General features: G+C 35.9%; 2 protein-coding genes across 4 annotated transcripts in view; one reads left to right on the top strand and one right to left on the bottom strand.

Annotated features, from left to right (window-relative positions):
* Nucleotides 1-22,896, bottom strand: part of rab27b (RAB27B, member RAS oncogene family) — a 77,513-nt gene extending 54,617 nt beyond the window's left edge. The window contains exon 1 of one of the 3 annotated variants that reach the window (XR_013817844.1): nucleotides 22,650-22,894. Coding sequence is in view for 1 of the 3 variants with exons in the window: in XM_079834175.1 (XP_079690301.1) it covers nucleotides 22,650-22,651 (2 nt within the window). In the remaining 2 variants the exon portion in view is untranslated. Of the gene's footprint in view, nucleotides 1-22,649 lie in introns of all 3 variants that reach the window. The other 2 variants (XM_079834175.1, XM_079834176.1) reach the window with 2 other exon arrangements.
* A 9,988-nt stretch (nucleotides 22,897-32,884) lies between these two features.
* On the top strand, nucleotides 32,885-63,764 carry wdr91 (WD repeat domain 91). The gene is given in 17 exon segments (XM_079836006.1): nucleotides 32,885-32,958; nucleotides 33,172-33,313; nucleotides 36,266-36,445; nucleotides 39,356-39,555; nucleotides 40,491-40,493; nucleotides 40,495-40,579; nucleotides 45,372-45,478; nucleotides 45,917-46,079; nucleotides 49,935-50,090; nucleotides 50,477-50,655; nucleotides 51,362-51,512; nucleotides 51,664-51,758; nucleotides 54,597-54,756; nucleotides 54,842-54,950; nucleotides 55,677-55,789; nucleotides 57,576-57,773; nucleotides 63,178-63,764. Coding segments are annotated over 16 exon segments (2,187 nt in total). The 5' UTR covers nucleotides 32,885-32,958; nucleotides 33,172-33,190; the 3' UTR covers nucleotides 63,343-63,764.
* The last annotated feature ends 8,325 nt before the right edge of the window (nucleotides 63,765-72,089 follow it).

Below are 72,089 nucleotides of genomic sequence, written 5' to 3'. Positions count from 1 at the left end.
CAAATACAGCCGACGGTTGAAAAATATCAAGATACAAAATATATATCTACAGTATCAGCCAATCATTAATGATAGAGAAATCTCTCTGATCTGAGTCTGAGTTGCTTGAAAAATGTACGTGCATGAAATATTGCTGCTCATAAATCAAACAGTCTTTCTGGGATGTAATATTTCTAAAATTAAAAAATGCATGAGCTTCTACTTTGGGAAACAGCAGTTGCTCATGTCGGACAGCGGGGCCGATCTGTCCCGTTTCCTGGGTGAAGATGAGGAGGAGGATGATGATGTAACAGGAATCACCTCAAGTCACGGCTGGTTTATTTTTATATAATAGTGCTAATATCAGTGATATTTTAGTATCCGAGATGCGAAAATAATTTGTATTAATATCTTGAATGTTTTTAATTTTATATTTTCTGTTTTCATTGTAATTGTAGGTATTTTTAGTCATTTTGTTGTGTTTTTGTCCTTTTTATTAGTTGATATATGTATATATTAGGGCTGTCAAAAGATTAATCGCATCCAAAATAAAAGTTTGTGTTTACATTATATATGTGTGTGTGTACTCTGTTAATTATTATTTATATATAAATACACACACAAGCATGTATATATTTAAGAAAAAAATATTATTTTTATATATAAAACATTTATATTTATATATATTATAGATTATATAAATGTATATACAGTATATACACATGCAAATATTTCTTAAATATATACATGATTGTGTGTATATTTATATATAAATAATAATTAACAGAGTACACACACATATATTATGTAAACACAAACTTTTATTTTGGATGCGATTAATCGCGATTAATCTTTTGATAGCCCTAATATATATAGTTTTTTTTTTATTTTAGTCTTAGTTATTATATCACGTTAAACTACATGAAAATGAGAAATGTTACTTTGGAAACATACAAAAAAAATCAGGGTTATTATCTTTAAAGGTGCTGTATGTAAGTTTTTCACTTTAGTAAAACTTAAAAATACCATAATATGTTTGCAGATATGTAGAAAACATAAGTTCACATACTCATCTCTGTGAAGAACAACGCTACAGCCAGTTATTCTGCTTTGACGTGTGGGAATGTCTGTTTGGTTTTGGTCTGTGTGATTCCACACGCCGGCCAGTTTACCCAGTAGTATTTCAACACCACAGGTTGCCAGTTGGCGAAAACACAGCGTATTGCTGCCATGGAAGCCAGTGAACAAACTGGGTCAGAGATCCCAGATTCTACCCGACCTAAAAAGCCTCAGCATCCATCAAATAATCTCTATGAATGAGAGCACATTAAAACACGGATAAATCAATTCATCAACTTAAGTCTCCTTGCCTTCCATTTTCAATTTTTCGCTCGCTCCTGTTTTGTGTCCTCAAACTGGCAACCCGTGCGAGCGTCGAGTCTGAGGAGGAGGGGCGGGGCAAACTATATTTTGAATTTGGACTGCAGTACACATTTCAACCACTAGCTGTCATTCTTACATACAGCACCTTTAACTAAAACTATTAACATTTCTGTTAACTTAAATAAAGCCGAAATAAAATCTAATTTAAATATTAATTGAAAAACTTAAACATATTTCAGTTTATTGCCAAGGCAACATTTACGTTTAGTTTAAGTTGAAGCACTAAAATTATTGATTGGAAATTAACAACAACTAACTGAAATAAAAAAATTAATTAATTAAAAAAATCATTTTCATAAAATTACAAAAGTACACTGAAATTACTAAAAAATAACTAAATAATAAAAAAATTCAAATTTCATATTAATACAAATTAATTTCTTTAATATATATTTATTTTGGCCAAAAACGATAACCGATAATTCTTTATATTTGAAAACCGATAACCGATATATTGGCCGATAAATCAAAATGTTGATATAATTTTTTAGAGCTTGATAACAAAAACAAAAGTCAAGCACACAATTATAATAATGTTCTCATTATAACAATGACATTAAAAATGAACATTTATCGTCCGATACCGATATGGTGACCGATAACTATAACATTATAAATGAACATATATCGCCGATACCGTTATGGTGGCAGATAACATAAAAAACTAATATACGGTATATCTGCCGATACCGATATGGTAAACGATAATGATAACATAAAAAATTAACATTTATCGTCCGATACCGATATGGCGGCCGATAACGATAACATTATAAATGAACATATATCTGCGATACCGATATGGTGGCCGATAACATTAAAAACTAACATTCGGTATATCTGCCTATGCCGATATGGTGGCAGATAACGATAACATTAAAAATGAACATACATCGTCCGATACCAATATGGTGACCGATAACGATAACATTAAAAATGAACATATATTGTCACAAACCGATATGGTGACCAATAACATTAAAAACTAACATATATCTACCGATATGGTGGCCGATAACAATAACAATACCGATATGGTGGCCGATAACGATAACATTAAAAATGAACATATATCTGCCAATACCGATATGGTGGCCGATAACGATAACATTAAAAATGAACATATATTGTCCGATACCGATACGGTGGCCGATAACGATAACATTAAAAATTAACATATATCTGCCGATACCGATATGGTGGCCGATAACGATAACATTAAAAATGAACATATATTGTCTGATACCGATATGGTGGCCGATAACGATAACATTAAAAATGAACATATATCTGCCGATACCGATATGGTGGCCGATAACGATGACATTAAAAATGAACATATATTGTCTGATACCGATATGGTGGCCGATAACGATAACATTAAAAATGAACATATATCTGCCGATACCGATATGGTGGCTGATAACGATAACATTAAAAATGAACATATATTGTCAGATACCGATATGGTGACCAATATATCGTGCATCCCTACATTTTATTTCCCTACATTTTATTTTATTTATTTTTACTTTATAAATAGTTTAAGTATAAGTTTACTATGATAACATGGATATTAGTGAACAAACTAACACTAGGTATTCATCCCCATCAGTTTTTCATGGGCAAGCAAGCACTCGTGTCTTCATCTGAAAAATGTTCAAATCTAGTATTCAAGGAGACGTCCGTTTGGCTGAAGAGCAAGAGGAGGAAAGCCTTCGTCTCTTGACTCCTGAAGGTCCTTGGGTTTATGGTTGTTAAATCATTGATTGTGTCCTGTCTGAATGCCTCCGTCTCATTATGCTAAATACAATGACATCACAACAATCACTATGGCAACACACATTCAGCCATACATTCACTGGGCGGACGGAGATGTGTCTCACACTCTCTGTTTCTTCTGTTGCAGCTTCACCGATCATTCTATCAAATCTCATTCACACTTTAACAAATGCATAATGACACTGTGACACGGACGCGTGGAAATAAAGTGTGGCCGCATTCAAACCGACTGTGTTTGGTCAAGAAACACGTATTGATGCATTCAAGTTTTTAATGTAAATGAGATTCGAGAGCTGTGCTGCAGGGGAGGATTTCCACTGAATAATGAGCAAAAAGCTGATCTGTTCCTCACAGCATACACAATTTTTGCACTTTTAAGATTAATTTTGTGTCCATTTGGAGCTTGTAGACTTGATCAGTGTGAACTTGTAGATGCATTTAAAAGAGTCATTATATAATGTCAGTAATTCAACCACACTTGCGATAATACTTACCAAAGCACAGCATCACGCTGAGAGAGGAAATGCTGATTAACAGTAAAACGGCTTATCTAGAAACAAACTTCCTGACAGAGACATTCATGAGAATGCGTCTCGATATATGTTCTCTAGAAAGACAAGCTGCCTCTCTATCAATTATATGATGTTAGAGAAAAGATTCTATTTGAAACTCTAGTGTTCTTGACAATATAAGGAGAAATGTCTTAAATGTCTTATTTCAGTTTTTTTCTACTGATAAAGTATGTTTATGAGCTGTTTAATTCATAACATTCAGTTAAAATTAAAAATTGATCATAAAATGATCACATGATGGAACACCTGTGGCTGACGGAACCCTTTAAGACCCCTTTAAGACCCCTTTAAGACCCCTTTAAGACCCCTTTAAGACCCCTTTAAGAGGGGTTGGGGCCCCAAGGGGCCGCAAGAGAGTGACAGGGGGTCCATGGAAAAGTCTAGAAGAAAACCCCTAACAAATAAAATAAATAAATAATAATAGATTAAAACAAATGAGTAAAGCAATAAATTAAATCTAAATAGATAAAATATTTGATTTAAAAAAAATGTGTTAGTTATTAATCTATTCAAATAAATTAAATCAGATTAAAAATGCAATCATAATAATTATTATAAATAAATACAAATTAAATAAACAAGAAATAAATCATACATATAACAACACATTACTACATTGAGTAGAACAAAATATATACAAATGTAACAAACTAATTTTAGATTTATAATATAATTTTTTTTTAATAAAAGACGGATATCGTATATTTTAGGATGGGGGTCCAAGTTATCTTATGGTATTTAGTAGTAGACTAAAACTAAAAACAATTCAAGTGACTAAAATATGACTAAAACTAAATCAAAATTTGCTGTCAAAATTAAAACTGCAAACAAACTATTGGCCGATACCAATTTTAACAAACAACTATTGGCCGATACCCAATTTTAACAAACAACTATTGGCCGATACCAATTTTAACGAACAACTTTTGGCCGATTCCAATTTTAACAAACAACTTTTGGCCGATACCCAATTTTAACAAACAACTTTTGGCCGATACCAATTTTAACGAACAACTATTGGCCGATACCAATTTTAACGAACAACTTTTGGCCGATACCAATTTTAACGAACAACTTTTGGCCGATACCAATTTTAAAGAACAACTTTTGGCCGATACCAATTTTAACGAACAACTTTTGGCCGATACCAATTTTAACAAACAACTATTGGCCGATACCCAATTTTAACAAACAACTTTTGGCCGATACCAATTTTAACAAACAACTTTTGGCCGATACCAATTTTAACGAACAACTATTGGCCGATACCAATTTTAACGAACAACTTTTGGCCGATACCCAATTTTAACGAACAACTTTTGGCCGATACCAATTTTAACGAACAACTTTTGGCCGATACCAATTTTAACGAACAACTTTTGGCCGATACCAATTTTAACGAACAACTTTTGACCGATACCAATTTTAACGAACAACTTTTGGCCGATACCAATTTTAACGAACAACTTTTGGCCGATACCAATTTTAACAAACAACTTTTGGCCGATACCAATTTTAACGAACAACTATTGGTCGATACCAATTTTAACGAACAACTTTTGGCCGATACCAATTTTAACGAACAACTATTGGCCGATACCAATTTTAACGAACAACTATTGGCCGATACCAATTTTAACTAACAACTTTTGGCCGATACCAATTTTAACAAACATTTTTTGGCCGATACCAATTTTAACGAACAACTTTTGGCCGATACCAATTTTAACGAACAACTTTTGGCCGATACCAATTTTAACAAAACTATTGGCCAATACCCAATTTTAACGAACAACTTTTGGCCGATACGATGCCGATGTTATACCATGAAGATGCAGCACTGGCCTGATCAAGACAAACAATTGTCCCGAGTGTCGTTCAGGCTGGCCCCGGCATTCCTTATTGTCGATTCCTGCTATATTTTCCACAGATTTAATTTTGTTTTAGCAAGTATTTGATTATTTTGACCAGCAAAAAACGTTGGATTATGCAACAGACATTATACAACTCGGTGCCTTCACACAGGTAATTAATAAACCGATGGCTTGTTATATCTTTATTTTTCACACTATAGCCAATCACAGTGTTTTCAGCATCTGCCATCTCACTCTATGTGGACATGAACTTCACCATTTTCACCATTTCATTCGAGAAAACTATCACTATACTATACTATACTATACTATACAACTATATTATTTATACTACTACAAATACACAGAAACTCAAAGCTCTTCACTAAAAATCATCAAAATAACAGTTGCATTTAACTTAAAGAAATTATGACAAATATATTATTACTGTTGTGCGGTAAACACAAAACTGCTTTCATGATTACATTGTTTAACTTTTATGAATTCAATTGATTAGACATTAATAGTTTAATTTATTACATTTATTAACCCATTAAAACAAAATACATCTAAATAAAATGGAACATGGCCATTGGCATTATAAACAGTATGAATTTCCATAAAGATGCATTATGAAAGGAGTTAAACAAATAAAACTGGCTCAGGCGATGTCAAAATGTGCATCTATGCATGCAAATATTACCCACAATCCTGTGGTATGGAAGAGGAGATGGATTGAGACAGTGCTCCTTTGATTTTTTTTTACACAATAAGCCTAAAAGTAAACATGTTTTGAGGTGATGATTCAGATGCAAATGCTCACATGCAAAAGAGCTCTATGGCTCTGCAAACTCCAGGATACTGCCTTATGCGTCCTAAAAGAGTATGAAGAGCTTTCTACAGGAATTAAAGACTGGATTTTCCCATCATGAATGAAGCACGCGTTCAGGGTGCAATCTTGGAGCAGAAGACTCGTTTCAAACCTACACACACAAACAATAAAAAGAAGAGCAGGGCCATTAGAGACCGCAAGTCCACACAGACTGCGGCTCCTTCACAAGCTCTCTGGCATTTCTTAACGTCTTCAGCCGCATTAATTATTTAGGCGGCCCAATTAGCCCTCGCGAGTCCACGCGCCCTTAAGGAGAAGAAAAATCCCAGACGCCACATTTCAGACACTGAAACGCCAAACCTCGGTGCGACCGGCCATCGCAAATGATTTAAAATGATTATGCTAACATAACTTAAATGATAAAAGTGGCAGGTTTGGACTTTAATAAATGCAACATCATGAATTATTAATTGGAAATAATACATAAGAGATGGCCCAGGTCCTTGGAGCATGTGTTTATGAGCGTTAGGATGTGAAAGACAACATCTCCCCGAGGCTTTCCCTCTTTTACAGTCGCTGTAGCGCATCTATTAGCGCGCTCAGGTTCTTGGCAGCACGCGAAAACAATTACAGCAAGTAAAGCCAATCACCATCAAACGTAAACCAATCAGCACTGTCACAGTCATTTTATGGCTTGCTATTTGAAATATCCTCAATGGTTTTGGGGCAACCTCCTGCTTTTGCAGTAATTGAAGGAAAGTTGAACACAAAAAACATGGTGCATTTTAAAGGGTTAGTTCACCCAAAAATGAAAATTCTGTCATTAATTACTTACCCTCATGTCGTTGGACACCCGTCAGACCTCCGTTCATCTTCAGACACAAATGAAGATATTTTAGTGTAAATCTGATGCTCTGAAAGGCCTCCATTGGCTCAATGGCACGGTTCACTCTCAAGACCCTTAAAAGACACTAAAGACGTCGTTACAAAGTCCATCTCACTGCAGTGGTTCTACAATAACTTTATGAAGCGACGAGAATAGTTTTTGTGAGCAAAAAAACCCTAAATAACGACTTATATAGTGATGACGATTCGGATCGCGTGTCAAACCACCAAACTGCTGAAATTTGGCGATTCAAACTGCTGATTCGACTCACTGATTCATAACGCTTCGAAGCTTCATGAGGCCGTGTTTTGAAATCGTCATCACTATATAAGTCGTTATTTAGGGTTTTTTTGCGCACAAAAACTATTGTCGCTGTTAATATTTTCTTATTTCTTATTTCTCCTTGATTATTCATTCAGCCCGGCTCCCAGATAACCAATATGCATTTGAAAGGTACTATCCCTTAAAATAAACAGCCTTAGCTATTTTCCTAAAAGTGAAGCACTAAATCATAAATTATTTAAAGTGGCCATTGTTAATATTTTCTTATTTCTTGGGCTTCACTTTTTAACTTTCCTTGTATAACACTGACTTTTCTGCCATGGTACGTGTGCACAATTAGACAATACATTCAGTAGTCCTTGGACACATTCGCACACACCCAGACATCCAAGACAAAACATTAAGATACACATACACACATTTTGCGCACATACATGTTTCACTTACACCGTTATATATGACCTTTCTTCCTTAATAAATTTGAGAATGTTATAGTACTGCACTGTGTCTGTGGTTCCTTGATCTTGCGCTGCAGCTGCTGCCACACATCACAGGGGTGGACATCGACTGATGATTGAGAATATTGATATACTGATAGTCTACCTAAAAGTTAGATTCTAACAGTCGCCAATTCATAAAGTTATTGTAGAACCACTGTAGTGAGATGGACTTTGTAACGACGTCTTTAGTGTCTTTTAAGGGTCTTGAGAGTGAACCGTGCCATTGAGCCAATGGAGGCCTTTCAGAGCATCAGATTTACACTAAAATATCTTCATTTGTGTCTGAAGATGAACGGAGGTCTGACGGGTGTCGAATGACATGAGGGTAAGTCATTAATGACAGAATTTACATTTTTGGGTGAACCAACCCTTTAAAGTTGAGATAATTAACACTAGAACCGCCAGAGGTCGCTGTATACCTAAAACCGCCAGCGGGTAAAATTTACCCATACAGATGATTACTGTTTTGAAACGGCTAAAAAACGTAATATATCATTGTATTATGCCACTGTCTTCACAAAGTAATGTATAGAGTCCTGAAATGATTATTTTTAGTCATCAACTATGTTTTTGTCCCGTTGTTTTGTGCTATTTTAAGCAGGTTACACTAATCACTTTTTGGTGAATAGGCTAAATCAGCCTGCAATGACAACGAGAATCTGAGGGAAATAAATACATATTTGGGTGGTGTAATATTATAATAAAATGTCATTAATTTCATATTAAGATAAACCCATGTTATTTAAATTACTAAAATACCCTAAATAGACAATAAAGAGCGATTATAGTAACCCACCGCACTGCATGTGCAACGACAAATCTAAACGCACAGTTTCACCTAATTAATTATTAATTTGTATAGCCTATATAATTTATAATTTGAATAAGAGAACAACACCAATATTGCTGTAATCATGAAAATTGTTTTATTCATTACATTATAGATCGGAAATATATTTTTTCAGGAAACGGGCAGACTTGAATAAATAGCAACACAGTAGCAAACAATTACACAATAAAAAAATAGCTAAACAAAAATGTATAATTAATCCACAGTTTGAACATTTATAAATAGGCTAAAACATCTTAATTTGACCGTGCCTTGTGTGGCTGTTTACAGTAAGCCGAAGCGTTGCTCAAACACAGCATGAAAATAAAGGATTTATATAGGGGGAAATTTGACCCGCTGGCGCTTATAGGTATAAATGCCCCGTTTTTAAATCTGGTTTTATCTAAACAATTTCTAACAACAGGGGATTGTAAATAACACAATTTTAGAAAAAGTCAGTGACTTGGAGACTTGGATATTTTATTGAAAATCTTTTATGTACATTTGAAAAACTGCCATCGAGGTGGTTCTAGTGTTAAGTGTGATTTTAGACTTGTTTCTATTTTAACTATTTGAGAGTTTTCCATGGTTGTGTTGACATTTCTGGCTTTATAACTGAGTGGATTATAATCTGAGGAAGGTTAAATTTAAAATAAAAATGATTAAATGTAAAATATTTTTCTCCTGGTCCTTATTTTAAATAGGTCATATAAATCTCAATATTATCGTATCGATCGATATGAAACATTATATCGTGATACAGTCCCCAGATAATACTAATCCCGTGCGAATAGGGCTTTAGCTTTACTATTGCAGACTGCAATAGACATGAGATATAAAAATACCATAAAGTTAACATTGTCATAACTCATTAACAGTAGATCGCAAGCAATCTATTGGCATAAATGCACGGTTTTCTTTGATTATGAACTGCTTATAAAGCAAGAGCCTGTAGAATGTGCAACAGTGCTGCGTTTTGCGCCTGCATTTATTTAATGAAATGATAAGACTTTTGATGATTAATAATCGCATTAGGCTGCACCGCAATTCCTGTTTTTCCATCCCCAAAATCACGAGACGTTTGTTATATCATTTACAATATTTAACACTTTTTATTACACTGGGACTTTAGTCCGAAGGGGTTTAAAATGGAGATCAGTCAGTGTGTCTTATTGAGAACTTATTGGGGTTCCTGGCGCGCAGGTAATGCGCCCAGCGGGCGGCTCTTCCTCAGCAGCTGGTGAGCCCTGTGACCTCTGACCCCTGCGGTGGGGCGCAGCAGGCAGACCTGAGATAATTACCCGGCGAGCAAAGAGACGTGCTGTGCTGCAGAGGAGGGAGAAGATGCACAAGTTCTTGATGATCTTTCTTCTCTCTTTCTTTAACTGCTCGTCACACACGGATAACTCTTCTACCAGGTTTAAAGATGCTCAAATTTAAAAGTTTTTTCAATTATCAGATGGGATGGGTTGATTTTCTAGGTGGATGTCACCCTCATCCATTAACCCTCTGGGGCTCTTCGGTCATTTCTGACCCGAATTTTTTTAAATAAAAAATGTTAAAAACCGTAGCTTCATCGGAATGGTCCAAAACTTGGTGACTTTATTGGTACTTGGTATATGAACACCCAAAAAAATTGGGGACAGGATTTGTAAAAAAAAGTGGTCGTAAAAAAAAAATTTGTCACACTCAGGACCGTCGGGTCAAAAATGACCCCCTTAGGAAATTTTTTTTTTTTGCATTTTTGTGTGCATACAATCTACAAATCAGCCAGGATGCAGAAAACAAGGACTCAACAGTGAAGGAGTGAATCTCTAAAACATCAAGAGTGCAAAACAGACAAAAAAACTCACACACACACACACAAAAACACAATTAGCTTTTGGAATGGCACGCGTTAATTTGTGTGCGCGCGTGTGTTTTTGTGTGTATAAGTGTGTGTGTGTGAGAGTTTTTTTGTCTGTTTTGCACTCTTGATGTTTTAGAGAATTCTGGAAAAAAATTTCCCCCCAGAAATCAAGGAAAAATATGTAATTTTCCTTAGTAAAAGCATCTTGATTTAAGAATTTGTAGATATCTGGACTGGAAAAAAGACAGAAATATCAAGTAAGAAAAGCATTTTTTGCAGTGTGGTTTTACCTGTGGTGATCTAAATAGAGCACTCGTTAATTTAAATAAGAATAGAGTTCTAACTCACTAATAATATTTACATTTCACCCATTAAAACTTTTTAGTTGGTGAAAGTTCAGATATGGTTAAATATCCCATCACAAGCTAATCTACTGTCAGGGGGGATATAGATCAGGGGGGGCCAAACTATTTTAAAAGGGGGCCAGATTCAGTGTTGTGGACACACACAGGGGCCGGTTCCTTGCAAAAAACCACACTGCAAAAAATGCTTTTCCTACTTGGTATTTCTGTCTTTTTTCCAGTCCAGATATCTAAACATTCTTAAATCAAGATGCTTTTACTAAGGAAAATGACATATTTTTCCTTGATTTCTGGGGGGAAAATTTTCCAGAATTCTCTAAAACATCAAGAGTGCAAAACAGACAAAAAAACTCACACACACACACGCGTATACACACAAAAACACACGCGCACACACAAATTAACGCGTGCCATTCCAAAAGCTAATTGTGTCTTTGTGTGTGTGTGTGTGTGTGTGTGTGTGTGTGTGTGTGTGTGTGTGTGTGTGTGTGTGTGTGTGTGTGTGTGTGTGTGTGTGTGTGTGTGTGTGTGTGTGTGTGTGTGTGTGTGTGTGTGTGTGTGTGTGTGTGTGTGTGTGTGTGTGTGTGTGTGTGTGTGTGTGTGTGTGTGTGAGTTTTTTTGTCTGTTTTGCACTCTTGATGTTTTAGAGATTCACTCCTTCACTGTTGAGTCCTTGTTTTCTGCATACTGGCTGATTTGTAGATTGTATGCACACAAAAATGCCAAAAAAAATATTTAAAAAAATTAAATATTTCCCATTCATTTCCTAAGGGGGTCATTTTTGACCCGACGGTCCTGAGTGTGACTAATTTTTTTTTTTTACGACCACTTTTTTTTACAAATCCTGTCCCCAATTTGTTTGGGTGTTCATATACCAAGTACCAATAAAGTCACCAAGTTTTGGACCATTCCGATGAAGCTACGGTTTCAACCATAACTCTGTCCAGGACTGCCAGGAACCTTGGCGTTGTGATTGATGATCATTTAAACTTCACAGATCACACTGCTAAAACTGCTGGTCCTGCAGATTAGCGTTCTCCAACACTAGGAAGATTTCCCTTCCGATCAGATCATGCTACACAACTCCTTGTCCAAGCTCTTGTTCTCTCCAGACTGGACTATTGTAATGCACTCTTGGCAGGCCTGATGCAGAAAGCAGCAGTGAGAGTGCTCTTTAATGAGCTGAAGAGAGCGCACATCACACCTCATCAACTGGCACTGGTGGATAATTGCTGCTCGCTTCAGATTCAAGGCACTGATGTTTGCCTACAGAACAACCAGTGGCTCTGCACCTACACTCACTGCTTCAGGCGTTGTGTGTGCAAGTGAACGGCCATCCCAAAGACGCACAAAATCCCTTTCACACACCTTTACCTGGACTGCTTCCTGCTGGTGGAATGACCCGCCGAACCCAACCCGAGCTGTTGTGTCTTTAGCCATCTTCAAGAAACGGCCGAGGACGCATATCTTTCATCAACACTTCACCCATTAGTCCTAACACTTACTATTCTATTCTACTTTTTTCTACGTGTACTTTGCTAGACTAACTGGCACTTACATATTGTTGCTCTTTTGTTGAAGCGATTGCTTTAATTGTTTGCCTTATTTGTAAGTCGCTTTGTATAAAAGCATCTGCTAAATGATTAAATGTAAATGTAGTTTTAATTATTGAAGGAAAATGAGAAATGCTGCCTTGGCAACAACCTGAACTTAAAGTAAGTGTTAAAGGGGTGGTAAAACACATTCTTTTGAAGGCTTGGCTGTGTTTGTGGGCTGCACTGTAACATGTGTTCATGCTTCGTTTAAAAAAAAATGCCTTATTTGTCATATATTTGACCTTTATTCTACACTGCTCTGTCCCTCCTTGTAAAACGGTCTGATGGTTTCCGGGTTGTATGAAGCCAGTCCCTCAAAAATACGCAGTGGGCTCTGATTGGTTAGCTGGCCCAGTGTGTTGTGATTCGCTAACCGCAGTGCACGTCGGAAACGTCACGCCCCTTACCGGAGGCTGTTCAGTATTAGAAACAACGGCGTCAATAAAACCATATGAGCTCGAATCAGACCCAGAACATTTGAGTGAAGATGATCGAGCAGAAGCTGTTCAGTCCTCAAGAGTAAAGACTGCGGATCTATAGTGATCGCTACTGAATGGCACTTTAACTTTTGTATTTTTAGAACGATTATAGCCAAATATCTGTCGCAAGAACTAACGTTAACCCAAAACGAACACTAAGCACTGACTTTAGTAAGTTAGCCAAATCACACACAGAACCATGTTTAGCATGCCTGTAGATAAACAATACATAAAAGCTCTAATCAAAGAATCATTTACACTAATGCCAGGTTCGCTGTTGAGATTTTAACGTTAGTGTTTGTAACGTTAGGTGTTCGTCGGATATCGTTAAGTATGAATGAGCATTTAACAGACTGGTTTGCAGAACAGCGCTGTCATCTGTTTACTTCCTTGCTACAACGTACAATTAACCTATTACAGGAAAACACATCAATGAAAAATAAATCAGACTTACAGGTTGTGGCCCGTAAACAGCTTCTGTTTGTAAATCCAGCTTTCAGGACAAGCCGTTGTGCATATCCTGTATTGAACTCGCGAAGTTTGTGGAAGTTGTCCTCCGTGAAATGTGCAGCGCGCGCGTCGTGCATCCACGCACCGGCAGTGTTTTTTTCACGCAGCTGACGTTGTGCAAATCTGGCATTGAAATCGTGAAGACGGTGGATGTTTTCCTCTGTTAGATGTGCTTAGATGTTAGATCTCCTCTGCAGGGAGCCCTGCGCGCGCCTGATTCCCCGCTGACTCAAACACATGTGCATATAACATGTTGTATGTTAAACGCTCTGCAACGCACCCCCGTCCCTATGAAGGCTGAACAGAGCAAGTGCCCCAGACCTGCAATCCGGATGAAAATAACAGCGTTTCCTCGGCATCGCGGCAACAACACTCCAGCCTAACTAACTTATACCACAACAGCGCCGCGATACAAAATGGCCTCACCCCCCCTTATTTAATATTCTCGGAGGAGGGGTTTATGTAAATATTGAGCCTGGTGATGTCAGCAAGCCCTGGAGGAATGTGTGTAGTCGCCTACTGGCCGTTTGCTGTAGTTCTTAGAAACTGATTTCTTTAAAAGCAAATATCTCCCTTTGCTTTAAACTTTGAACGTTGTAACTTTGCAGATGTTGTTTATGCTCAAGCAGCAACATTACACGCTAGCTAAAGTTAGAATAGTGAAATCGTGGTTTACCACCCCTTTAAAGCTACACGGTGATATTTTCCCCCATCTAGTGGTGAAAAGGTATATGACCATCCAGTGAATATTAGTTTCTCTTCCTCTCAATTCCGATTTCGTTTTAACTCCTACGGTGTTTTCCCACACATAGACTGATTTGTGGCACTGCGCCACAGAATCAACAGCGGCCGCCACATATTGCGTGTCGTTATTCTTTTCTCTCTTTTTAACGCTATTTAAAACACGCAGCGTATTCGTTCAGCTGCAGAAATAGGCTTACTATTTGTGCAATAATTATGGTCCATTACTGACTAGTGTTAAACCGATATATCGGCCGTTATTTGTGATTTTTACATGTATCGGCCGATTCAAGGCTGCTGCGTTCGCCGATATTTTTTTCCCTGCATTATTTCCAGACAGGCGTCCACAGGGCAGCTCTCACCGTCTTCAAACTCTCTTGCTCTCCCTCGCGCATATTAATCAAAATCAATTGAGAATTGACACGATGGTAAAAAGGTGGAAAGACTGAAGTTTCACGTGGAGCATTGGGAGATTTTTTCCTGAATTGCCGCTGGTGTTGCTCTACAAGAGATTAAGTTAAGTGCACCTACACTCTAAAAAATGCTGGGTTAAAAATAACCCAAGTTGGGTTGAATATGGACTAACCCAGCGATTGGGTTGTTTTAAGCAAATATTTAACCCAACTGCTGGGTCAAAACAACCTAATTGCTGGGTTAGTTTTTAGAGTGTAACCATTAAATGACTAGGTTGTAAATAGTTTTAAAATGAAGTATGGTACAGTCAGTGTACACTTTATTATGCTGCTTGCTTATTGATACTGAGTGCAAATAGTGTAATTATTTTATTTATGCTTAAATATTTATTTTCAGAATTTATTTTCACCACTGAACTCTTTTTTTCTTCTTGTTCTACCTCACCTGTTTTTACTATTTGTTAAATATATTTTTTTTAGTTCAATAAATGTTCCTTTTTTAAATTGTAAATTTTAAATTGTTATCATCATGATCATTGTGTCATTTTTATGATAAATTGAGGGAGCAAAAGCAGTATCGGCTCCAAATATCGGCTCAAGAAAATCGGCCGCCCGTATCGCTCATCGGCTAAGGCTGATGAAAAAAAAATCGGTATCGGCACTAAAAAATCCATATCGGTCGATCCCTATTACTGACCATTTAATGAATTAAAATATTTTTCTTCTAATATTTTTCTTATTTATATTACAATTAGTGCAGTAATTAAGGTTAAAATAGAGAATTCCAATGCAAAGAGGCAAAATAGAGTCATTATGTGGCTGGAAAAATAATACATTTAATTTATAATGCCATGGTTTACCCACTATAGGTGCTTATATGGCTCTTTAATAAATATACATGCATCTCTGGTTGCTCAAAAAAGTATTGCAGACCATAACTGCTTACTTATTTTTAGGTTTTGCATTTAAATACATATTTAGACATGATCAAACACTAGATTTCTTTATATGTGAAATTTTAAAACGTTAACTTGCATCCTAATATTTTTAATGATACTATTATAAGCACATACAAGTGAATATTAATGAATGCAAGCTAATATAATTTCACCCAAGAAAAGTTTAAAATAGTGCTAAAAAAGGCAAACTTATTTTTCCTTTATATGTACAGTAGGCTATATACATATGAATTGATACTGAATCAAGATCGAAATCGATATTTGTGCCAATCACCAACCCCAAATGAAGTCCCTACGCTCAAACGCGTCGTCATCAAACTACGCCTTTGTTTTGAATAGGCGATTTCTAGGGGACGGAAAACTTACATAGTGCACCTTTAATGCTTATTTTAAGTAACAAAAATGTGTTTTATGTTCTTAGTTTTAATTTAACACTTGAAATGGACATGACAGTAGTTCAAATACTGGATGTAAGTTTGAACAGGCAAGGTTACTATTCTCACGTTACTACTGCTTTACTGTAAATGCAATTCATGCTGGTTTTAACAAACTGAGCAATGAGTTGAAATCATATTCAACTTTACGATGAATGCAATTCATATTATTCCATCTCAAAATGTCAACAACCCAGCCAAACGTCATCCACAATAAAAAGATCAAAATAACAGAAGTCTGTCCAAATTAATTAACACATTTAATTCAGGCGCTTATGATTCCTCAATTTTACGGCAGAATGTTTTATTGACTCATTTGTGTGATAAAAGGCAGCGGCCCTCAGGATTTACAGCAGTGAGAATTACCGCGTGCCGTCCTAATTAAACAGTCGCTCCGACAGCTGATTCATATTCAGCGCCGGATGATTTCTGTCATGATATACAACGGCATGGCACATCAAAAACACATAAAAAAGAGAAATAGCTTTGAAACACTTCCTGGATTTCAAACAAACTCTGAAGATCCTGAGACGCTGAACTAAAAATAAATTGAATATGGGTAACAGCTGATGTCCTTAAACTTTGCATGAAAAGGCATTTACTTCAGTAATGGGACAGGGGATGATCACTAAGAAGAACAAAATTGGGCAGCATTTGATTTTAGCCACTGAATTGTCTAGATTAAGACGGTTTGGTTGGTAAGACGCCACTAGCAACTGCATAACATCAAGCTAAAAACAAATAGTACCCAAAGTAAACATACAGCAATGCCCTGGAAATTTGCCAAAAAAAAGTTAGTAACTCTATAACAGCACAAAAAAACAACTAATAACCACAGTAACTGTATAGCAACACCCTGACAACCACACAAACAACAGCCTAGCATCTCCATAACAGCACCATCAAAACAAACAGTTCCCATAGGAACCAAACCATAGCAACACCCTGTCAACCACAAACAACACCCTAGTATCTCCATAACAGCACCAACAAAACAAACAGTTCCCATAGTAACCAAACCATATAGCAACACCCTGACAACCACAAATAACACCCCAGCAACTGCATAAAAAGAACTCTATAAACAAACAGTACCCATAGTAACTAAATCAAATAGCAACACCCTGACAACCACAAAACAACACCCTAGCAACTGCATAACAGCACCGTCAAAACAAACAGTACCCATAGTAACCAAACCATATAGCAACACCCTGACAAGTGACAACCACAAACAACACCCTAGCAACTGCATAAAAAGATCTCTAAAAACAAACAGTACCCATAGTAACTAAATAATATAGAAACACCCTGACAACCACAAACAACACCCTAGCATCTCCATAACTGCACCATCAAAACAAACAGTACCCATAGTAACCAAATCATATAGCAACACCCTGACAACCACAAACAACACCCTAGTATCTCCATAACAGCACCATCAAAACAAACAGTACCCATAGTAACCAAACCATATAGCAACACCCTGACAACCACAAACAACACCCTAGTATCTCCATAACAGCACCATCAAAACAAACAGTACCCATAGTAACCAAACCATATAGCAATGCCCTGCCACACAACACCCTAGCAACTGCATAACAGCACCATCAAAACAAACAGTACCCATAGTAACCAAACCATATAGCAACACCCTGACAACCACAAATAACACCCTAGCATCTCCATAACAGCACCATCAAAACAAACAGTTCCCATAGTAACCAAACCATATAGCAACACCCTGACAAGTGACAACCACAAACAACACCCTAGCAACTGCATAAAAAGATCTCTAAAAACAAACAGTACCCATAGTAACTAAATAATATAGAAACACCCTGACAACCACAAACAATACCCTAGCATCTCCATAACTGCACCATCAAAACAAACAGTACCCATAGTAACCAAATCATATAGCAACACCCTGACAACCACAAACAACACCCTAGTATCTCCATAACAGCACCATCAAAACAAACAGTTCCCATAGTAACCAAACCATATAGCAACACCCTGACAAGTGACAACCACAAACAACACCCTAGCAACTGCATAAAAAGATCTCTAAAAACAAACAGTACCCATAGTAACTAAATAATATAGAAACACCCTGACAACCACAAACAATACCCTAGCATCTCCATAACTGCACCATCAAAACAAACAGTACCCATAGTAACCAAATCATATAGCAACACCCTGACAACCACAAACAACACCCTAGTATCTCCATAACAGCACCATCAAAACAAACAGTACCCATAGTAACCAAACCATATAGCAACACCCTGACAACCACAAACAACACCCTAGCATCTCCATAACAGCACCATCAACACAAACAGTACCCATAGTAACCAAACCATATAGCAATGCCCTGCCACACAACACCCTAGCAACTGCATAAAGAGAACCCTAAAAACAAACAGTACCCATAGTAACCAAACCATATAGCAACACCCTGACAAGTGACAACCACAAACAACACCCTAGCAACTGCATAAAAAGATCTCTAAAAACAAACAGTACCCATAGTAACTAAATAATATAGAAACACCCTGACAACCACAAACAACACCCTAGTATCTCCATAACAGCACCATCAAAACAAACAGTACCCATAGTAACCAAACCATATAGCAACACCCTGACAACCACAAACAACACCCTAGCATCTCCATAACAGCACCATCAACACAAACAGTACCCATAGTAACCAAACCATATAGCAATGCCCTGCCACACAACACCCTAGCAACTGCATAAAGAGAACCCTAAAAACAAACAGTACCCATAGTAACCAAACCATATAGCAACACCCTGACAACCACAAACAACACCCTAGCATCTCCATAACAGCACCATCAAAACAAACAGTACCCATAGTAACCAAACCATAGCAACACCCTGACTAGGGCTGGGCAAAAAAAAATATTTTTCGATTAATCGTTTTTTTAAATGTGGTCGATTGAAAATGATTCTCAAACACTGAAACGCATCACATGTCGTGATGAGTGTAATGAGTGTTTAAAACACCATCAGTGCTAGACGACGCTCCTAATTAGACTCCGCCTCCTCCACATTCATTTGGCTTCTTCTCTATGAGCGATCACTGACTTCATCATCTTATCGATAGCTTTGAGCATGAAGGTTTTACAGAGGTTTAATACTGAAGCGCTCTATTTCCACAGCTCTGAAGTGACTGAAATCAATGAGCGTTTGACACCCGTGTTGTGTCTATTATAGCCCTTCAGAAGATCAATAACGACAGTGCAACACGCTCAATAAGAGGTTCTGTTAGTAATATCCAAGCATCAAGCTTTTCCTTCTGTTCCGGAGCCGAGCATCACACATGGGAACTTCTCTGTAAAAATCACATTTCTCTGGTTTGGACCATTTTCACACGCCGCTCGACTCTCTGTGTGAGGAACGACACGAGGCAAACTAACCTGAAAAACATCCAAGGCTCCTGAAATATACTGGAAAATGCTCAATTAAACACTAATGGACAAAACTGCATGATTCTAAATAAATTGAGAATCAACATTTTTTTTTTTTCAAATAGAGATCATGGTTCTGAACAGACATCTAAATAATGAGGTTCTGACAAAATGTTAATTGCCGCAGTCTATTTATTAGGTTTAATTGATCTTAATTAAATGTTTTTAAAAAAAAGTGTTTGAACTGAATTCATTACTGGATGAATCAGCATTTTTGAACAAATCTTTTGAATCAGCATTTTTGAACAAATCTCTTGAGTGAATGATTCAATGACTCACTCATAAAGACTTCACTTGTTTCATTAATGGATGAATCAGTGTTTTTGAACAAATCTCTTGAGTGAATGATTCAATGACTCACTCATAAAGACTTCACTTGTTTCATTACTGGATGAATCAGTGTTTTTGAACAAATCTCTTGAGTGAATGATTCAATGACTCACTCATAAAGACTTCACTTGTTCATTACTGGATGAATCAGTGTTTTTGAACAAATCTCTTGAGTGAATGATTCAATGACTCACTCATAAGGACTTCACTTGTTTCATTACTGGATGAATCAGCGTTTTTAAACAAATCTTTTGAATCAGCATTTTTGAACAAATCTCTTGAATGAATGATTCAACGACTCACTCATAAAGACTTCACTTGTTTCATTACTGGATGAATCAGTGTTTTTGAACAAATCTCTTGAATGAATAATTCAATGACTCACTCATAAAGACTTCACTTGTTTCATTACTGGATGAATCAGTGTTTTTGAACAAATCTCTTGAATGAATAATTCAATGACTCACTCATAAGGACTTCACTTGTTTCATTACTGGATGAATCAGCGTTTTTAAACAAATCTTTTGAATCAGCATTTTTGAACGAATCTCTTGAATGAATGATTCAACGACTCACTCATAAAGACGTCACTTGTTTCATTACTGGATGAATCAGTGTTTTTGAACAAATCTCTTGAATGAATGATTCAATGACTCACTCATAAAGACGTCACTTGTTTCATTACTGGATGAATCAATGTTTTTGAACGAATCTCTTGAATGAATGATTCAATGACTCACTCATAAAGACGTCACTTGTTTCATTACTGGATGAATCAGTGTTTTTGAGTGAATCTCTTGAGTGAATGAATCAATGACTCACTCATAAAGACTTCACTTGTTTCATTAATGGATGAATCAGTGTTTTTGAACAAATCTCTTGAGTGAATGATTCAATGACTCACTCATAAAGACGTCACTTGTTTCATTAATGGATGAATCAGTGTTTTTAAACAAATCTCTTGAATGAATAATTCAATGACTCACTCATAAGGACTTCACTTGTTTCATTACTGGATGAATCAGCGTTTTTAAACAAATCTTTTGAATCAGCATTTTTGAACGAATCTCTTGAATGAATGATTCAACGACTCACTCATAAAGACGTCACTTGTTTCATTACTGGATGAATCAGTGTTTTTGAACAAATCTCTTGAATGAATGATTCAATGACTCACTCATAAAGACGTCACTTGTTTCATTACTGGATGAATCAATGTTTTTGAACGAATCTCTTGAATGAATGATTCAATGACTCACTCATAAAGACGTCACTTGTTTCATTACTGGATGAATCAGTGTTTTTTGAATGAACAATTAAATAACAAATAAATGTCACTTGCCGCCACCTACTGGTGTAATGATGTAATCGATACAACTGTTAAAAGGGAGTGTTTAAATAAAAATAAAAATTCTGTCATCAATCACTCTCATTTCAGTCCAAACCCATAAGACTTTTGTTCATCTTCCAAAAATCTGACGCTTCGAAATGTTCATAAAGAGATCGAAAGTGTAGAAGATTATCAAAAAAGAAAAATGTAGGGCAGGACTTGGTTCATCAGTTGCTGATTGGATGTTGAAATGTGGGCGTGGCATTCATAAGTGGATGCAAATTGATACAAGTTTGCAGGGGCGGAGTTTAAGCGCACTAAATAATTTGGAAAAGTCCTGAATACGCAAGTAATGACATTTTAATTTAACATTACCAGGTCAAAATGAAAATGAAACATATGCAAGCATGGGAGAATTATATATGCAGATATGTGATTTTTAATTTCATGCCAAGTTTAAATTTACAGACTTGGACCAGGTAGAAACTAGCTAGAAACCACCTGACAACTTCATAGCAACATGCAAAAAAGCATCCACCTAGCAACACCCTGGCAACCACCCACCACATCCTAGAATTGTGGCAAAAACAAACTTATATGACTCGATAGTGTGTTTACAGTCACAGATTACTGGTGATTGATCAATCCATGTGGGTTTAAAAAACCTAGTACAACATTTTAGTTGCCAGATCTACACTAGACTACCTTTTGAGCGAAACCATGGAAACAACATAAAACCTTATCAGGCTTCTAGATGCTATTACCATGGTGATATGATGGACTTTACATGGTACTTTATGTCCAAAAAACACAATTTAAGTACTTTTTTGTCAATGAAAACAAGCTTGTTAGAGACATGACTACAGCTACCATCATAGTAAATGGCCTAAAAACATGGTAATACTCTGGTAAATGCCCAAAATCTGCTATTACCATTCTAAAACCCATTATAGCACCATGGTTCAGACTTATATGATGGAAACATCACTCATGTACACAATTGTTGTGATCAAGTTGTGGTACTGCGCAGTGTGTGTGTTTCTGGTGACTCAGGCTTCCGCCACACACACACACACACACACACACACACACACACACGACACCGACCTCTCGGATCCACAGCAGCAGCAGACATGATATTGACCATGAGACGAGTTAACACTGGGGATTTACTCACATCTCAGTGGCTGATGCTGCTGAATGTAATCACAGGTGTCTCGCGCTCTTCATCCTCATCCTCATCAAACCCACCGCCGTTTATTCCGCTCTAACCGCGCCTCATTCGAAAGGGAATCTGCTCAGTTAAATGCTCAAACACTAAAGCATACCTACTCAAGTGTAACGAGTGTGCATGAGGCTCTTGCGCGCTCTCGGATGGGGTATGTAGCAGCCCGAACACAGTTTCCAGCCCCGCGGCGGCGCGCTCTGATCCGGGTCCTAGCGCCGGATCCTGTGAACGCCAACAACAGGTTGCAGCGCGTTCATTGGACATTCGCTCATGAATATTAATTAGCTACTGACATTTCTTACGGGAACGTCCATTCAAGTAGTGTAATATTAATATTCACAAGCTTAGCCTTCACATCTGTCGACTGTAAATAATAAATTGACAAAGTATAACAGTAAAAAAAACGTAATAAAACAATATAGCTCATAGAATATGACTTAGTGGTGTCATTCTTCATTCATTTGAGAGACTGTATTAAAGCTACACTGTGATATTTTCCCCCATCTAGCGGTGAAAAGGTATATGACCATCCAGTGAATATTAGTTTCTCAATTCCGATTTCGTTTTAACTCCTACGGTGGCCGATTTAGTCCAAGATTAACATGGCTTTCAGTTCGACCTCGTCCACATTGGACACGGTGCCATCGAGTGTTAAAATGCGAAAGGCGAAGCTTGAATTCATGGGTATGTCCCTCTTTGGCTAATGTACTTTCAAGATGGAGGGGCAACATGGCGACCCACATTCGAACCCCTCACCCGTATGTATTTTCAATGGCATATTATAAACTTACGAGAATACTTTATTACTTGAAAGTAGTAAATATACATTAATGAGCACATATATTTTTGAAAGAACTAAGTGTTTTTAGCTAAGAATAAACTAAAAAAGTTACACAGTGTAGCTTTAAAGACACGGGTTCATTACAAGGCCTTCCTTGTGCAACAACAACAACAACAACAACAACAACAATGAACTCTTTGTGTGGATCCAGTTTACAAATCTACTTTGACAACCGTGCCGACCCAAATGAGACCAAAATAAAAGCATCACATGGGAAAAATAAGTCCCCCTATCCAACGATTGCACAACTGCTCAACATATCCGTGGACACGGACCGATTCCAACAGACCGAATCCCTTTTGAGCACTCTTAACATTTGACATCCCTCCTCACTTTGTCAAATCTGTCATCTAGAGCTAGACACGATCCGTGTTCGGATCAATTAAAGAGAAGTGTAAGGTCAAACTGAGACAGGAACCCGTGCCACCTGTTGTCATGGATACGCCGGTTTCCTGTGTGCACATAGCGCAGGGCAGCGTGACCGTTCATTTATTCACTGCGATGTGAAGTCAACTCTCTTATCCAGATAAAGTGAGGAGCCGCACATCTAAAACGTGCTCGCATGGCATCAGCACGGCTGTCTCCATGGAAACCACTAATGTGGAGAGGCAACAGCTTTTAATTGTTTATCAAATGCCAATTAGACTCGATATGGTAGTAGAAGGGAAAGGTTGGTGGCTTTGTGTTGAACTTGGCTGGAATATTTGTGATCAAAAGAGTGAGATATTAATGGGTTCCAAAAATCGTTATCATCGTATCATTATAGTTGTGCTGAGGCTATTATTATATGATTTTTAGAACTATATCTAAGAACATTTGAACCCTTTCACGCATGGAAGTCACTGAAGTGCACAGCAATTCATAAAGCATTTTCTTGCGTGTGTATGGGTTTTGATGGCACAGTTACTCATCAACCTCTACAGTGACTAGTGCATCATCCCATACACTGCAAGCCTTTGTAAATGTGATTTTGGCCGGCCAAAAACCAGTCAGAAATGCCAAGTTGCTCCGGAATATCCATCCATCCATTCCTTCTATCCTAGGAGACACTTGCAGGTAAAAAAAAAAAGTTGCACCATCAAATAACATCTAATGAGTCATATCATTGTTAAATATTCCAAGTATTAATTTTAGATTGGTCATCTGCACTAACTTTTTTGGTTGTGCATAAATATATGTGTGTTATTAGAATGTAATTTGTGGTGACTTTTAATGTGTTGCTTTACTCAGTACATCGAAACGTAATCTGATTATGCAATGCACATTAAAGGGATAGTTCACCCAAAAATGATTTACTCACCCTCAAGTCATCCGAGGTGTGTATGACACTCTTCTTTCAGACGAATAAAATCTGAGTTATATTACAAAAGTTCAGGCTAGTCCAAGCATTAGAATTGCAGTAATAGTTGCTCTGTTTTTGAAGTCCATAAAAAGTGCATCTGTCCGTCATATAACTGCTCCACACGGCTCTGGGGTGTTAATAAAGGCCTTCTGAAGCGAATCGATGCGTTTGTGTAAGAAAAATATCCATATTTAAAAATTTATCAAGTAAACTTTAGGCCAGCCGCCTTCCGTGTTCAATTTATGGAAAAATTGTTGAAAGTTCGCCTGCCAATTGAAAGACTAACGCGACCAGGTCCGCTCGTCATGACGTCACGTACGCATCTTGAGTTTCACTTTCAACATTCAACACTTTTTCACGGAAGGCGGTCGGCCGAAAGTTTACTCGATAAAGTTTTAAATATGGATATTTTTCTCACACAAACGCATCGATTCGCTTCAGAAGGCCTTTATTAACACCCCAGAGCCGTGTGGAGCAGTTATATGACGGACAGATGCACTTTTTATGGACTTCAAAAACAGAGCAACTATTACTGCAATTATAAAGCTTGGATTAGCCTGGACTTTTGTAATATAACTTTTTTTTCGTCTGAAAGAAGAGTGTCATATACACCTAGGATGACTTGGGGGTGAGTAAATGATGGGCTAATTTTCATTTTTGGGTGAACTATCCCTTTAATTGTAATGCATTACTTTACTCATAACATCAAAAGTAATCTGATTACATAATGCACATTACTTGTAACGCGTTACTTTACTCGTAACATCAAAAGTAATCTGATTACATAATGCACATTACTTGTAACATCAAAAGTAATCTGATTACATAATGCACATTACTTGTAACATCAAAAGTAATCTGATTACATAATGCACATTACTTGTAACATCAAAAGTAATCTGATTACATAATGCACATTACTTGTAACATCAAAAGTAATCTGATTACATAATACACATTACTTGTAACATCAAAAGTAATCTGATTACATAATGCACATTACTTGTAACATCAAAAGTAATCTGATTACATAATGCACATTATTTGTCACATCAAAAGTAATCTGATTACATAATACACATTACTTGTAACATCAAAAGTAATCTGATTACATAATGCACATTACTTGTAACATCAAAAGTAATCTGATTACATAATACACATTACTTGTAACATCAAAAGTAATCTGATTACATAATGCACATTATTTGTAACATCAAAAGTAATCTGATTACATAATACACATTACTTGTAACATCAAAAGTAATCTGATTACATAATGCACATTACTTGTAACATCAAAAGTAATCTGATTACATAATACACATTACTTGTAACATCAAATGTAATCTAATTACATAATGCACATTACTTGTAACATCAAAAGTAATCTGATTACATAATGCACATTACTTGTAACATCAAATGTAATCTAATTACATAATGCACATTATTTGTATCATCAAAAGTAATCTGATTACATAATACACATTACTTGTAACATCAAAAGTAATCTGATTACATAATGCAAATTACTTGTAACATCAAAAGTAATCTGATTGCATAATGCACATTACTTGTAACATCAAAAGTAATCTGATTACATAATGCACATTATTTGTAACATCAAAAGTAATCTGATTACATAATACACATTACTTGTAACATCAAATGTAATCTAATTACATAATGCACATTATTTGTATCATCAAAAGTAATCTGATTACATAATACACATTACTTGTAACATCAAATGTAATCTAATTACATAATGCACATTATTTGTATCATCAAAAGTAATCTGATTACATAATACACATTACTTGTAACATCAAATGTAATCTAATTACATAATGCACATTACTTGTAACATCAAAAGTAATCTGATTACATAATACACATTACTTGTAACATCAAATGTAATCTAATTACATAATGCACATTACTTGTAACATCAAAAGTAATCTGATTACATAATGCACATTATTTGTAACATCAAAAGTAATCTGATTACATAATACACATTACTTGTAACATCAAATGTAATCTAATTACATAATGCACATTATTTGTATCATCAAAAGTAATCTGATTACATAATGCACATTACTTGTAACATCAAAGTAACCTGATTACATAATGCACATTACTTGTAACATCAAAAGTAATCTGATTACATAATGCACAATACTTGTAATCCATTACAAGACTCTTAACATCAAAAGTAATCTGATTACATAATGCACAATACTTGTAACATCAAAAGTAATCTGATTACACAATGCACTTTACTTGTAATCCATTACAAGACTCTTAACATCAAAAGTAATCTGATTACATAACGCACAATACTTGTAATCCATTAAAAGACTCTTAACATCAAAAGTAATCTGATTACATAATGCACATTATTTGTAACATCAAAAGTAATCTGATTACATAATACACATTACTTGTAACATCAAAAGTAATCTGATTACATAATGCACATTACTTGTAACATCAAAAGTAATCTGATTACATAATACACATTACTTGTAACATCAAATGTAATCTAATTACATAATGCACATTACTTGTAACATCAAAAGTAATCTGATTACATAATGCACATTACTTGTAACATCAAATGTAATCTAATTACATAATGCACATTATTTCTATCATCAAAAGTAATCTGATTACATAATACACATTACTTGTAACATCAAAAGTAATCTGATTACATAATGCAAATTACTTGTAACATCAAAAGTAATCTGATTGCATAATGCACATTACTTGTAACATCAAAAGTAATCTGATTACATAATGCACATTACTTGTAACATCAAAGTAACCTGATTACATAATGCACATTACTTGTAACATCAAATGTAATCTAATTACATAATGCACATTACTTGTAACATCAAAAGTAATCTGATTACATAATGCACATTATTTGTAACATCAAAAGTAATCTGATTACATAATACACATTACTTGTAACATCAAATGTAATCTAATTACATAATGCACATTATTTGTATCATCAAAAGTAATCTGATTACATAATGCACATTACTTGTAACATCAAAGTAACCTGATTACATAATGCACATTACTTGTAACATCAAAAGTAATCTGATTACATAATGCACAATACTTGTAATCCATTACAAGACTCTTAACATCAAAAGTAATCTGATTACATAATGCACAATACTTGTAACATCAAAAGTAATCTGATTACACAATGCACTTTACTTGTAATCCATTACAAGACTCTTAACATCAAAAGTAATCTGATTACATAACGCACATTATTTGTAACATCAAAAGTAATCTGATTACATAATACACATTACTTGTAACATCAAATGTAATCTAATTACATAATGCACATTACTTGTAACATCAAAAGTAATCTGATTACATAATGCACATTACTTGTAACATCAAATGTAATCTAATTACATAATGCACATTATTTCTATCATCAAAAGTAATCTGATTACATAATACACATTACTTGTAACATCAAAAGTAATCTGATTACATAATGCAAATTACTTGTAACATCAAAAGTAATCTGATTGCATAATGCACATTACTTGTAACATCAAAAGTAATCTGATTACATAATGCACATTACTTGTAACATCAAAGTAACCTGATTACATAATGCACATTACTTGTAACATCAAAAGTAATCTGATTACATAATGCACATTATTTGTAACATCAAAAGTAATCTGATTACATAATACACATTACTTGTAACATCAAATGTAATCTAATTACATAATGCACATTATTTGTATCATCAAAAGTAATCTGATTACATAATACACATTACTTGTAACATCAAATGTAATCTAATTACATAATGCACATTACTTGTAACATCAAAAGTAATCTGATTACATAATGCACATTATTTGTAACATCAAAAGTAATCTGATTACATAATACACATTACTTGTAACATCAAATGTAATCTAATTACATAATGCACATTATTTGTATCATCAAAAGTAATCTGATTACATAATGCACATTACTTGTAACATCAAAGTAACCTGATTACATAATGCACATTACTTGTAACATCAAAAGTAATCTGATTACATAATGCACAATACTTGTAATCCATTACAAGACTCTTAACATCAAAAGTAATCTGATTACATAATGCACAATACTTGTAACATCAAAAGTAATCTGATTACACAATGCACTTTACTTGTAATCCATTACAAGACTCTTAACATCAAAAGTAATCTGATTACATAATGCACATTATTTGTAACATCAAAAGTAATCTGATTACATAATACACATTACTTGTAACATCAAAAGTAATCTGATTACATAATGCACATTACTTGTAACATCAAAAGTAATCTGATTACATAATACACATTACTTGTAACATCAAATGTAATCTAATTACATAATGCACATTACTCGTAACATCAAAAGTAATCTGATTACATAATGCACATTACTTGTAACATCAAATGTAATCTAATTACATAATGCACATTATTTCTATCATCAAAAGTAATCTGATTACATAATACACATTACTTGTAACATCAAAAGTAATCTGATTACATAATGCAAATTACTTGTAACATCAAAAGTAATCTGATTGCATAATGCACATTACTTGTAACATCAAAAGTAATCTGATTACATAATGCACATTACTTGTAACATCAAAGTAACCTGATTACATAATGCACATTACTTGTAACATCAAAAGTAATCTGATTACATAATGCACATTATTTGTAACATCAAAAGTAATCTGATTACATAATACACATTACTTGTAACATCAAATGTAATCTAATTACATAATGCACATTATTTGTATCATCAAAAGTAATCTGATTACATAATACATATTACTTTTAACATCAAATGTAATCTAATTACATAATGCACATTACTTGTAACATCAAAAGTAATCTGATTACATAATGCACATTATTTGTAACATCAAAAGTAATCTGATTACATAATGCACATTATTTGTAACATCAAAAGTAATCTGATTACATAATGCACATTACTTGTAACATCAAATGTAATCTAATTACATAATGCACATTATTTGTATCATCAAAAGTAATCTGATTACATAATGCACAATACTTGTAACATCAAAAGTAATCTGATTACACAATGCACTTTACTTGTAATCCATTACAAGACTCTTAACATCAAAAGTAATCTGATTACATAATGCACATTATTTGTAACATCAAAAGTAATCTGATTACATAATACACATTACTTGTAACATCAAAAGTAATCTGATTACATAATGCACATTACTTGTAACATCAAAAGTAATCTGATTACATAATACACATTACTTGTAACATCAAATGTAATCTAATTACATAATGCACATTACTCGTAACATCAAAAGTAATCTGATTACATAATGCACATTACTTGTAACATCAAATGTAATCTAATTACATAATGCACATTATTTCTATCATCAAAAGTAATCTGATTACATAATACACATTACTTGTAACATCAAAAGTAATCTGATTACATAATGCAAATTACTTGTAACATCAAAAGTAATCTGATTGCATAATGCACATTACTTGTAACATCAAAAGTAATCTGATTACATAATGCACATTACTTGTAACATCAAAGTAACCTGATTACATAATGCACATTACTTGTAACATCAAAAGTAATCTGATTACATAATGCACATTATTTGTAACATCAAAAGTAATCTGATTACATAATACACATTACTTGTAACATCAAATGTAATCTAATTACATAATGCACATTATTTGTATCATCAAAAGTAATCTGATTACATAATACATATTACTTGTAACATCAAATGTAATCTAATTACATAATGCACATTACTTGTAACATCAAAAGTAATCTGATTACATAATGCACATTATTTGTAACATCAAAAGTAATCTGATTACATAATGCACATTATTTGTAACATCAAAAGTAATCTGATTACATAATGCACATTATTTGTAACATCAAAAGTAATCTGATTACATAATGCACATTACTTGTAACATCAAAAGTAATCTGATTACATAATGCACATTATTTGTAACATCAAAAGTAATCTGATTACATAATACACATTACTTGTAACATCAAATGTAATCTAATTACATAATGCACATTACTTGTAACATCAAAAGTAATCTGATTACATAATGCACATTACTTGTAACATCAAATGTAATCTGATTACATAATGCACATTACTTGTAACATCAAAAGTAATCTGATTACATAATGCACATTATTTGTAACATCAAAAGTAATCTGATTACATAATACACATTACTTGTAACATCAAATGTAATCTAATTACATAATGCACATTATTTGTATCATCAAAAGTAATCTGATTACATAATGCACATTACTTGTAACATCAAAGTAACCTGATTACATAATGCACATTACTTGTAACATCAAAAGTAATCTGATTACATAATGCACAATACTTGTAATCCATTACAAGACTCTTAACATCAAAAGTAATCTGATTACATAATGCACAATACTTGTAACATCAAAAGTTATCTGATTACACAATGCACTTTACTTGTAATCCATTACAAGACTCTTAACATCAAAAGTAATCTGATTACATAATGCACATTATTTGTAACATCAAATGTAATCTAATTACATAATGCACATTACTTGTAACATCAAAAGTAATCTGATTACATAATGCACATTACTTGTAACATCAAATGTAATCTGATTACATAATGCACATTACTTGTAACATCAAAAGTAATCTGATTACATAATGCACATTATTTGTAACATCAAAAGTAATCTGATTACATAATACACATTACTTGTAACATCAAATGTAATCTAATTACATAATGCACATTATTTGTATCATCAAAAGTAATCTGATTACATAATGCACATTACTTGTAACATCAAAGTAACCTGATTACATAATGCACATTACTTGTAACATCAAAAGTAATCTGATTACATAATGCACAATACTTGTAATCCATTACAAGACTCTTAACATCAAAAGTAATCTGATTACATAATGCACAATACTTGTAACATCAAAAGTTATCTGATTACACAATGCACTTTACTTGTAATCCATTACAAGACTCTTAACATCAAAAGTAATCTGATTACATAATGCACATTATTTGTAACATCAAAAGTAATCTGATTACATAATGCACATTACTTGTAATGATATAATTGACATAATCAGATTACTTTTTTGATGTTACAAGAAAGGAACGCATTACAAGTAACGTTAATAATCGTTTTCCACTATAAAAACACCTTTTGTGCAATGGAAAGTTTCCGTGGATGTTAAAGGTTCATCATGGAACCACAGAGGCCAATAAAGAACCTTTATTTTTAAGAGTTACTTCAGTAACTACTGTTAATGTGAAGTGTTTGCCAAATTATGATACACGTGCATGAGCATTTTCATCCGAAAGATGTCATTGCACAGCCAACAGGAAACCAGAGTCTCCAAAATTGAATTCAGGATGAGTTAATATAGTGTGTGTCACTGGACCTCCTCGTCCCATCGCTTACAGGGGAACTGTGTTCGATTATTCACCCGTGACAGTGGAATGAGCACCATGAGAATCAGCCTCATAAAATCAACTAAACGTGCCTCGTATCTGCCCGTGTGTGTGTGGTTAAACACCTCCAGGCGTGTGCACAGTGTTTTGTTGTTGCTTTTTTAATAGTTCAGGAGATGTAATGAAGCTGTCTATAGGGTAAATAATTAAGATACTATATGATAATTTTTCTTTCAGAATATGGCAAAGACAATTACAAACAAAAGGTCTAATGATTTTACCTCCTTACAAGAGTGTAGATTGAATAAAGTGAGTTTTGTATTGTTACTTACTGCACGTGATGGCAGCGTGCGCGCGCCCTCTGGCGGTGGGCTTGAACCGACGTCGTCCGAGTCCATCACGTGACTCTCACAATCACATGACGAGCAGAAGCTGAACACAGGAAGAAACGCATCAAACTCGTATATTAATCGGGTAAACGCTTGGTTTGTTTTCGTCGCCGTTTCCACTTTTATGTGCACTGTTAATTTATAAATGACTGTATCATATCTACAGGTGAAGTAAACAGACCGTGGCATGCATCGACTTTGATATGCACTCACGAATCACCATTATTCTGGCACTTCTTTGATGCAAAATGCTGTCTATGTATGTATTAAATGCATGATCTGTGTTTGTGTGCTTTAGGGATAGGCTAGTGTGTGAAATGGCCGCAGCGGTGGAGAGAACAGATGATCTGGTGCGAGAGTATCTGATCTATCGAGGTTTCACCAGCTCACTCAAACATCTGGACTCAGAGATCAAAGCAGACAAGGAGAAAGGCTTTAGAGTGAGTGTGTGTGTGTGTGTGTGTGTGTGTGTGTGTGTGTGTGTGTGTGTGTGTGTGTGTGTGTGTGTGTGTGTGTGCACAAGTGTTGTATATAGGAGGACAGTATAATAACAGGGCAATATAATATCAGGCTAGTACTAAACATTATATGTGACCCTGGACCACAAAACTTTTTGATTACTTGAATAAATGAGCTTTCCATTGATGTATGGTTTGTTATGATAGGACAATATTTGGAAATCTGAGGGTGTAAAAAATCCAAATCTTGAGAAAATCTCCTTTAAAGTTGTCCAAATGACATCCTTAGCAATGCATAATACTACTAATAATATATTTTTGATATATTTACGGTAGGACATTTACAAAATATCTTCATGGATTATGATCTTAAAGGGATAGTTCACCCAGAAATGAAAATTAGCCCATGATTTACTCACCCTCAAGTCATCCGAGGTGTATATGACTTCTTTCAGACGAATAAAATCGGAGTTATATTAAAAATGTTCAGGGCTGCGTTTCCCAAAAGCATCGTAAGCCTAAATTGATCGTAAAAACGATCGTACGAGTGATCTTAACATTAAGGTCTGTTTCCCAAAAGCATCGTAACTTAAGTAGCACTTGAAAATGATCGTAGATCTACGAGTGCTCTGGAGTAATCGTAAAGCTCTAAGGTTATCGTAAGAAGACAGAGTTATGAGGTCACCTACAGGACAACCGGCAGATTACACCTTTAACTTTATTCAAGTGCATTGTGATAATACTATAAGGTTTTGATTGTACTTTATTGTACACTTTTTTTTATTATTTTTTTAATTTTAATATTCTCATTATTATCAATGTTGATTAAAAAAAACAGTTCTGCTGCTTAATATTACTGTGGAAACTGACTTTATGATCACTGGATTTTATTATTTATTTTTTTATGAGGGCAGGTTACAAACAAAAAAAATTATAAATACACATCTGAATTAAATGAGGATATTTATTTCGTCTTTTTTAAAGGTATCTTGTTTTTTTTTCTTGTTTTTTTTTTGCCTCAGCCTGAAGGTAGTTGCTTTATATAGACGTGTTTTGATTGCTTATCCACATCAGATGACAATTATTAGGTGAAACGTTCAGAGGAAACGATTCCATATAAGGTTATATTTCAGAACTTCGCAAATGGACAGCGACTATTAAGTAGCACTTAGAGCGCGTTCTCGCGCGTTCATGTTAAGTACATTTTTGGGAAACGCACGTGGAATTGCTGCGAGTGATCGTAACTTCGCTCGTAGAACACGCTCTTTAGAGCTAAGATACATCATTATTGGGAAACCCGGCCCAGGCTAATCCAAGCTTTATAATGGCAGTAATAGTTGCTCTGTTTTTGAAGTCCATAAAAAAAATGCATCTGTCCGTCGAATAACGTGCTCCACGCGGCTCTGGGGTGTTAATAAAGGCCTTCTGAAGCGAATCGATGCGTTTGTGTGAGAAAAATATCCATATTTAAAAATGTATTTCATTTTTTCCCTATGGCTCTGCATCAGCCGTCCAGCGCCATCACTTCCGCCGAATAAGGTCAAAATACCAGCGCGATCATAGAAACATATACATAGATTCCTCATTAGTCCCTGCGTGGATCGGTCGAATGAGGCATCTATGTTTATATATCTTTGATCATGCCAGTATTTTGACCTTATTCGCCGGAAGTTATGGTGCTGGGAATACTAGATGACATTCGTCTGATAAGAGGTAAAAAAAACAAATACTGTTGGGTTTCTCGCAGAAACAGATGGTTTGGTGTCTTAAGACATCAATGTGTCGCCACGAGCCGCATGGTTTAATAAGGATTCTAATGTGTGTTTTTACTCTCATTGCTCTCATACTCTAAAATATCCCCATTTACATCATTATACGACTATCACACTGCAACGGCTGGAGTTAAACATCTTCATTTGTGTTCGACTGAAGAAACAAACACACCTACATCTTGGATACCCTGGGGGGAAGCAGATAAACGTAACACTTTCGTTTTTGGGTGAACTATCCCTTTATTATCCTAATGATTTTTGGCATAAAAGAAAAATGGATTGTTTTTGTGCTCCAGGGTCACATGCATGTAAACATGAGCAGTGTTGGGGAAAGTTACTTTGAAAAGTAATGCATTACAATATTGCATTACTCCCTTAAAAAGTAACTAATTGAGTTACTTAGTTACTTTTTAAGAAAAGTAATGTGTTATGTTACTTTTGCGTTACTTTTTCTCACCTGGGCTGGGCTTGCTTTTGTTTTTGTTTATAACAAAAACGTTATATTGTTGTGCAACGGTAAAGACCTCATCATACCAAAATTGAAATAATAAGCCTGAGGTAAAAATGCAGATTCACGCGTGAACACTAGAGGGCGCAGCTCTGGATAATAGTAGAATAGGACGCAGGAGAAAAAAGTTTTACCAATAAAAACAAAAAATCTAGTAATTTTCATCATCAAAGGTCAGCAGCAAGACATTGGTAAATAAAATATAAAGGTAGATTATGCATAAAAATAGTTGTTTTATTTAACATTTAATTATTGGATGTTTGCATAGTATTCTGATTTTGTATTTGACTGATTTTATTCATTTTGAGGAGAACAGAATCTTTATTGTGCAAGTGAGATAAATAAATGCTCACATTTAGTCTAGAACTACAATAACCCTCATGTTTACACACACACACACACACACACACCTCTGCACTTATTTCTCTCAACATGGGGGCAGGAGAGCTGTCAGTCAAATGAATGTGAAAAAGAAACTCAGATATTTTGTTGTAAATTTGAAAAGTAATGCGTTACTTTACTAGTTACTTGGAAAAAGTAATATTATTACGTAACTCAAGTTACTTGTAATGCGTTACCCCCAACACTGAACATGAGTATGCAGGAGTCAGATGTGTGTGTGTGTGTGAAGCACGCTGTAAATGTGGTCCACAGGTGGATAAGATCATCGATCAGCTCCAGCTGCTGATTCAGAACTATGACCTGACGGGTCTGAAGGAGTACTGGGCGTATCTGGACCGCAGGCTCTTCTCCAGACTGGAGGACGTCTACAGACCCACCGTCAGCAAACTGAGGACCAGCCTCTACCGCTTCTACGTCATACACAGCGTTCAGGTGCAACACACACACTTCAGTCACAAAACTAAACATTATAGAATGTGTGTTTGCATGAAAGGGGGAAAAAAGACTACGTTTTTGCATTGTGGTGCCATTTTCATAACAATTCCACACATTTACTCTCATTTTGTTACTGCTATGCAAACATAAGCTTCAATAATTGTAATATGCTCTGATAATTAATTTATACTGATCAATAATTATCATTGATATATTAATGAATATAATATTCATTATTATTAATATAAATAGTAGTTATGAATAAAAATGTTTAACGATGACAACAGAAATGTTATTAAATATGTACTCAATATAAATAGTAATAATCATTCAAATCTAAATAATGAATTTATGCTTATTATTAAACATATATTTAATATATAAATATATAGCTAATAATGTTAAATAACAATTAAATGCTCTTATTTAAACCAATAATAATAATAATGTTTATTAATAATAAAAATAAATCATAAAATGTGTATTATTTTAAGGGAGTACAATATTAAATTTATGCTGATGATGAATTTGTACTGATCAATAATACAAATATTAATATATTACTGAATACAATAATGTATATTGTTAAATAATAATACAATTAATTAAATGCATTAATAATGTTGACGCTGTGTGCTACTGATGAATTTGTACTGATCAGTAATTAATTTAATGAATATAATATTCATTAATAATTCATTAATAATTATATATATATATATATATATAGAATATAAGTAATAACAACATTAAAATTATATTAATTAATATATGAACATTAACTTAATATGATTAATAATAAATAAATATAATAATAATTTTAAACAATCATTAATAATCAATTATAATGAATAAATAAAAAGGTTTGATTCAGTGTCTGTCTGTAGTTTATGGCGGGACACAGTAATAAAAATATGATGAATATATTCCTGAATATAATATTCAGAAATATATACTCAATATAAATAATAATAAAATGCTATTGATAAAATAATAATAACGTTATTAATAAAGATTAAATAATAAAAAAAACGAATTTATTTTAAGGTAGTACAAAATAACATTTATGTTGCTGATGAATTTATACTGATCAATAATTAAAAATGTTATGAATTAATATATATACTTAATATAAACAATAATTATAACAACAATAAATAATAATATTAATTAATGTATATTTGATATTAATAATTATACATATACTGTATAATAATAATAATAATAATGAATAATCAATTATAATGAATTAATAAAAAAGTTTGATTCAGTGTCTGTCTGTAGTTTATGGCGGGAGAGTAATATAAATATGATGAATATATTACTGAATATAATATACAGAAATATATACTCAATATAAATAATAATAAAATGCTATTCATAAAATAATAATAATGTTATTAATAAAGATTAAATAATAATAAAAATATTTTAAGGTAGTACAATATAAAATGTATGCTGCTGATGATGATTTTGTACTGATCAATAATAAAAAATTGTATGAATATGAATTAATATATACTTAATATAAACAATAATTATAACAACATTAAATCATAATATTAATTAATGTATATTTGATATGAATAATAATACATATACTGTATAATAATAATAATAATGAATAATCAATCATAATGAATCAATAAAAAAGTTTGATTCAGTGTCTGTCTGTAGTTTATGGCGGGAGAGTAATATAAATATGATGAATATATTACTGAATATAATATTCAGAAATATATACTCAATATAAATAATAATAAAATGCTATTCATAAAATAATAATAACGTTATTAATAAAGATTAAAAAAAAAAAAAAATAATTTATTTTAAGGTAGTACAAAATAAAATGTATGCTGCTGATGATGAATTTGGACTGATCAGTAATAAAAAATGTTATGAATATAATATGAATTAATATATATATACTTAATATAAACAATAATTATAACAACATTAAATAATAATATTAATTAATATATATTTGATATGAATAATAATACATATACTGTATAATAATATAATAATAATGTTGAACAATAATGAATAATAAATTATAATGAATAAATACAAATTCAGTGTCTGTCTGTAGTTTATGGCGGGAGAGTAATATAAATATGATGAATATATTACTGAATATAATATTCAGAAATATAAACTCAATATAAATAATAATAAAATGCTATTCATAAAATAATAATAACGTTATTAATAAAGATTAAATAATAAAAAAACAAATTTATTTTAAGGTAGTACAAAATAAAATGTATGCTGCTGATGATGAATTTGGACTGATCAGTAATAAAAAATTGTATGAATATGAATGAATATATAGTTAATATAAACAATAATTATAACAACATTAAATCATAATATTAATTCATGTATATTTGATATGAATAATAATACATATACTGTATAATAATAATAATAATAATAATAATGAATAATAAATGATAATGAATTAATAAAAAGGTTTGATTCGGTGTCTGTCTGTAGTTTATGGCGGTACACAGTAATAAAAATATGATGAATATATTCCTGAATATAATATTCAGAAATATAAACTCAATATAAATAATAATAAAATGCTATTCATAAAATAATAATAACGTTATTAATAAAGATTAAATAATAAAATTATTTTAAGGTAGTACAAAATAAAATTTATGCTGCTGATGATGAATTTGTACTGATCAATAATTAAAAATTGTATGAATATGAATTAATATATACTTAATATAAACAATAATTATAACAACATTATATCATAATATTAATTAATATATATTTGATATGAATAATAATACATATACTGTATAATAATAATAATGTTGAACAATAATGGGTGTGTGTCTGTGTGTAGTTTATGGCGGGACAGTAATATCTCGCCTCTCTTATTGTCAGTCGAGGAATCCGGAGAAGACGCAGGAGTTTTTCCAGAGGCAGGCGCTGGAGCTGCAGGGTCAGCCGGAGTGGAGGGAATGGTTCGCTCTGCCCTTCATTCCCGTCCCGGAGCAGAATCCCACCTTCTCTCCGTACTTCTCCCGCCAGTGGGCCGACACCTTCCTGGTGTCCCTGCACAACTTCCTCAGCGTTCTCTTCCAGTGCATGCATATCCAAACAACCACTGCGCTCACTGTAGCGGACGACTATTATGGGATAGGGGTCCTTCAGCTGTGCTAATAATAGCCTTAAAGGGTTAGTTCACCCAAAAATGTAAATTCTGTCATTAATGACTTACCCTCATGTCGTTCGACACCCGTCAGACCTCCGTTCATCTTCAGACACAAATGAAGATATTTTAGTGTAAATCTGATGCTCTGAAAGGCCTCATTGGCTCAATGGCACGGTTCACTCTCAAGACCCTTAAAAGGCACTAAAGACGTCGATACAAAGTCCATCTCACTACAGTGGCTCTACAATAACTTTATGAATCGGCGAGAATAGTTTTTGTGCGCAAAAAAACCCTAAATAACAACTTATATAGTGATGACGATTTAAAAACACGGCATCATGAAGCTTCGAAGCGTTATGAATCAGTGAGTCGAATCATGATTCGGATCGCGTGTCAAACCGCCAAACTGCTGAAATTTGGTGATCCAAACTGCTGATACGACTCACTGATTCATAACGCTTCGAAGCTTCATGAGGCCGTGTTTTGAAATCTTCATCACTATATAAGTCGTTATTTAGGGGTTTTTTGCGCACAAAAACTATTCTTGTCGCTTTATAAAGTTATTGTAGAACCACTGTAGTGAGATGGACTTTGTAACGACGTCTTTAGTGTCTTTTAAGGGTCTTGAGAGTGAACCGTGCCATTGTGTCAATGGAGGCCTTTCAGAGCATCAGATTTACACTAAAATATCTTCATTTGTGTCTGAAGATGAACGGAGGTCTGACGGGTGTCGAACAACATGAGGGAAAGTAATTAATGACAGAATTTACATTTTTGGGTGAACTAACCCTTTAATGTGGCTTTGATGCTTATAAAGTGTGATGTGTGTTATACTGTGATTGAACCGATAGTGCTCCTTAACAGCTTCACCTCTGCCTGCGCTCCTGAACTTTGACAGCGAAGTGCAGAAAATCACCAGCCTTCAGGAGGAGAACGAGCAGTTCAGACAGATGGTGAGATCTCTTCACTAGTTCCATCATGGGATGGGAGATATGCAACTTTAATACAATACTACACAAAACTGAGACCTTTAGTTCATTGCTGTTTTGTGTTTTTTCACTCATTTCTGAATGTTGTACTTATCCAAATTTTATGTAAATGAGGACGTTCTTAAAGGGTTGGTTCACCCAAAAATGTAAATTCTGTCATTAATTCTTCACCCTCATGTCGTTCGACACCCGTCAGACCTCCGTTCATTTTCAGAACACAAATGAAGATATTTTAGTGTAAATCTGATGCTCTGAAAGGCCTCCATTGGCTCAATGGCACGGTTCACTCTCAAGACCCTTAAAAGACACTAAAGACGTCGTTACAAAGTCCATCTCACTACAGTGGTTCTACAATAACTTTATGAATCGGCGACAATAGTTTTTGTGCAAAAAAAAACCCCTAAATAACGACTTATATAGTGATGACGATTTCAAAACACGGCATCATGAAGCTTCGAAGCGTTATGAATCAGTGAGTCGATTCAGCGGTTTGAATCCCCAAATTTCAGCAGTTTGACACGCGATCCGAATCATGAATCGACTCACTGATTCATAACGCTTTGAAGCTTCATGAGGCCGTGTTTTGAAATTGTCATCACTATGTAAGTCGTTATTTAGGGTTTTTTCGCACAAAAACTATTCTCGTCACTCCATAAAGTTATTGTAGAACCACTGTAGTGAGATGGACTTTGTAACGACGTCTTTAGTGTCTTTTAAGGGTCTTGAGAGTGAACCGTGCCATTGTGGAGGACTTTCAGAGCATCAGCTTTACACTAAAATATCTTCATTTGTGTTCTGAAGATGAACGGAGGTCTGACGGGTGTCCAACCACATGAGGGTGAGGAATTAATGACAGAATTTACATTTTTGGGTGAACTAACCCTTTAAGCATCACCATTGGTCCACTAGTTCTAGATTGACAGCTCATCTAGCCAATCATTCAAAGAGGACTGTTTAAAGGGATAAATCACCCTAAAATGAAAGCAACATCTTCATTTACCCACCCTGGTGTTGTTCTAATGCTGTTTGCCCTTTTTCAGACAACAAAAGGAGAATGTGTCCCACTCACGCTTGTCCATGTAATGGTAGTGAATATCGACCAGCTTTTAAAGGGATAGTTCACCCAAAAAGGAAAATTAGCCCATGATTTACTCACCCTCAAATCATCCTATGTGTATATGACGACTTCTTTCAGACGAATACAATCAGTTATATTAAAAAAGTCCTGGCTCTTCCAAGCTTTAGAATGGCAGTGAATTGTTGCTTTTGTTTATGAAGTCCATAAAAGTGCATCTATCCATCATATAACCGCTCCACACAACTCCGGGGTGTTAATAAAGGCCTTCTGAAGCGAATCGATGCGTTTGTATAAGAAAAAAATATCCATATTTTAAACTTTACAGACTAAAATAACTCGCTTCCGGCGGTCAGCAAGTCGACTTAACCCTTGACCCCTTGACGCATGCGTATTGATAGAGCAAAACACCGGTCAGGAATTAGTGTAAAACGAGAATTTTTAGAGAGAAATGGCAGGGGATTTTGATACGAGAGAAGAGGAGCTTGAGTTTGTTGCCCAGCACTATCCGCGAGAGTCGTCAAAGCTTGAGATGCTCAGGGTCAGGGGTCACTCTTTTAGCACAAGTCGACATGCTGACAGCCGGAAGCTAGTTATTTTAGTCTATTAAGTTTAAAATATGGATTTTTTTCTTACACAAACGCATGGATTCACTTCAGAACGCCTTTATTAACACCCCAGAGCCGTGTGGAGCAGTTATATGATGGATAGATGCACTTTTATGACAGATAGATGCACTTTTATGACGGATAGATGCACTTTTATGACGGATAGATGCACTTTTATGACGGATAGATGCACTTTTATGATGGATAGATGCACTTTTATGATGATAGATGCACTTTTATGACGGAAAGATGCACTTTTATGATGGATAGATGCACTTTTATGATGATATATGCACTTTTATGACGGAAAGATGCACTTTTATGATGGATAGATGCACTTTTATGACAGATAGATGCACTTTTATGAAAGATAGATGCACTTTTATGATGATAGATGCACTTTTATGATGATAGATGCACTTTTATGACGGAAAGATGCACTTTTATGATGGATAGATGCACTTTTATGATGGATAGATGCACTTTTATGATGATAGATGCACTTTTATGATGGATAGATGCACTTTTATGATGATAGATGCACTTTTATGATGGATGGATGCACTTTTATGATGGATGGATGCACTTTTATGATGGATGGATGCACTTTTATGATGGATGAATGCACTTTTATGACGATAGATGCACTTTTATGATGGACAGATGCTCTTTTATGACGATAGATGCACTTTTATGATGGATAGATGCTCTTTTATGACGATAGATGCACTTTTATGACGATAGATGCACTTTTATGATGGATAGATGCACTTTTATGGACTTAAAAAATGACCCAACAATTCACTGCCATTATAAAGCTTGGAAGAGCCAGGACATTTTTAATATAACTCTGATTGTATTCGTCTGAAAGAAGAATGTCACACACACCTAGAATGACTTGAGGGCGAATAAATCATGGGCTACTCTTAATTTTTGGGTGAACTATCCCTTTAAAAAAGGATGCAAAAGTATCACAGAATGATCCAATGCGAGACGTGCCGTATATTCCTTGTGTTTTGGAGCTCATAGCGCCGCAGTTCACTCCGACTCGCCCAGAAAAAACACACACACACACACACACACACACACGTTGTCAGAAATCAACACGTGACATGAAACACAACGCCTAGCCATCAGAGTTAAATATCTCCGGATGACAGATGTGAACACGATAACTTCTTGTTACGATGAACACAACAGATAAAAAGTTAATGGATTGTATTTCATGATGTGTTTTGGTTCATCTTGATTTCGACGTGTGTGTGTTTTTCTGGAGTCGGGGTGAACCGCGGCGCTAATAGAGTCTCATGAACGCAGTCGAGCACAGATCTTCAACGGCCAAGCGCAGGATTGCAATATAAGATGTAATATAATAATAATTTGTTACATTTATATAGCGCTTTTCTAGGCACTCAAAGCACTTTTTCATGGAAGGGGGGAATCTCCTCAAACACCACCAATGTGCAGCACCACCTGATGATGCGACGGCAGCCATATTGCGCCAGAACGCCCACCACACACACACACCAGCTGATTGGTGGAGAGGAGACAGTGATGAAGCCAGCCAATCAGCAGATATGGGGATTATTAGGAGGTTATGATGGACAGGGACCAATTGGAAAATCAGCCCTGCTTAGCTTCAGTGGGAAACCAGTCTTGGGCTACAGGGTGATATGACTGCTTTATTATAAAATGTTATAAATGCCCATTTTTGAGTGGAAGGAAAAACATGCCATTTTGTGCATGTGTCTTTAAATGCAAATGAGCCGCTGCTCCACGCCCCCTTTCCAGAAGAGGGTGGAGCCAGCGGGACATTCATAAAAGATAAAAGGTCCAAAAATAAAAGAAGGGCATTAGAACAACACCAGGGTGAGTAAATGAGGACTATTTTAATTTTAGAGTGAACTATCCCCTTTAAAGTTGAGATTCATGCTTATTTGTTGATCAGTGACTGCATTACTTTTGGCGGGCAATTAATCCCATAGAAGGGTCGTCATTGTGTTAAAGGAACACTGCACTTGCATTTGAAACTAGGCTCATTTTCCGTCTCCTCTAGAGTTAAACAGATCTAAAGTTTAACCGTTTTTGAATCCATTCAGTCGATCTCCGGGTCTGGTGGTAGCACTTTTAGCATAGCTTAGCATAGATCATTGAATCTGATTAGACCGTTAGCATCTCGCTCGAAAATGACCAAAGAGTTCAAACTTGACTCTTCTCATTGCAAAAAATGCTTTTCTTACTTAGTATTTTTGTCTTGTTTTCAGTCCAAACATCTAAGAAGTCTTACATTAAGAAGCATTTACTAGACAAGCAAAAGTTGTTGTCTTGTTTTGGGGGAAAATAACTCAAAATTAAGGGAGTTTTTGCTTAAAATAAGCAAAATAATCTGCCAGTGGGGTAAGCAAAATAATCTTAATTCAAACAGAAAACAAGATTATTTTGCTTACCCCATTGGCAGATTATTTTGCTTATTTTAAGCAAAAACTTCCTTCATTTTCAGTTATTTTCCCCCAAAACAAGACAAAAACTTTTGCTTATCTAAGAAATCTTACATTAAGAAGCATTTACTAGACATTTGGACTGAAAACAAGTAAAAAATACTAAGTAAGAAAAGCATTTTTTTGTAGTACTGTAATAACATCGTGTACTAAGACAGACGGAAAATGAAAGGTTGTGATTTTCTATGCCGATATGTCTAGGAACTATACTCTCATTCCTGCGTAATAATCAAGAGCTGTGAGCCGTCCCATGAGTGCAGCGGCGCAATGATATTACACAGCACCTGAAAATAGTCCCAGCGCTCTCTGTGTAAGTACAGAAGAGTCAAGTTTTAAATAGGAAAAATATTGAAACTCTTTGGTCATTTTTTGAGCGAGATGCTAACGGTCTAAACAGATTCAATGATGTATGCTAAGCTATGCTAAAAGTGCCAGACCCGGAAATCGACTGAATGGATTTGAAAACGGTAAAACTCAGTTGTTTAGTTCTAGGGGAGTTGGGAAATGAGCCTATTTCCCAAAAAATAGGTGCGTCTGACTATCTGTCTATAATCAAAAATCTCCCTTCGTTCCAGTTATTTGCCCTTCAAGGAGAATCCCGACTGAAGAAAGACGAGGAGATGGTGCATCACAAACTCCCGCCGTACGTCCAGCACATGGACCGTCTGGGCGACACTGAGCTGTGAGGAGACTGTAGGACTGCAGCCGTCCGTTTGTTTTTATCCGACCGCTTCACACTATAGAGACGTTTACACGTGTGAACGGAAGAGAATGAGATTAGTGAATAAACATTCACTTGAAACTTCACTTCCTCACAATAGTCTTGATTGTGTCTGTGATCATTTCTGTGCATCACTGTCATAAGGGGCATGAAAAATCATATAAAAGAATATGAAATCAACCTTTTTTTGATACTCCAACATCAACATGTAAATATTTCTGTTCCTACTGAAGATTAAATCATTTCAAACTACGATTCTTGATGAAAAAGCCTCTTTGTCTAAAGTAAAACAGCTGTTCGCGCTGGAAAAAGGGAAGTGAGCGGGAAAATCAGGTAGTGTGACGTGTGTGTGTGTGTGTGTTTTCAGAAACGTGAGCGATGTTTCGTCTGTTTTCTCAGTGATCTCGTGTACAGTCAGAGGAACGTGAACATGACCACCCCGTCCAGAAACTTCTTCTCCACCTTCCTCCCTCAGGCCAGACGGGTGCCTGGGAAAACGGCCCCGGGGCCACAGTCCTCGCCCACACAGGCCGCGCTGGGCCGGAAGGACGCCGTCACACAGGTACATCCACTATCGTATTATCATTAAGCTCTTAAAGGGTTAGTTCACCCAAAAATGTAAATTCTGTCATTAATTCCTCACCCTCATGTCGTTGGACACCCGTCAGACCTCCGTTCATCTTCAGACACAAGTGAAGATATTTTAGTGTAAATCTGATGCTCTGAAAGGCCTCCATTGACACAATGGCACGGTTCACTCTCAAGACCCTTAAAAGGCACTAAAGACGTCGTTACAAAGTCCATCTCACTACAGTGGCTCTACAATAACTTTATGAATCGGCGAGAATAGTTTTTGTGCGCAAAAAAACCCTAAATAACGACTTACATAGTGATGACGATTTCAAAACAAGGCATCATGAAGCTTCGAAGCGTTATGAATCAGTGAGTCGAATCATGATTCGGATCGCGTGTCAAACTGCTGAAATTTGGCGATTCAAACCGCTGAATCGACTCACTGATTCATAACGCTTCGAAGCTTCATGAGGCCGTGTTTTGAAATCGTCATCACTATACAAGTCGTTATTTAGGGTTTTTTTGCGCACAAAAACTATTGTCGCCAATTCATAAAGTTATTGTAGAGCCACTGTAGTGAGATGGACTTTGTAACGACGTCTTTAGTGTCTTTTAAGGGTCTTGAGAGTGAACCGTGCCATTGAGCCAATGGAGGCCTTTCAGAGCATCAGATTTACACTAAAATATCTTCATTTGTGTTCTGAAGATGAACGGAGGTCTGACGGGTGTCGAACGACATGAGGGTAATTAATGACAGAATTTTCATTTTTGGGTGAACTAACCCTTACAGATTAAAGGCACAATATGTAAGATATTTGGATTAAAATATCCACAAAAAAAATCACTAGAATAATATTATATATTTGTAGTTACATTATCCCAAATGTTTCCAAGAATGTTTAAATCCAGAGAAATCAGTGATTTTAAAGGGGCTATATGCGTTTTTCTGAAATTTAAACTCGCGACTGACACCTGTGGCCAAAAAACAGAACTGCTCTTATTTTCTGCTCGCTCTCGCAGCGGTGGTGATGTCACATCCGCAGACAGAGCGGGAAAAAACGACCCGCCAGAAAATAGGAAAAATAGGATACAGGCTTATAGGTGCACCCACTGTGAGCGGACAAGGTGTCAGTATGCTCATCAGGAGATGTTTGAGTCATAAATGGTAAAATAAAAAGGCTATTGTTACGTTTATTTTGGGGAAAAAGTTGCATATAGCCCCTTTAACCAGGACACGGACCATGCGTCGCCTATCAATGACATCATCATACCCGCGTTACCCGCCGGTTTTATTTTGTAGAAACCGTGGAAACGCCAAAGCCACTTTAATATATGATGTGTTTTATTAGACAGCGTTTGTATCATTGATGGACAGAAACTGATCATTGTTCTCCAGCTTAACACAGTTAGTCTAATGGTGTAAATCTGGTGTTGTTGATTTACCGCCTAATATGATCTCGCTCAAGTGTCTCATAGCAGCGCCGAGCGAAAGTCGCATTATAACATCACTTTAAAGGGGTGGTAAACCACGATTTCACTATTCTAACTTTAGCTAGCGTGTAATGTTGCTGCTTGAGCATAAACAACATCTGCAAAGTTACAACGTTCAAAGTTTAAAGCAAAGGGAGATATTTGCTTTTAAAGAAATCAGTTTCTAAGAACTACAGCAAACGGCCAGTAGGCGACTACACACATTCCTCCAGGGCTTGCTGACATCACCAGGCTCAATATTTACATAAACCCCTCCTCCGAGAATATTAAATAAGGGGGGGTGAGGCCATTTTGTATCGCTGCGTTGTTGTGGTATAGTTAGGCTGGAGTGTTGTTGCCGCGATGCCGAGGAAACGCTGTTATTTTCATCCGGATTGCAGGTCTGGGGCACTTGCTCTGTTCAGCCTTCATAGGGACGGGGGTGCGTTGCAGAGCGTTTAACATACAACATGTTATATGCACGTGTGTATGAGTCAGCGGGGAATCAGGCGCGCGCGGGGCTCCCACAGCACATCTCACGGAGGAAAACTTCCACCGTCTTCGCGATTTCAATGCCGGATTTGCACAACGTCAGCTGCGTGAAAAAAACACTGCCGGTGCGTGGATGCACGGCGCGCGCGCTGCACATTTCACGGAGGACAACACAAACTTCCACAATCTTCGCGAGTTCAATACAGGATATGCACCTCGGCTTGTCCTGAAAGCTGGATTTACAAACAGAAGCTGTTTACGGGCCACAACCTGTAAGTCTGATTTATTTTTCATCGATGTGTTTTCCTGTAATAGGTTGTAGCAAGGAAGTAAACAGATGACAGCGCTGTTCTGCAAACCAGTCTGTTAAATGCTCATTCATACTTAACGTTATCCGACGAACACCTAACATTACAAACACTAACGTTAAAATCTCAACAGCGAACCTGGCATTAGTGTAAATGATTCTTTGATTAGAGCTTTTATGTATTGTTTATCTACAGGCATGCTAAACATGGTTCTGTGTGTGATTTGGCTAACTTACTAGTTAAAGCCAGTGCTTAGTGTTTGTTTTGGGTTAGTTCTTGCGACAGATATTTGGCTATAATCGTTCTAAAAATACAAAAGTAACAGTGCCATTCAGTAGCGATCATTATAGATCCGCAGTCTTTACTCTTGAGGACTGAACAGGTTCTGCTCGATCATCTTCACTCAAATGTTCTGGGTCTGATTCGGGCTCATATGGTTTTATTGACGCCGTTGTTTCTAATACTGACCAAAGCACCGCCTCCGGTAAAGGTAAGGGGCGTGACGTTTCCGACATACGTGCACTAGGCGGTTAGCGAATCACAACACACTGGGCCAGCTAACCAATCAGAGCCCATCGCGTATTTTTGAGGGACTGGCTTCATACAACCCGGAAAGCATCAGACCGTTTTACAAGGAGGGACAGAGCAGTGTAGAATAAAGGTCAAATATATGAAAAATAAGGCAATTTTTTTTAAAACGAAGCATTAACACATGTTACAGTGCACCCCACAAACACAGTCAAGCCTTCAAAAGAATGTGTTTTACCACCCCTTTAACACACTCAAATGTGTGTGATATGATTAACAGCGATCCGTTACCACACACACACACACACACACGAGCGGAAGAAGCGGAAGCGCTCGCGGCAGAATAAAAGCTCCGCCCAATCAAGAGTAAAGCCACGCCTTTGTGTTGAATAAGCGGCAAAATTACCCACTGCGCCTTTAAGTTAACCACTGATGTAACTACAGCAGTAGGAGGTGAACAGCACCATAATGGCATTAAGAGATATTTTGATACAAAATAAGCCAAAAAATTAAATGTTAATTAAGTAGGAGGCAAGATACGCATTGTTGAATAAGAGCGGCGAAAAATTACATACTGTGCCTTTAAGTTCAACGTTTACTAATACATGATTAAAATCAAAAGTCTATCTGTTTATATTATTTAATGGACCCGAACTAACAATGAACAGCTGTATTTTCATTAATTGATGTTAACATATTAATAAATACTGTAACAAATGTGTTGTGCACTGTTAGTTTACTGTATGTTAGTTAATGCATTCATTAATGAGACCTTGTTGTAAGTGTTACAAATGTTGCTTTGGCAACTAACTGACATAAAATACGTTTATAGATTTTATTTATATTAACATTTTATTTCAAGTAGCAAAAATGTCTTATGTTTTCAGTTTTAGTTAACTATAATAACCCTGGTACTTTCATGTTTAGATGTGAGCTAGATGTATTATTTAATTATTGTTTTATTTACTTATTTTAATCGTAACTTTTTTCTTTATTTTTATTTTTTTTCTGCTAATCTGAAGGTTTTTCTGTCTGTGATTTTTCAGTCCGCGAAAGCAAAAGATCCGCCTGCCGCAAAAGACGTGAAGACGCCCACTTTTTCCCCGATGGCGGTGGATTTGGCCTCAGGTCATCCTCGACAGAGAAGAGTGCATGACCACGAGAAGGAGAGAAAAGAGCTGCTCTCCAAACACCCAGCGCAGGTCAGAGAAAACATCCAAACAAAACTCTCTCTCTCCTCATGTTCACGGTTTTCTGCGGTTGCTCCTCACGTGACAAGGATAAAGATTCAAGACTGTGAATTTGACATATTTAGTGTTTTAATTCAAGACACTACAGGCCGAACTCTAATGTAAAAAAAAGAAAGATTTTTGAACCAGACCATATCTAATGTTCAGATTTCTGGTAACATTAGTTTAACATTAACTAAGATTAATAAATGCTTTAGAAGTATTGTTCATAGTTAGTTCACTAATGTTGGAACCACCATTGAAGTGCTATTATTTCAATTTGGATATAAGAATTAAGAGTCAAAATCCCACTGACTTGATCTCTCATGTTTCTCCGTGTGTATTTGTGATTTCCACAGAGTTCAGAGAAGAAAAACGATTCGGATCCAGACACTCAAACCGAAGCTTTTCCCGACCAAACCGACTCCACCAATCAGACGCGAGTCTCTGAAGTGGGCGGAGCCGGAGTGGAGCAGCCCTTTATCAAGCTGAGTCAGGAAGAGTATGGAGAACATCACTCGTCCATCATGCACTGCAGGTGTGGACACTCAACCGTAAAGAAGACCTGCGTTTATACATGTTCATCTGTCTTTAGTGTGTAATGTTCAACGGTTCTTCTCTATATCAGTGTTTCTGAACTCCCTGAAACGCCTCGATTGTAGTCTTGAGTTTCTTCCGGGAACCAACACGTCACAATATCCCTCATTTAAATAATTAATATGCAGAATAAAGGGGCGGGGCCTGGTTGGGTTAGTTAGTCGTGTGTTAAAACTGCTGGCTATGGTAAGAGGCGGGACATTTCCCAAACACTTGACCAATCACAACACACCGCTCCAGCCGACCAATCAGAGCACAGTGTGCTTTTCAGAAAGGAGGGGCTTCATAGAGACAGGAAGTAAACAGAGCGTTACTGACAGACTGGGAGGAGAGGAGCCGCAACAATGGAGAATATGAGGAAAATAATCAACATTCAAGCGGGAAAACCTGCTCTAGTAGAGACAAAACACACAATCAAACAGTCATAATATACTTTCTCATAATCATCAACCTCCTCTGACTCTTATTACACTGGCTGTAGGATTGCTGTATGTAAATGAGCTCTGTTGTGATTGGCTAATCTCTCTACAGGCGTGGATATATGTAAATGTGGGCGGTCACATGTTAATGAGCTTATGGTCATTTTTGTGTTTAGGTTTCATCATATGAGCTCTTATTGACATCATCGGTTGTGTTTGTGTTTTTAGGGTGGACAGCTCGGGCAGAAAAGTGGCCAGTCTGGATGTGGACGGTGTGGTGAAGGTTTGGGCCTTCAATCCCATCATGCAAACCAAAGCCACTATCATGTCCAAGTCTCCGCTGCTCTCTCTGGAGTGGGCGGCCAAACCTGACAGACTGGTAAATCACAGCACTGTTCACGAATAAACCCAGAGAAATAGATTCAGATGGCATATACATGAACACTGCTTGCATTTGAAGCTGTGTGTTGCTGTAATGTTGCTAAGTTTGGTTGGTTTTATTGGTCTATGTGGCGTTTTTACTCCTGCAGCTGTTGCTCGGGAGCGGTGTCGGCACAGTGAGGCTTTACGACACGGACGCCAAGAAGAGTTTGTATGAGATGTCCATAGATGCCGTCCACCCACGGTGAGTCTTCACAGATCACTAGTGACACAAATTACACGATTCGATTTCTAAGTAAATCAATCTCTCTCAACTAATGCTGTAAACTGTTTAGGGAACCCTGTCAGTACATTACTAAAGGTTCAAATTAAATGATTTGTATACAAACATTTAAATTAGGAATGCACCTATATGAAAATTTTGGGCCAATACCGATAATTCTTTATGTTTGAAAGCCGGTAACCGATAATTCTTTATTTTCGAAAGCTGGTAACCGATAATTCTTTATATTCGAAAGCAGATAACCGATAATTCTTTATATTCGAAAGCAGATAACCGATAATTCTTTATATTCGAAAGCAGATAACCGATAATTCTTTATATTCGAAAGCCGATAACCGATAATTCTTTATATTCGAAAGCGGGTAACCGATAACTCTTTATATTCGAAAGCAGATAACCGATAATTCTTTATATTCGAAAGCAGATAACCGATAATTCTTTATATTCGAAAGCCGATAACCGATAATTCTTTATATTCGAAAGCTGGTAACCGATAACTCTTTATATTCGAAAGCAGATAACCGATAATTCTTTATATTCAAAAGCCGATAACCGATAATTCTTTATATTCGAAAGCGGGTAACCAATAATTCTTTATATTCGAAAGCCGGTAACCGATAATTCTTTATTTTCGAAAGCTGGTAACCGATAATTCTTTATATTCGAAAGCAGATAACCGATAATTCTTTATATTCGAAAGCAGATAACCGATAATTCTTTATATTCGAAAGCAGATAACCGATAATTCTTTATATTCGAAAGCCGATAACCGATAATTCTTTATATTCGAAAGCGGGTAACCGATAACTCTTTATATTCGAAAGCAGATAACCGATAATTCTTTATATTCGAAAGCAGATAACCGATAATTCTTTATATTCGAAAGCCGATAACCGATAATTCTTTATATTCGAAAGCTGGTAACCGATAACTCTTTATATTCGAAAGCAGATAACCGATAATTCTTTATATTCAAAAGCCGATAACCGATAATTCTTTATATTCGAAAGCCGATAACCGACAATTCAATATATTCGAAAGCCGGTAACCGATAATTCTATATATTCGAAAGCCGGTAACCGATAATTCTTTATATTCGAAAGCGGGTAACCGATAATTATTTATTTTCGAAAGCCAGTAACCGATAATTCTTTATATTCGAAAGCCGATAATTCTTTATATTCGAAAGCCGATAATTCTTTATATTTGAAAGCCGGTAACCGATAATTCTTTATATTCGAAATCCGGTAACCGATAATTCTTTAAATTCGTAAGCCGATAACCAATATATTGGCTGATAAATCTAAATCCAAATTTGTATATAATTTGAGAGCCTGATTACAAAATCAAAAGTCTCAGCATTAAAAGCCATGTCCCAAACACACAATTATGATGTTCCCATTATAATGTTATGTAGCCAATATGACAGACTGAACTGTATTTTCCTTTTGAAGTGATTCAAATCATATTTCAAGCAATTCAAAGCCATCATGGTGAACAATGCACAAGTGTCTCAGCTGAAGAAAATTATACATTATTTATCGGCTTTAATACATTAGACACATTTTCTAATCGGGCCGATAACGATAACATGAAAAATGAAAATATCGTCCGATTCCGATATGGTGGCCGATATATCGGGCATCTCTAAAATTGAACATATGGCGGTATACATTTAAAAAATAATAATGTATGTTTCTATTACAGTTTGTTTTTTTAACATTTAATGGTGGTGGTCATAAAAACTTGATTTATTCAAACATACATTATATTGAAGTAAAAATATAATGAATATGTAATATTCTACATCTATTGATGAGTTATTTTTACTCAATAACTAACGAGTTTATGGTAATTGAATGGCTTTCCTGTTGTTCTCAAGCTCTTTTATTGATGTCTTTCCGCAGTGGAAACACTGATTGAGTGATTACATGATATATGATTCATTTCAATAAGTTGTTCTGTATCTTTCATCATTCCTTCTGATGTTCATTCATGTTTATTTGGTGCTATAACTAGTAGTAGAAGAGATGATCAGTTCACGAGCCGCTTCAACAGACATATGCATATCGCAAGGGCACGCAATATCTGAATGATTTTAATAGGCTACTTTAACATTGTGAAAAGTATGTTTTAGGTCGACGCATATATCAGAGAATAGACTGGGCACACGACTGTTACTATATGTGACTTGCTTGACGTTAAAAAGAGTTATTAAACACAATAACTTGCGAAAAAAAACTCCTCGCAGTCTCGCGCTGTCTGACACACACACCGAAACATGCGCACAAGCCGTTCTTTTTTTTGTGTCTTGTTACACACTCGAACTGTCTAACACACACACAGTTATGTCAAAATGGCTGTCTTGATGAGTATTCATGTAAACACAGTCGGTTATGATATCAGTTGGGGAAAGAAATAGATTTTACAGCTTTAAAGCAATATCGTATCGCATATCGAATATCGCATTATTTAACAAGGATATCGCAAATCGCATTTTTCTTCAATATCGCACAGCCCTATTCAAGAGCATAAAAAAAAAATCTAATTTATTGCTTGATATTTGTTATAAAATGTACAGAATTTGAAAGTTGATACTTTGTTATAGTATCAACGGTTGCGTTTTATTGGATGGGAGGCGCTACAAATAACATTTAGTGTAGTTTTCTTCATGCATCGACTGAAAAAAGCGTGAGGATTTGAGAATAATTTTTATATTTTCAACCCCGCCCAACAGATTACCCATAATGCACCAGGATGTAAATCTCAATTTCTCATTCCATTTGTGTGTGTGTTCAGGATCCTGTCCCTGGCCTGCAGTCCCAGCGGGACGTCGTTCGTTTGCTCTGCGGCGGCTCAGGCGGCTCATTCTGCGGTCGTGCCGGAGAGCGACGCACGAGGATCCGCTCCCGTATCCGGACATCTGCTGCTGTGGGACACCAAAACGGTCAAACAGCAGGTACTGAAGCCAAACGCCACCAACACACTAATGTAGCGACTGCACACTGGTTTAACGACGTTTATCTTGCGGTTATTGCGCTCAGCTGCAGTTTTCGCTGGAGCCGGGACCGGTGGCCATAAACTGCACTGCGTTTAACCACAACGGGAACCTGCTGGTGACCGGAGCGGCGGACGGGATCATACGACTGTTCGGTAAGAAGGCTACCGTGGTGACGACTTTATTTATTCTATAGCGCTTTATACAATACAGAAGCAGCTTCACAGTAACAAACGGGTGATTTCAGCTGTAAAGAAGACAATCGTGGCATTAATCAGCTCAGACCAGTTCAATGTTGATTACAATAGCTAATAGTTTCCATCCACCTACTGTTAGGGGATATTTTTGGGATGTCGCATTAAAAAAATGCTGGATGGAAAAAGGAAAAGATGCGCATAAATTCTAAAAATGCGCATAAAACAAACTTGTGCGCTCAATTGAAGCAGATACTTGTTTTTATCCGATTAGAAAACATGCATTTACTAAATAAATCCCTCAATGCGCAACAAGAAAATCACGTGACTTTGCCTCAGCAGGGGCTGTGATTGGATAACTGGACTAACCAGCGGACCAATGACATTGCAGCATCTCAGATGTTGGTTTAGTGGCTCTGAAACGCCCGAGTCAAAGTCTGGTTTAATTATGTTGATTAATTTCTGCTGTAAAGCTGCTCTACAGAAGACAGAAGAGTCATTATTCAGCTCAGTGTTGATTTCAAGTCAGTTCAATAACATTGTCGATGTTGCAAAGTTAGTGTCATTAGCTCAATTCAGCTTATAGTGTCCGTCTTGGGGCCGTTAAATCAGTATTACTGAATGTTCATTGCCTTCTAGACACAGAGTGGCTCTGGTTTAATGAGCATGTTGAATGTTTCTCCGCAGACATGCAGCGCTATGAGAGCGCGTTGAGCTGGAAGGCTCATGATGGGGAAGTGTACAGCGTGGAGTTCAGCTACGACGAGAACACGGTCTTCAGTATCGGAGAGGACGGGAAGGTGACGGGAATAATCGCTGATGAATGTCATAAACACTAATGACTTTGAGCCACACACACACACACACACACACACACACTGATGTTTTAATGCAAGGTGTCCCAAACGGGGGTTTGCGAGTTGATAGAAAGCTAATAATTAATTATATTTAATGTAAACTAAAAAAATGAATGGGGTTGCACGATAAGCGCAATATAGATTACCAATTTACAGATATTTGTCACTTGCTCACTTATTTGAACTCGTCATTTAAGAAAAATATTACTGTTTTAATCATGTTTTAAATTAGCAAAGTTCAAAAATACATGCATTAAGGTATACTAGCTAGTTTATTATTGCATCATCTAATAATTTTCATTGAACGTGGATTGGATTCATTAAACATTTTGCTCATATTTGACGTATTATAGAACTTTTAATATTTCTTTATTAATTAGAAAGACATAATACAACTCAGTGCCTTCACATAGTTAATTATTAAACAATCGGATTGCTTTACCGGCCTTTCATGCTATAGCCGATATGCTGACGGTTATGAATGATTAGCAACCGATATATTGATGCATCTCTACTCAAAATAGCCTAAATATTTTATGTGTAAGGGATTTAGCTGACAAAAATGTTGGGAATCCCTGTTTTAACATCTTTCAGCAGTAAAAATGGTGTTAACCCTCTGGGGTTCTTCGGGTCAAAAATGACCCGAAGCGTTATTTATTTTATATTTAATGAATGGGAAATTGGCAAAAATATGACAATACAGAGTTTTTTTGTGCATACATTCTACAAAATCAGCCAGGATGCAGAAAAAAAGGACTCAGACTCAGTGAAGGGGTGAATCTTTAAAAAATCAAGAGTGCAAAACTCACACACTTATACACACAAAAACACACGCACACACAAATGAACGCGTGCCATTGCGTGCGTGAATGCGTGTTTTTGTGTGTGTGAGTTTTGTTTGTCTGTCTTGCATCGACCACCTAGGCTTTTCAAATCCTGTCCCCAATTTTTTTGGGTGTTCATTTACCAAGTACCAATAAAGTCACCAAGTTTCAGAACATTCCGATGAAGCTACGATTTTAATTTTTTTTTAATAAAATGCAAGATCCACTATAATGGTAAAAATGTGCTATTGCGTGATAAAAATGCTCAATGTGTCCACCGGATGGCACCGATCTCATTTAAAAAATTGCTTTCATGAGGCCTAGGCTTGACTCTAAAATAAAATACAGCTTTAATAAAATAAAATTAAAAATTACACATTTTTTATTATATTCAATGGGAAAAAATGGGTCATAATTATTGCATAAATATGAATTATAAATCATAAAATTATCTCAAAACACCAAAAAAGAAAAGAAAAATATTATTGAACAAAAATATATTTCATTGATTTTACTCAAATCTTTTTTATCTTAATCCCGCCCTCCGAAGGTCCTGAGTGTGACCCATAAATGAAGAACCCCATAGGGTTAAGAGTTCCGATTCGGTCACATTAGCGACATTTTATGGACAAAAAAGGTCTATTATCGGTCAGCAGCTTTCTGTTGTTCAACGCTGCAAATTCAATGAATCTGTTGCGAAATCTACATGCAAAAATGTAGCTCTCACGCAAAATTCTCAATTTCGCCCACAGAAATTCAACAAACAATGATAAATGTGACCGCACCTTTAGTTTGATTCATCTCAGTGAATCAGTTCATTCATTTCTCTAGACACCAACAATTAAACACTGCACCTGTTCATCTGAGATTGCTGTATTTACACGTCATGTTGTGTTTGTTGTCAGTTTGTTCAGTGGAACATCCACCGCTGTGGCGTGAAACAGTCGGAGTACTCGCTATCCCAGGAGGCCGTGGGGCCGTTTGTCCTGTCGGGTTACAGCGGATATAAACAGGTTCAGGTTCCACGCGGACGTCTCTTCGCTTTCGACTCCGAGGGCCAACATGTTCTCACCTGCTCCAGTAATGGAGGAAACATCTACCAGGTAAACGCATTTACCAACCACTTCAGTTCACTGAGGAATTGCTCCGTTTTTTTTATTTGATCTCTGGTTTTCTTTTTTGCCGTTTGTTATTATCAATCAGGGCTGGTAATTTTTTCAATTAATCGTTTTTTTTATTTTTTATATGGTCGTAAACTCAGAGCTTAAAGAAAATTCCAAGTTTCCCACTCGTAATTATGACTTTTTGCAGCCGTTTATGTGTGTTCAACTCAACTAAATACGATTTTCTGAAATGACTTGAACGCTTAAGATCTGACTATCGTGAATCTTTTTACTTCTTTAGATGTTACCCTCTTATTTACCTTGAGCAATTCAGTGCTTAAAAAGGAGAACGCCACTATTTTGAAACTAGGCTCATTTTCCAACACCTTTAGAGTTAAACAGTTGAGTTTTACCGTTTTCCAATCCATTCAGCCGATCTCCGGGTCTGGCGGTAGCACTTTTAGCATAGCTTAGCATAGATCATTGAATCTGATTAGACCGTTAGCATCTCACTAAAAAAAAAATGACCAAAGAGTTTCGATATTTTTCCTATTTAAAACTTGACTCTTCTGTTGTTACATTGCGTACTAAGACAGACGGAAAATGACAAGTTGTGATTTTCTAGGCCGATATGGCGAGGAACTATTCTCTCAATGATATACACCCTTTTTCAGTAAACATTGTGACGTTTTTTGTGGGCGGAGCTTAGCTGGAGGCAGAACAATTCCCCTGATCGCTTCACCAATACTTTTTTTTAAGGTGAGCTTGTTTTTAAACATTGACTGGAGTAATTGTATCTGAATATGTAAGGTCTCAATCTGTCCAGGACCGTGACTGTTATTTAAAAAAGTTAACCTTAACGGACGGAGCCAGATTGACCGACCCGTACACGCTCACTCAATGGATGGACGATCTGACGCGGAATAGGCAAATGCTTATTTTTTACCTTAAACTTTATGCAAGCAGCTGTTCTGGGTACTCAGTGTGATTTTTATTTTTAAAAAATCATGTACGTTTTTTATAAACACATACACTTTTTTAATAGCCTAATGTTTTTACTCTACAGTTGTGCAGTTTTAAGGGGATATAGGGCATTTTTTAAATGTATTGGCTGAAATTAGTAATGATATTTATATACAGGTTTATTTAAAATAGCAAAAAGTTTTGTAAAATTCACATTAAATATCTAAATTTCTCAGTTTAGGCATACTCCATGGTGAAAACATGAATGTGCATAGTTTAGATCGTTAGATGCCTGTAACTATGTGCTAAATGGACACTTAAGATACAAAGATTTAACAGATGAGTTTTGTATCACTCCAGTCCGCTCGTTTTATTGCGTTTAACCACAGCTGTCGTCATTTTTTTTGTCTGGCAGTAGCAGCAGGTATGTGGTAAAATTTCAATTTGGAGCCTGTACTCCGTCGATTCTGGCACCCAAAAACACAACAAGATGACATTTTGAGCTCAGACTCTGTGCTGGCTTGGGTAACACTTTAGAATAATGGTCATTAGTTAACATGAACTAATAATGAACTGCACTTATAAAGCATTTATTTATCTTTGTTAATGTTAATTTCAACATTTACTAATGCTTTATTAAAATCTTGTTAACATTAGTTAATGCACTGTGAACAAACATGAACAAACCATGAACAGCTGAATTATATTAACTAACGTTAACAAAAGATGAGCAAATACAGTAACAAATGCATTGCTCATGGTTAGTTCATATTAGTTAATAGATTAACTAATGTTAACTAATGACCATTATTCTAAAGTGTTACCCTGGTTTGTATTGGCCGCCTCCAGATTTTCCTTTGTGGCGTTGGCGCAAAAAGGGTCTATACACAATGATATTATGCAGCGTTTGAAAATAGGCTAACTTCCGTCAACATAACCAACGTGACAACCAGTGTATTCCGGTTCAAATAGATAAGGTTCAGGATCTGCACCAAAGAAAATATCTTCTGAATCGTCTCCCACAAATGTCTCCATGGTTACAAGGCACTAGTGTTGTCAAAAATATCGATATTTCGATATGTATCGATACTGAAATATCTGAAAAGATACGATACTCCTTTTCAACAGTATCGATACCAGCTGCGCTCTCCTCTCCGACCGACCGACCGACAGACAGCGAGTTGACCGTCTTAGTGTTGGTGTGACCGGTCTGAATTTCGCGCGGGATTGCACATCTACTCATTACCGCAGATTTCGCGCTCGCACCTGAAGCGCGCACACACATATCGTAATAAACCTGCCTCTGACATACAAGTGCAAAAATGAGCCCCTTTTTCCAGCTTATTAATGGTCAAATACACTCAAAAAATGTCTAAATGCCCATCTTGGTGAGTATTAACATAAACACAGTCGTAAACAGTTCAGGAAGAATGTGTAGCAGGAGTGTTTGGATCCATGCGTGCGTCAGGACTTAAAGGGACAGCAGTTATTTATTAATCACACTACAAAAAGACAATCGATCACTTACTGCTCTTGACTTATTAACTTGTGTAACACTAATGGATTCATCTGTATTACATTTTTTACAATAAAGATTATCCAATGTTATTTTAAATTTGATTACTTTTTGTTTTTAAATTCAGTTTCTTACCTGAATACTGTTAGACCTACAGTCTAATTTATTTGTGCTATTGTTTTTATTTGTTCTCATTTTATTACTGTTTACTCGTCTTTTTAAATTCAATTTGAAATCAAGCTTCCTTGTGCTGTACATGTAAGCTATTGCAAAAAAATTAGTTAGCAAATATTTGTGAGATAATTGTAATGGTAATTGATCAACGTTTATGTATGAGAAAAAGCTGAAAAGCTTTATCATATAAAGTGATCTCTTCTGAAGAAATGTTTAATTGCCTAGACTTTCAATAGACGGACAAAACACTAAATTATATTAAAAATATCTATTTGACAGTATTCCCCGTGGTATCGAAAATTGTATCGAATATCGATACTTTTTTAGGTATCGTATCGAAGTTAGAAATTACAGTATCGTGACAACACTACAAGGCAGGCTCCCTGTGTAAGCAGATTGTCACGTTGGTTATGTTCACGGTAGTTAGCCTATTATCAGGCGCTGTGTAATATCATTGAGAGAATAGTTCCTAGCCACATCGCTCTAGAAATCGCAACTTTTCATTTTCCGTTGGTCTAAGTACACAATGTACCTACAGAAGAGACAAGTTTTAAATAGGAAAAACATCTAAAGTCTTTAGTCATTTGAGCGAGATGCTAGCGGTCTAATTAGATTCAATGATCTATGCTAAGCTATGCTAAAAGTGCTACCGCCAGACCTGGAGATCGGCTGAATGGATTGGAAAACGATAAAACTCAACTGTTTAACTCTAGGGGAGCTGGAAAATTAGCCTAGTTTCAAAAATAGTGGGGTGTTCCTTTTAAAGGGTAATTCACCCAAAAGACATTATTAATAATTGAGGTTAAACCTGGATTACTTTAATCTCCAACGCACATTCACGAGAGCAACCTTTTTAGAAATATCAATAGTATTCGCATTGAATCCATTTTGAGATCGGATCGAATCAACACATCTGTACCGATACCCAGCCCTATTATGAATCTGTGTTATTTTAGTCACATTGATATAGTATTATATCCTATTTTGAATGAGTTTTTGTTTAAAGGACAACTCCGGTGAAAAATGAACCTAGGGGTAATTAACACATGGTTACCGAGTAGATCGTTCTCTGGGATGCGTTTTCATGAAAATCGAATGTAAAGAGTTTTATCTCGAAAAACAGATTAGCTTATAACGCTAGTCTATGGGGCGCAGAAAAAGTCAAATTAAATCGCTAGTTAATACCACTAACAAGGCTCAAAATAACCTCACACTAACACGGCAGCATAATGAGGGTCCCTACATGCAAACCGAAGCATTGAGAACTGTGTAAGTGTACAAACAGTTTAATAAGAAGATGCTTTATAAAGACAGAACATTACACGTATACAGACAGGAGCCATCTTGGAAAACAGTCTCGACAAGTCGAGCCACGGACGCTGTGCTAAGTGAGCTGGTCGATAGGAATTATCGCAGCTTAGCACAGTGTTCGTGGCTCGACTTGTCGAGACTGTTTTCCAAGATGGCTCCTGTCTGTATACGCGTAATGTTCTCTCTTTATTAGGGTTGGGTACCGAAATCCGGTTCCAATATGGCACCGGTACTTATATAACCGGTATGTACCGGACCGAATCAGAACGCAGATTTCGGTTCCTCATTTCGGTGCCAAAATTCAAACGTGCTTTCGCGCTTTGGCTGAGCCAGAGACACGCTCAGCGCTGGTCACATCACAACTCATGACAGCTATTCAGTGTTTTCAACCACATCTCATGACAACTATTCAGTGTTTTCAACCACATCATGTTTATTTCAGGTTTCAGACATTTAAATGCTCATAAGTAGCTCCACTAGCAAAAAACACACCCTGATGTCTATGAAAGCGGCAATGACAATCCTTTCAGACGGTTATAATTGACTAACGTTACATGTTTTATTCACATCAGATACATGCACATTATATAGTAACTCTATAGTTTACTCTATTCTTCTTCCAGTTCACTGGTCACTTACTTTCATGTATTTCGTGAGACGAGAATGAACTCAAGTGTTGTAAATCCGACAGATCCGATTCTGAGGCGCAAACTAACATGGCGCCGCCCATTGCGCTTTATAGATCAACTAACACACATTCACTCACACATTTGAACATCAGATAGATCGTGACACAGTTAAGAAGTTTGTGAATATTTTGAATAAAAAGAAAAAATGAAATAAACCCGATACAGCTGAGCTGTCAGCGCTATTGCGGCTGCTGTGTGTCATGTGAGAAACATGACGCGTCGCCATGGAAACATTAAGGCGATGCGTTCTAAAATATTTAGCCAGAGAATATGATCATATTTCAAAAAAGAGCTGAAGCTCGAAGCTGGTTAGTAGCAGAGCAAGAATACAGACGACTGCTGTAATTATTGTAATTAAGAGTTATATTAGGCTTGTTGTAGTTGGGTTAGGTGGCTATTAGGTTTTACTGTGAATTTGTAAATAAGTCAATTATAATTTGTAAATAAGTAAATTGTGTTTTGTATTTATTTATATTCATACATTTAAGTATACATTAAACTTTTAATAAATGGTTCAATTTAAATAAAAAATAAATAAATAAAAAGCATTTAATGTCATCCACCTCGTTTTGTGGCCTTTAAAAAAAAAAAAAAGTATCGGTTCAGGCACCGTTTAGGCACCGGAACCGTTTTAAAAGTATCGGTTTGGCACCGGAATCGAAAAAAACCCAAACGATACCCAACCCTACTCTTTATAAAGTATCTTAAAAGTTTTAGTAAATGTAACCTACCGTCTTCTCTCCTGGTCTAGTTAAGCAAGGCAGACGTGGGTCTGGAGAGCGTCTTGTCTCTCGGCGGTCACAAGGCGCCGGTCGTGACGGTTGATTGGTGCTCGGCGATGGACTGTGGCACGTGCCTCACCGCGTCCATGGACGGCAAGATCAAACTCAGCACGCTGCTCGCTCAGAAACCCTGATCGGAGGAAGAGGAGGATGATGATGAAGAAGCAAAACCTCTGCTAAAGTTTCAGTCACCACTACAACATCAGAGCTATGTTGCTGATTCAAAGACGATGAGTTTACACTTGCACAGAATGAACGTAAAAACAGACCCTATAGACCCAGAGAATTTATGCATTTATGTTTCTGTGATGTCTGAGCATATGCGGAGAAATGTTACTGGAGAACAAACAAACAATGAACAAATATGATCCCGTCAGGTCAGTGAGGAAGGGCATTAGCTTCACATTAATGTTTCTGTTCTTCTAAGATGCTGTTTATTTCTTACTGCTGGAACCCTAAAATGCAACTTAACCAAGTAATAAAGTATTTGAATGATGTTCATACATTTTTGCATCTGTATCCTGTTGTACATTCAAATAAATATGATCAATTAACAAAATCCGGTGAGTCATTAAATGTCACAGGTCAGTGGATAATCCAGGTCTTAGCCAATAGACATACATATGTCAAAATGCACAGGAAACATCTTAAAATGTGTTTAAAAGTTAATAAAGCACTGAGTGTCTTTGTTTTTTAAAAGAGGTACATTTTTACACTGGTGCTTATTAAAATAAAAGGTTACACTGAGTAAAACTGAAAACATTCAATCATCCTTAAAGGAACACACCGACTTTTTGGGACTTTATCTTATTCACCGTATCCCCCAGAGTTAGATAAATCCATACACACCATTCTCATCTCCGTGCCATAACTCTGTCTGACACACACACCGCTAGCCTAGCTTAGCGCAAAGACTGGAGGTAAATGGCTCCAGCTAGCCTAGCTTAGCACAAAGACTGGAGGTAAATGACTCCAGTAATATCATTGCGCCGCTGCACTAATGGCACGGCTCAAAGTTCCTTGATCATTACACAGGAATGAGAGTATAGTTCCTCGCCATATTAGTCTAGAAAATCGCAACTTTTCATTTTCTGTCGGTCTTAGTACACAATGTAACTATACACATCACAACATGTAAATAGGAAAATGTTGGCGTTATTTTGTCACTTATTGAGCAGTAGGCTAGCTGGAGCCATTTACCTCCAGTCTTTGTGCTAAGCTAGGCTAGCGGTGGGTGCGTCAGACAGAGTTATGGCACGGAGATGAAAATGGTGTGTATGGATTTATCTAACTCTGGGGGATACGGTGAATAAGCTAAAGTCCCAAAAAGTTGGCGTGTTCTTGCTAAGGTATGTTCTGTTAGACACGTACACATAATCCATAGATATCAAACGATCTGTAACAATGCAATACTATCATATATAAAAAGACATTTTTACTCACATTACAGACCTGCCAACATGTACGCATTTTTCGTACTCGGCACGCATTTTGACCCTTTGGTACGCTTGTACGATTCGCTGCTCTCTATGTACGCATTTTGTTGCATCTCGCATTTCGCCGGTTTCAGTGCAGTCTATGACGTTGATTCTGCTGCTGAGCCACAGCGTGAAAGTGGAGTGAAAAGCTTTCGGCCAATCAGAGCGCTTCATTTTAACCCTCCGCTTACATGCCCGCCCCTCCTAGACAAATGCTTCGAGCCCGCGCCGCGCGCGTTCGTTTCATTTCAGTCAGTGCTTCAAGCAAGCTAGGCAGGCCAGATAACTGCAGGCTTGCATGCCATGGCTGAACCACCTCACAGAGATACGCTGTTGGCGGTTACAGCCGCGGATGACTTGACGAAAAATTATATTTTAAATTTGGGCGAGTGGCGGTTGAACCAATCAAATGGAAAAAAAATATATGCATTCTTAAATATTGTTACAGTGCACTAAGCAAACCTGCAAGCTATGAGCCCAGCTGTCAGTATGGAGGGCTAGGCTAAGTTACTTCTCGTAGATATTTTAAAACAGCCTACCACTCGGGGAATAGGCATTTAAACAGACAGATTATGGAGTGATATAAAAATGGCATCGGGCAATGGCAGCGCGAGATGTTCAAGAACGCAAGAGCTAAACTTCTACAAGCTCAATAACATCCACAGCAACAAAAAAAAAGTAGTCGAAAAACTTTGCCCATCGTTTATTAGCAGATGTGCAAAGCAAGCGGGCAAGTTTTGGGGTTGTTATGGATAATTAAAATGTGAACATGCACGTTGCACAGTTGTGCGGTTGACTTTCAGCGAATTTTAGTGAATGAATAGAGTTGGCGTTTCTGTAATATCAAAGCTCCATAATTCTTTTCTTGTATGATTTTGTTTGACCTGCTGGTATAAAATGAATTAACGTAACGGTTGTGTTGTGTTGCGTCGCATCTTGCCACATTCAATGTAGAAAGCATTGCTTTCGTTTGAGGGTGCTTAACTCGCGTCAGTAGACAAAAAGTTACCTGATTGTGACAGATGGTCGAATTCACATGACACATTATAAATTAGCATTATAGTCTGCCATAGCCTACCCTACAGTATAAAAAAGACCAAAGCCCTCTGATGCAGGGAAGATGAAAAATGGGGATAAAGACAGAGGTAAAGTGATGTAATGAATGAACAGTTTATCTAATTGCATAGTATTAAGATACTAGTAAATGAATGGCAGTTATTTTTACCTTAAACTTTATGTTAACAATTGTGCTGGGTTGTCTAGAGAGGCACCAGACAGTGTGACTTTACCTTAATCTTGTCAGATTTTTTTAAACGCATGGAATATCATTTTTTTATTAATGTTTTTACTCTACAGTTGTGTAGTTGTGTTAAATTTTATACATTTTTATTTATTAATTAAAATTCATATTTAATTTGATTAAATATTAAATTAAATGTACATGTAAATTAGTAATAATAGTCTATTTATATAATAGCAACATTTTATGTCAAATTCAAATAAAATATCTACTACTCAGTTTCATTCATTGTGAAAATATGAAATGTGCCATAGTTTAGTGGAAGATTGCTGCCATCAACTGGAAAACAAACACTTTTGCTATTGAATACGGTAGTTTGTTATTAATCTTACTATTTGTGTTTAATCTGTCTTTGGTTCTATTTTTGTATGACGTTTAACCATCATCAGTCTTTTTTGTATATAATATCGTGAACACAATAATGGGTGTGCAGTAACTGTATAACATTTATGGTCTACTTGTATTTGTTTATGGAGTAACTAATAAATCGTAATTGGTGAAAGTATATTGTGTATATTATGTATTTTAGTGTTAGGTATCTCATAGATTACTTACTGGTGGGTGGACAATGGTGGAGCGTACATTGGCGGTGGGCTATCGGGTGCGCTGGGCGCCTGCGGTGGGGGGGGGGGGGTGTACTCATAAAGTTTCTTCAAGGTTGGCAGGTCTGACATTAGTGTGTTGCTTCATCCATTCATGTAATCTCATCCTGTCTGCAAATCCAGTTTGTTGTTTACAAACGACTCCGTGGTTAAATGAACTTACGTGCAATGTCTTCCCCACGTGAGCTGGATATTCATTAAAAATAAAGTTCATCCATGCATTCATAATATTGGAATCCGAATGCTTAAAAATCTGAATCTGAAAAGCTTATGTGGTATGTTTACTTCTTAGAAATCCGATGCTGTTTAGCTCCATGCTGCTCTTAGTGGTCATTTTAGTGGCACGATTCGGTGGGCGGGGCTACAGAATCAGGCGTTGTTCTTCTTCTGTTGAGGCGGTGCTTCACTGCACTCACACGTCATAGCCGGGCACATTCTCAGATCGATCGTTTTCTGGGCCTGGTGTCTATAAAAGCTTTTCTTTGACTAACAAGGACGTTTTCAGCTCTGAAACTTACAGGATATTCTTATATTACCATGAACTTTTATATATCAAAAGCTCCAGGGAAAGTTGATTTCTCAGCTCATCACCCCTTTTAACCAATAAAGTAAAAGAGATTTCTTTGAAAATAATTCATAAAAAAAGTCACTACCTAAAAAGTTCAAAAAGGATATTCCCTCCAATAGTTGCTCTTTCTGTGACAACTTTTTTGGCATTGTCTCTACTAAAATGTTTTGGCACGATGTATTAGGATTTATTAGGAATTACATTTTTTAAAGAATGTGTGGCCAGAGGAGAACTGGCACCCCGACTGAGCCTGGTTTCTCCCAAGGTTTATTTTTCTCCATTAGGTCACCTGATGGGGTTTTGGTTTCCTTGCCACTGTTGCCTCTGGCTTGGCGTGCTCAGTTGGGGACACTAAATTTTTCAACTAAACATCGAAATAAATCTAAATAATAAACTAAATTAACCATTTAAACTAAATTACTGATCGAATTATTGATCTAAAGCCCACATTGTCACTGTATGATAATTGAAATGAACTGAAGACATCAGCGTTTTTTCCAGAATGGCTATACAGCTGAATAAAATTATGCTGCATTATTTTCCTGTTTAACACTGTAAAGCTGCTTTGAAACAATCTACATTGTTAAAAGCGCTATATAAATAAAGTTGACTTGACTTGACTTTTATTGGAAGGCTGTGGTACTGGGCTTTGTTGATTATGATCAATTTAAAAAAAGGTCAATGTTTTGTAATGAATCTGATCTGGTTACTCGTTAAATTCCACATTCGTAAATATAAATATCTAAATGCTAAACCTCTCTTTCTTATTTTTGTGAAAAAACTTGAAAAATGCCTCTTTTAAAGGGGTGATGAATTTAGAAATCAACTTTCCTTTGAGCATTTGATATATAAAAGTGAATCGGCGTGATATAAGAATATCCTGCAAGTTTCAGAGCTGAAAACGTCCTTGTTAGTCAAAGAAAAGCTTTTATAGACACCAGGGGTCCGTTCTTCGTACCTCGCTTATTACATCTGAGATGATTTGACAGATCCCAGATCTTTTAATCATGATAACTGATCTCTATAATTTGGTTCTTCAAACGAATTTGCGGATTGGATTAAATATCTGGATTAAATTATCTAAGATCACTGCGCGTTCTTGTTTTCCCTGAAGAGGATACTCGAAACCATGATCAGCAATGCAGCGATTGGCTGACGTCAAGACAGCAACGTCATGACATCATATAATTAAAAATCCACCTGGCAAAAAACTTGGCAAATTACACAAAAAACCCACAAATATCTGGACCTTTATAAGGAAACAACTAAACGACCAAACCAACATAAAAGTTATAATAGATCAATGATAAATGTTTTTTTTTTTTTAACATGATTACCAATTATTTGTATTCACAATTTTATACAGTATTTGTACACCCTTTACATTTCAATGCATTTCAATGCTGTAATTACATTTTTTATTCAATTTGGAGCAGATTTGTAACATGACAGTATTAAAGTTTCTTAAGGGTCAAGATCAAATTCTCTGCATCTCTTGCGCTGCATCAAACCATCCCATAATATCAGTCATCACTTAAATGAATGCACGGCTCAGATTAACTGTACAACATGTGTGTAAACCGCCAATAAAATTATAAAGTAATTATTCCATCACAAATAAATTGCTCAATCAAGTGGCTTTGTCTATAGTATTATACACAACATTATAATATTACATACATTCTCATATACATATACAATTTAAGATTTGTATATTATTATTATTTAAAATTATTATTATTGCCCCTGGTTCAGTAATGAACTCTTGTAATAAAGTAGCAGTGGCTGGGACAGTTTTTAAGTATCACCTCAAGATGCAATCTAATTCTGTTTACATGAAATAAGCCGCTCATGAGCAGGTTTAAGTTTACGGACCTGTTGCTATGACAGCAAGTCCAGGATGAGCGTCAAAGAACCAAACAATCCAAGATCATGCCAAATCGTCAACAATCAAATCCAGCTAACTGAGTTAGCGAGGTACGAAGAACGGGCCCCAGGCCCAGAAAACCAGAGATCTCAGAATATGTCGACCACTGACGTCATAGAATGCAGAAGCGCCGCCTCAAGCCCCGCCCACCGACTCGTGGAGCTAAACGATTACGGTTCCAGCTCACGTGTGTAAGACATTGCATTTTTTTCGCTTAATTTCACAGCAGAATCGATTGTAAACAAGACACAGGTCGAGACTGGATTTGCAGACAGAGTGAGATTAAAACACAATGCTGTGCCTCTGGATCCGACAGGAACGCTGCAACACACATATGAGAGTAAAACATTTTTTTAGATGTGTTAGTATTGCATTGTTACAGATCGTTTGATATCTATTGATTACATACCTTAGCACACAATCACAGGGTGGAGAAGCTGTTATTGGTTCATTCGTGATCAGACTCAGACTTGTAACGCCAGCTCGCAAAGCCCAACGTCCCGGGGCTATGTGTTTTTCAGACTGCTGTCACCGCCCTGCCGACGGGCTGTAGTGAAATAACATTCCTTTCTTGCGCATGCGATAAATGCTGTTTTGCCGCTCTTTAATGTGACTGATCACTGATCACAGCTCAAGCGGCCGCGTGGCGCACGTGAACGCGATTGATCATCTCTTCCTAAAGAATAAACATGAATGAACATCTGAAGGTATGTTGAGGAAACATTTCAACTTCCAGTCACGTATCACATGTGGTGTAATCGCTCCATCAGTGTTTCAACGGCGGAAAGACCTCAATATAACTGCTGTAAACTAAACAATGTCATGTAGCATCACATGACCTCAGACAGTCATTCAGTGTCCACTGCTGTTCACTAGAAAAATCAACTCTTTCACTAAATATATGCACTATATTAGCCAATATATTCATTATATTCTACTGGGATGTCTTGATTATTTCATGTATGTTTAAATAAATCATGAAAATGACAGACACTGCAAAAAGATGCATTGTACTAATCATAGCTTAAGGTCTTAAGGAATTTACTTGTTAGTAAAGTAATGTGATAAAATGTCAACCCTGTTGTCTGTTTCTGTATTTTGCTTAATATATTTATGTTTTTAGTCATTTTTGTCTTTTGGGACAGTGAGAAATAAACAATTGTTACTACAATTTAAAATATTTAATTGGACCAACCTCACAGTTTCACTGTTAAACATTTCTCCAATTCAAAATTTTCTAGTGACCGATCACATCTAAATGTTTTAGTTGGCCAAATTGAAAAATTTAAATGTGATCGGTCACTAGAAAATTTTAAATTGGAGAGGCCTGACATTTTATACAGTGTTGGTAAATTACATTTTTCCATTTGCTCAACATATTATTTCTTACTGAGCCCATGTTAACAGACTGTTGCCACAATGGATAAAATTCAATTCACAGAAATTCAATTTGGCCAATTGAAAAATTTAGATGTGATCGCTCACTAGAACATTTTGAATTGGAGAGGCCTTACATTTTTTACAGTGTATATTGATTAAAGAGCCATAAAGGCACCAGGGTAATGGCATTACAAATGAAAATTATTATTTTTCTAGCCACAAAATGACTCTAATTTGCCTCTTTGAATTGGAATTCTCTATATTAACCTTAATTACTACACTAATTGTAATATAAATAATAAAAATGTTAAGTTGTCATTAATTGTCAATAATTATTGCACAAATAGTATTTAGTACCAAAATATCTCCTAAAAATATTCAATTACTGAACTAAAATATAGAACATTTATTTAATTGAAAAATAGTTAACGTGTATGGTAGAATTTGACCACCAATGAGTATGAGTGTGGGTTAGTAATACCTAATACCTGAGGGCTAAATACAAGAAAAACATGACATTAATGTTAACAATGTTGGATCGCCATAGCTCTCCGTAATAAAACAATCCTGTAAATGTGGTTGACGTAATTATCAATGCACACTATGCTGTAATGTTTACCAAAACTTGCTTCAAACACCTGTATAGTTGAGCTGTTGCCATTCAGATGTATTGACACAGCGCTAGAAGTATTGAGAGCTCCATGAACCACGTGACCGCGCGCGCGCGCCGCCGCAAGATGAAGGCATGTCGCAACTCTGTTCTTCAACGCCTCTGGCTTTAACTGTGCCACATTAGCGGCAAAACGCCATTTATTGTTTGAATTTCGCATTAAGCTTTTACATTTTAAAAAAAAGGTTTAGACTTAGCATGTTTGGCGTGAGATTAAGTTGGGCAGAGTGAAGCGTGTTTATCACATCACGCCAAACCTGCATGTGTGTTGCTGCAGAGACACACAACATGGCTTATTTTCGTTGGCAAAATATAGCAAAGAAGAAGCCTGTTATGCAAACCAGACACATAAATTAACCATTTTTAAAAATAGTAGGACTAAAAAAAAAATCTATGTTGCTAACAGTGACATGGCACGCAGTTCAGTAAGAAATAATCACATTTGACAGATGGCGAGCGTATTACAGCTAAATTACAATGCAAACAAGTTACAATAACTGATCTTGCCGTTGATGTGATCGCTGAGGGTGTTTTATTTCGAAATGTCCATTTCAATTGTCAAATGAACTGATCTAGTCAAGTAAACAACAACCAAACGAACTCAGGAAATCGAGATAATTAAATCCAAAAGATGTCATCTGATTGGCTGGATTTTTTTTTTTTTTAATTATACTTTCAAATTTACAGAATTCAATAGCAACACAATTCCACACATTTACGCATTTTTTCAAGTATACAATGAAAGAACAATAGTTAAAATAAAAAAACAAAACAAAATTAAAAGGGCATCACAAACATGTTAAATTCATTTAGCAAATACACAGTTTTTTGGGCTCCTCGGTTTTTTGAAAACTTTATAGATTCTAAATAACCTTTAAAGACTGTTTGAAAATGAGCAAAATTGGGTTTCGAGTTATTCCATTTAGATTGATGAATGAAACATTTTCCCATTAGCA

The sequence above is a fragment of the Gobio gobio genome, assembly GCF_949357685.1.
Source record: "Gobio gobio genome assembly, chromosome: 14".
NCBI lineage: Eukaryota > Metazoa > Chordata > Actinopteri > Cypriniformes > Gobionidae > Gobio > Gobio gobio.
The sequence above is the reverse complement of the archived record's forward strand: the minus strand, read 5'-3'. Positions and strand labels throughout refer to the sequence as shown.